The sequence below is a fragment of the Juglans microcarpa x Juglans regia genome, chromosome 8S (assembly GCF_004785595.1).
Source record: "Juglans microcarpa x Juglans regia isolate MS1-56 chromosome 8S, Jm3101_v1.0, whole genome shotgun sequence".
NCBI classification, from domain to species: domain Eukaryota; kingdom Viridiplantae; phylum Streptophyta; class Magnoliopsida; order Fagales; family Juglandaceae; genus Juglans; species Juglans microcarpa x Juglans regia.
In genome coordinates, this window is record NC_054609.1 from 13,106,612 (window position 1) to 13,178,700 (window position 72,089).

Below are 72,089 nucleotides of genomic sequence, written 5' to 3' on the forward strand. Positions count from 1 at the left end.
TGAACCCCACAAGCGACGCGTAGCATAAAATTCGCTCAATCCATGCCAACCTTTGTCTTATATTGCCGAGGATCAATGTTGTTGGAGATGATCAAGTTCATGATCTTGAAGAAATCAGATAGATCTGTCTATTTGATGCTCTTCGTCCCATCATAGGGAGGAACATCTGAACCAACAACCAACTGCTTCACCTCATGATCAGATAAGTCGTCGAGTGCATCTATATAAGATCCCTCATCCTCAACCGTCTCCCCATCACTTGAAGCTGGAGACTCTCTGGACACCACTTTCAGATATGCAGTGCGCAATCAAGGAATATCAATAAAATCAGCAAGCTCTTTATGGTGTATGACCCTCGGATTGTGTATGCCCCTCTGTCATCAGGTCTGGCACCACCAAATTCTTTATAGAACTCAGAGACGATGTCAAGTTAAGAAACGAGGTCTCATGCTTCGTCCTTCTGGTCGAGGATTGTGTCCAACCACGAACAATGAAGACTGATGTTAATGAATGACCCTCCCGATAAGAGTTAGAAAGAGAAAAATCTTCACCTGACGCTCTAATAAAATAATCCTCTCTCGAATTGTTTTGATGGAAGGTTGTCCTGGTCTGCCACGTTTACATCCCCTATAAGACATTATCAACCTAAAATTTAAAAAATAAAATATATATGCAACATTAGTTATAAAATATAATACATGAATATTCACAAAATTATATACTAATTAAAACAATGAGAAACTGTTTTCTATTATACTGTTCGTTCAAATCCCTAACCCGTTCGAACGTTATAATTTTTACAGTACCGTTCGAAACATATATGTTCGAACACTAAAATTAAATTCAGTTCGCACGTATGGTGAACCGACCAACCGTTCGACGTTTGAGTTCCTACCATTCGAATGCATACAAACTCGTTCGATCAGTATATGGATCGAACTTAGCCATGCCTGAGTCAACTCAGTGCCCTGAAAATGAAAGGAATCCACCGATTTCTTTCATTCTTCCAAAAATAACAAGTGCACAACACTCATTTAACAACCTACGGTGGATTCTCGGCCACCTATGGTGGCCATCAAAGGAAAAACTAAGTTTTCCTATTTTTAAAAAATAATCTAACAAAACCTATATAAATCAACCATTACTCAAATGTAAGGATTGTACCTCTTAAAATGACTGAGTCTTCGACGGTGGCGGTGACGACGGTGTTTGACTGAGTTGGGTTACGTTCAAAATTTTTACGGTTGTTATGGGAGCGATGACGGCTTTCAAAAGCCTCCCCCGGTACCTTATATGTACAAATCCGTTCAAATGCTATGTTATACGTTTGAATGGTTCTGAGACTATTTTACCACTCAAACAATAGTATATACTATTTGAACTGTATTTATTTCAAATTTAGTAAATTAATTGATTTTTTATATTTAACATATCATATAGTATATATCATTATATGATATTATATGTATGATATATCATATAGTGATTTCATATGTAAATACTATAATATATAGTATTAGTATATGCTAATTATAATATCATATAGTATATACTAATCATATATAATAATTTCATATAGTATATTAGTATATACTATACGATATAGTATTATAATATAATATCATATAATATATACCATATTATTATTATTATTATTATTATTATTATTATTTAATGAAGAGCGGTAAGTCACATGTCCAGTAGTGACCCCCTCCCAAATTTATTTATAAAGCCCTCACTTATGGCAGGAGAATACTGTGGAAACTATCAAGGCCTATGGGAGAAAAATCCTAACAAGACCACAACCAAGAAAACAAACTAAACAAGCCTATATCTCAAAATAAGGTAACCAAAACCACAAAAAAAAAAGGCTACTAACACCTTAAAGAAGGAAGGCCGGAGAAGTCCAACCGGAGCAAGCCTCTAAGAATCCGAGGCATGTTACAGTTATTAGAGTAAACCAATTCTACGCCTGAGGCACCCTCCTTGGCTAACCAATCCACCACCTTATTACCTTCATGGAACACATGCTGGAAACGGCAATTGAGAGTACGAGTCAAACCAACAAGCTCTTCCCAAAAATCCTCCAAGTACCAAACACCACATCGCCTTCAATTCCACCAAGAAATAACCACCATCGAATCAATCTCTACTATCACATTTGAAATATTTAATGATTTTCAAAGCCTCAAACCTTTAAGGAGCGCCAGGAGTTCCGCTCTATTGTTTGATCCAAAACCAATAGGATAGGCAAAGCCTTGGACAAGCTGACCTAAATCATTACGAATGACAGCGCCAATGCCACAAGAGCCCGAGTTATCGAGACTACTACAATCAGTGTTCAACTTGCACCACCCCGATGGCGGCTTAAGCCACTTTACCACTTTGCAACAGTTAGCTTTTGGCGCAACCGGTTTAATCCGCAGGGTCTCCAGGATCATGCCATCCCGGCGGGACAACCTATTGGGGTTCTTAGCCTAATGACAAAGGGAGCCTATCCACACACAAATAGAATGAACAACAGTTTCATGAGTTTCCAAATTACCTTCCATTCGTGCAAGACATCTTCTCCTCCAATGACGCCAAGTAACAATGATGAGCATGATACCGATTATAAAACCCACCTGGGAGGAAGAGCTAGCACGCCTGAACCAAGTCACAGAATTAAATATCCAAAATCTACCAAAAAGAATACCAAAAGGGTTGCCAAAAAAGGACCATACTTTTTGAGCAAATTCACCCTCAAAGAGAACATGGTTAATATCTTCATGATGGCCTACAATACAATAATCACATTTGGAAACAAGAGGAATGCCAATATGACGCAATCTATCATCCACACTCAAGGCCATATGCCAAGCCATCCAAAAATGGATAGACATTTTTAACGAAAGACTTTTAAGACAAATCCAAGCATGCCAATCAAGAAAGGAACCTCTGAAATGAATACAGTGCCATGCAAATTTGGTAGATAACATACCTGTCTCCGTAGGAGTTCCAACTAGTACATCTTTTTTCCGGAATTAGGCCCAGATAAAGCGACTAAAATATCAACCACATTATCTTGACCTACTAAGTTCTTAAGAAGATCCTTTTCCCAACTATTCGACAGCCTACACTCTTTAACTTTCAGCAGAGGTGAACCCACTAATGGCATCTCATTAATTAGAGGACTATTATCCCTCCATTTATCATACCAGAAAAAAAAAAAATCTCTTCTTCTCTAATCTTCCATTTAAAATTATTCAACAGCGACGGAACACAATTAGCAACCATTCTCCAAAATCTTGACCCTTTAGTAGCATCTATTTGAAACCAAGATTTCGATCCCATTTAGTTTTGACAAAAATTAGCCCATAGAGAAGTACCTTGTAGAAGGTTCCAAGCAAACCGAATATGTAAGGCTCTCTAAGTTTCTTAGAGATGTCATAAACCGAGTCCCCATTCTTCCATTGGGCTACAAATATGTTTCCAAGCCACCCATTTCTTTCTATCTCGCCCATTGGATTCTCCCCAAAAGAAAGAACTCATCAACCTGTGAATCTTGTTAATAGTAGCTTGAGGGACCGGTAAAACAACAAAAAGGTGAAGGGCCATGCTAGATATAACATGCCTTAACAGAACAAGTTTTCCGCCGGTAGATAGAAGCCTCATCTTCCAACCACTGATTTTTTGCCTCACTTTATTCACTATGCCTTCAAGATGAGACTGCTTAAGACGCCCTAGAATTATAGTTACCCCTAGATATTGAAAAGGGAAAGTCCCCCCATGAAACTAGTACGTCGTAATAGACTCTGCTTGCGAGTAAGAGGAATTTTGTCCGAGCAGTATAAAGTTGATTTATGTTTGTTAATAGTTTGTCCCGACCACCATTCTTATTGACTCAAAATTTGTTGAAGTACTATAACCGATCTCTAACTTCCATTAGAAAAAATAACTACATCATCAGCATACATCAAATGAAAAACAATAAGTGTACCTCGGCTTGATGAAAATGGCCAAATTTATTCTCTGCCATGCTACAATGAATCATCCGGGATATGACCTCTTGCTAAATGATAAACAAATAAGGTGACAGAGGATCACCTTAACGAAAACCTTGGCCTCCCAAGAAGAATCCCTTGACTGTACCGTTCATCATAACCGAATACCAGGGGTTTGAAATACAAGAATGAACCAGATCATAGAACTGAGTAGAAAAGCCAAACCTTCGCAAGACCGTTCTCAAATAATTCGAATCCACGCAATCATATGCTTTCGCCATATCCACCTTCAACATAATATTTCCACCATGAGTTTTTTTACTAATAGAGTGAACCATTTGCTGGGTGAGGCTAATGTTCTCAAAGGTACTTCTTCCAGGAATAAAGGCTCCTTGCTCCAAAGAAATCAGGCGAGGCAAGAGACCTGTTAAGCGATTCATAATAATCTTGGAGCATATTTTGTAAAAAGCAGAGCAAAGGGTAATGGGGCGGAACTTATCAAAACCTATAGGTTAATCCACCTTTGGTATTAAACCAAATATGACACCATAAAAAACATGGGAAGATGCTTGGACGTAAAGAATTCCAAGACTGCATTCCACACATCAATTTTAACCACCTCCTAACAGCTTTTATAAAAACCCAAACTGAACCCATCAGGACCCGGAGTGCTATGAGTCGGTATAGAAGACAAAGCATAAAAAACTTCCTCTATTATAGGTGCACGAAGAAGGAAGACATTCTCCTCCTTTGAAATGACGGGATCAATGAGATGCTCAAGAATAGGGTGCTCAACTGGAATATATACCATATTATAATATATCATATATCACTAAAATATAGTACTATATATATTATAGACTATATAGAACATGTTATATCACTATATCATTATATGATATAAGTATACGCTTGTATATAATATTCTATGAAACTAATACAGATGATTGACCGGTTTTGTGTTTACATTACACTTGAGACAAACCTTTTATGTAATGAATGTATCAGTGTTTCAAAATTATGTCACCGAAGAGGACGGAAGTCCGCATCCCATCTCCACCTGTTCCTAGCTTTTCGTGTGACTCATCACTAGATATTGACCCTATAGAACAAGGTAAAAATGTAACAGTCATTTTGTTTCAATTTAGGTCATTCATACATATTACATCGTTTCTAAATGAATATTATATTTTGTAGAGTTAACAGTATAATCGCATCAAGGTCGAGGCACTACTAATGGTGTAACGTTGGAAAAATATCGTATAGTGGGTAAGATTACGGTTAACATTCCTGATGAACATACCGGAGGCGAAGGACAACCAACAACTTGGTTTGCATTGCATATGAGTGCTCTTACACGAACTCATGTACATCTAGCTACAAGTTCATGGCAGAAAGTCCCCCAATATGTGAAAGTGCTTATCAAGAAGTATTGTTTGGTAATGTTTAAATAATTGATTTATGTTAATATTATTTAATATGTATGCAAAATTTAGAATATTCTGGGTGATAATATCTTTGAGTATATATTTTTTCAAAAATGACTTCGAACTAAATTTTGGTTGGAGAAAGGAGCATAAGACTGACGATGAGCTTATGTATAATGCATTTCACAAATATAAGACTAGGTGTCATGAGTATTATAATAAGTTCGAGAATAAGGAATATTCAAGCCAACATCCTTTCTAGGATGTCCGATCTTCCGATTTGAAAAAACTTTGTCACATGTTTGAGGATCCATCATATAAGATAAATTAAATAAATTTTTTTACATGTCCTATTTACAATTTTCGCTTCCTAATATTTACAACTTCTATGCAGGAATGAAGTTCTATAAACAAAATAAATAGATCGAAGTTAAAGATTCATCATCATGGAGCTCAAGATATTTTCATTGCCTCTCTGAGAAATTGGTAATGTTATTTTATATTTTTTTATTGTATATAGTTTGTTATTTGGAGGTATTCTAATGACTTTATATCTCAACAAATGTCTTTTGTAGTAAGAGTCAGATACCAATTATGATCTGATAAAATTATATGCTGCATCACATACTGGTCGTAATGGAAAGTGGACTCATCCCAATACCCGTAAAAATTATGTAAATATTATAATCTATTTTAATTAAATATATTTAAATATTTGTGACAATATTAATTCTTTCTCTTGTGTGTAGAATAAAATGGTTGCCCTACATACTGAATCTGTGTTAGATCAAATTTTTTCAATAAGTGATGTTGAAATTTTTATACAATTTCTAGATCAACGTTCAAGATATTTGAAGGATTGGGATCACTGTGCAAAGATCGTTGTGGGACTACCACGATAAGATTTCAAGAAATCTCAGTAAGTTGAAAACCATAATAATTGATACAATGTATGTAGAGACAATGAATTTTCCAATATAAACATAAGATTTAAGGTCAGTAAAATATATTAATCGAAATAATTAACTAAGCAAAAGAAATACCGTAGTTTTATAATGAACCCCGGGCAACTTATATATAGGAATTCAAGCAAACATCATCCAAAATAGCGGCCATGAAGCTTGAAAGTAAATATCAAGAACCCAACTAGCAATTAATTTTAAAACTTGAGTATTTGGAATACAAAGCATTTAACTTAATCATATTGATTTCTAGTCAACATAAGTGTTACCCGTGTGTTTAAAAGTACAACATCCCAAGCAAAAAATACATATATTGTTTTAATATGGCAACTGTTCCCAATGCCTTAAGCAACATGATTATATATGCACTTAAAAAAAAAAGCATGGAACGAGCCAACATGATATTACATAGGGATTATTCATTCAAAATAATGTATAAGATATGGTAAAATCGCCAATGAAAAACGCAAGGTAAAAACCAAAGATCCACGTAAATGGTCTCTGTATGAGGACTTAAACTGAACAGTAAACACGGTGGAAAATATTTTCCAAGGTCATTCACCACGCACTTGTAGGCGTCACCAGGGAAGACGACCCACAAGTGCTTGGCGAAGTAGTGAGGAGTGTAAAAAAGCAACGAGACACAAGGACAATCCACTAAAATCGAAAATAAAACATATAACAAAAGTTTCGTAGGGGAAAACTAAAGGCACATATTTGGTGTAAACGAACCGGTATTCTATTACTACCAACATAACATAGGCGATAAGCATAAATCAAAATGGGATGCAGCATATCTCATAATCATTTAACACTCATTGTAACCGTTTTCAAGGACGTCACTTATCTCATAGTCATTGATGTTCTGAGTTTCCATGCCGAGACGACTAGCATTGCTTGAAGTCCTCGTACATTTTGGGTCTAGGTGTTAGAATCCTTGGAAATGAAAGTGGTTTATGTGCTAAATACAGGATAGACGAGAGGGTGAAAGAGCTCAAGAAGAGAAGGTGAAAGCTTCAGACTCTGAGAGAATAAGAGAAAGGGGCAGCCAGTGAGGTGAAACGGTTCAGCTTAAGCTTTAGACGTTAGGATTTTCTTTCTTAGAGTGTTGGCTAGGGCAGACGAGAGAGAGAGAGAGAGTTGAGTAGCATCAGGAGAAGTAGAAAGTTGTGGAGACCTAGAGTGAAAGAGTTAGTGATGACCTACATAGAGATAAAAGGATGGGACTGGTGTCATTGGTCCTCCGTTACATGTTGCACGGATTGTTCTGGCATTTGGTGACCATCAAGTTGTCCACATCTATGCTAGATGACGCAAATGGAATGGCGGAAGGGGCGTGTTTTACGCGTCTCAAAAGCTCAACGAAGGAAGGAGAAGCTCAGTTCCGCCACTTGTGAATGCCTCGCACGTGGTGGAAAGCCTCTGCATATGGTCAGGCAGTATGTGTGTCCGTGACTATTCTCAAAACATTGTCATATTGGCGGGGTTGGATTTTTTTCGTGAGAGTGCTTGCACACTTCTGAGGACTCTCAAATCACTTTAGAGCATGTCCAAATTTCTCCTGAGCATTTGCTCTGGCTTCACCGAGGGTACAAGAAAAATAAGATTCCGAACATTTGCTCGGTTCTCAATACAGTGAGGGAATGAACTCTTTTTAGCTTGGATGCAAGTTAGGACGAGGAACGTTTTCTGTGTATTTGCTCGGACTCGTACTACTTTGCTCGTAGAACTTGTTTTGGACACCAGCTTGCCTACCTTTACCAACCTAATCCTTTACTCGCCCAATTTCTTGCCCTTGAACTTGCTTGTCTCATGCATTACTCTCCCGATGCTAATCTCATCTTTCCCATGCTCGCCTTTTACATTGCTTGCTCTTATCATTTCTCACCTAGATACTGTGCATTCTGACTTTACTCGCTCATCATTTTATTTGACTAAACTCGTATTCATCTCATGATTCACTTATCTAACCCCTTGCCTGCCTAATACTCTGCTCATCTAGGCCATTGCTTGCCCAACATTTTATCTAACTCATTATTCACCCGGTGTTCGTTTGTTCGATATTCTCTTCTCGGCTTAATTCATTTGCCCAGTACACTCACTTTGCTCACCTTGTTCCTTGCCCATAGAACACTTGCTTGCCTAATGCCAAAAGAAAATTTTAACTTAAAAGTGCCCCAACCATCTCTTCTCCAAATGTAGAAAGGTCTCATAGAAAAGTTAAGATTAAATTTCTACTAATTGGTATGGTCATCTAGGGTGCTTGTCGAGGTTAAGAATTATTGTATGGTATAAGATATTTACGTGTTAGGGTTGGGGGAAAGTTGGAAAAGGCTCCTAATGGTTAAACACATTACAACACTTGGAAATGCTTGCAATTATGAGCTTTCAATTTTTGAAATGATCCAAACGTGATACCCATATTGAATGGTGAGTGTAGGTGGTCATGTATAATTCCCAGATTGCTTGAAAGGGAGATGTTCTTGCTATTTTAATAATTTCAATGAAGCTAGCTCCAATTGTACCATTGGCTAATTCTTTTGGAGTGTGGCGAAGATGTGGCAAGTTTTCCTTAGAACATTATAAATGCTACCAAAACATATTTCAATCAGAAGTGTGGTAATGGAGTCTTGTAACGCCTTGAAAGAAAATAGATAGAAAAACTTCTTTAGACCTTAGAAAGGTCATGAAATCCCAAGAGGATTCCATGAATCAAGCAATCAATTAGGTTTTAGTCCGTTAGCTTATTCGAATCTTGATCCACTATAAAGACAGAATTGGCTTTCGATTTATTTGAGGCACGTAGGAGTTTAATTTTATGAAATGAATTGTACATTTAGACTCGTAGGAATATTTAAGACTTGATGGTGTAATAAAAAGTTACGATTTTTTCAGGTGAAAAGTAACAATTTGGGAGAGCACCACGTGGCATTTGGTTCAAATAACTATCAAATCACCATGTTGGATATTCAAATTAGCCTAGAATCACTATTCCATACACTCAAGCACTTTTTGGCCAACCAAAAAGAGGGTTTCAACCCTACTTAAACCCAAAACTTGATGGTGCAAACCAAAGCCCCGAATGGTTAGGGTAACTGAAATCGTAAACCTCAAAACCCAAAACACTTGTGGCCGGTTTCGACTAAGTAATTCCATTAGCAACCAACCACTCAAGTATACTCTTTTACACCCTCATCCACTCCCTTACATCTTGGTACTTTCATTTGACCAAGAAAATCGGCTATGGACTAAAACCCTAACCGAAAGCCTCTTTAAACCCCAACTGGAATGCATTCGGTTACACCCTTGTTAGTCTAGCAAAAACCCTTAGTTCCCCTAAGATTCTCTCACAAGCTTTCCCCCACTTACAAGACCATATCATGGCTGGCTTTCCACCTCATTTTCAGCCACAAATAGTTCCAATTATGGAAGGCCAAGCAAGCAACATCACTACTAAAATACACCTCATTCGGCAGCATGGATTCAGCCCACATTCCAGCAGATTTCCCTTCTCATTATTGCAAGAAACCCTCACCTCTTGTGTCACAGACTTCAACCAACCAAGGTCAGCCCCTGCACCCCCATGCCAGCCTCTCATTTCCTCCCACACTTGCATAATCTTCATTTCCTTCCAAGAGAGAAACCAAGGGAGCTAAAGGAGAGAAAATTATGCAACAAACTTTTCTTGAGTTCTGGCTTTTGTAAGTTATTGATTCTATCTCAAATCTCTTATATTTTGTTAAGTTTTAAGTCTTGAATACTTGGTAGAGTGTTGGTAAAATCTTATTGGAGGTTGATGGTTGAATGTTGGAGTTTGGGGATGGAACTACTCGGTTTGAATGTTGTTGTTGAACCTTGGAAGTTTTGTGATGTTTTCATAAAACATTTTGTGAATCTCGGTTTCATGACGTGTTTCCAAGATTTTTTTGTGTAAGTTGAAGTTTGATTTAGAGCATATTAGGTTTTAATAAAATGGTTTTGCATGATCTACTAAGTGTTAGAAACCGAATCCTCCAAATGAGTTTTTGTCGGTTTATTTTGTCATTTTAGCCTTATGATCTTGATTCTATGGTTTTGATTTTTGAAAATCTTGTTCTTAAAGCTTTGATCTATGGATTAGTTTGGATTTTTAGAGCTTTATGACTTAGATCATGTTAAGTTTTTTACAAACATGAAAAAAATATGTTTTTATGCTAGGTTTAGAGGCTCTCGAATGTAGTAATGTGTTGGAGTGATTATTTGCTATGACTTGTTGGATTTGATGCTTAGATCAAGTTAGACCTTGAATATGAGGTATATGGGTGTATGGTTTTAAGATTTCATGCATGTAAATCAAGGTTTAGTCTCATTGTTTAAGTGAAAAGCATGCTAAGTTTCGAATTCTATGTTTTTCATGCAAATCTATTTTTATTTGTTGAGTAATGTGATGTGATTTTTGTTGCTAGTCAAGCATGCTACCCACTAGGTTTGAGTGATGAACATGTTAGAAGTTAAATTTGTGGAGTTCTTGGAATTGGAATGAAGTGATAGACCAAAAACACCAAGATTAGGTTAGATTTGACTTAATCTTGATGTTTTGAGTGATTGTTTGAAGTTGTGAGTTTATGATTTTGTGTAATGCTTGATCAAGTGTCTTGGCATGATTTTAGACTAGGGGTTTGAAGTTATGCCCCAGATTCTGCTTGGGATTTGACAGACTCTGAAGTGTCGAGACATGCAATACAAGGTTACCTGACCCTATTCATGATAGATAAAGATGCAATGTATCCAGCATGCATTTAGTAATAAGCAATATTCACAGCATATAATTTTTTTCTTGAGCAATACTATATACCAAATGTAACATATCCCAAAATAACATAAGCATACTTCAAAATCATATGATAGTAGACATCCAAAAGTTATAGTGTTTGTCCAAAATGTTTGTAACGACATGAGTACTAGAGACAACGCTCATTAAATACAGTAATAAAAAGAACATAACTACTAAGTTAGCTTGATGAGTTGCTTTTGCAACTCAGTTAAGATCATCATTATCCTATCTAAAAATTAGAGTGCTGAAGTGAAAAGCTTCTTGTCGTCGCGTCGTCGTCTAATCAACCTCCTCTAGGTGATCTTTTGCTAGCTTTCCAAGTCCTCACGCATGACTTATCATTCTGGAGGGATGGTAGTTGGGACTACCACGTGAGAATCTCAACAAATTAACAACCAACTTAAACTAGCAGTATATAGTTGCATGCATGACTGTAAAAAGACAAAAATGCTTACATGACATAAATTGAAAAATAGCATGATATATGCTGACATAAGTTGAAAACTGACATGAACTGAACTGACATTAATTGAAAGCTAACGTGAACTGAAAATTGAATGTGAATTGAAAAGACAAGTATCGAACATGAAATTGACCTAAACTGAACATGATCTTGGAATCTTGTTCAACAATAAGCTGGTTCATTAAACATAACATATGCTTGACTGAAAATATGGACGTCACATGCCTTGATTGAATTGAATTTAACATGAACTGAAACAAACTTGAATGTGACATGAACTGAACGTGAACTGAAAATGCTTGACATGAATTGAACTGACATGAACGTGAGCTAAAAATACTTGAGATGAGTTGAACTGACATGAACATGAAATGCCCTTACAACCAAAATGATTTAACAAGCTATTTTGTCAGAAATTGGTGAACAATCAAAATGATTCCTTCTAACGTATTTCATTTGAGATACTCAGAAAATTAGAATGTTTACACCATGAGTATTTTAATGGAGACACCCTAACAATCATAATGATTACGCCAGAAATACTTAGTAATAGTTTGAATGAAAATACTTTGACAATTAGAATAATTACGCCATGAGCATTTTAGTAGACGTACTCTAACAATCAGGGTTATTACGCCAAAAGTATCTTGCGTAAATTATCAATAGAGATACTCAGACAACCATAGTGATTATGCCACTAGTACCCCATGCATGACTCACTGGAAAAATATTTCTTGATGGACTTAGATGACTCATGATTTGGCGTAACATGACGTGACATATTTGTGTGACTAATAGCATGGCATAATATGGCGTGTAATAGATAAACATGTACTAAAAATAAATCATGGCATGGCATAACATGATTTGTAACAGATAAGTACATACTTGAAATGAAAACATGGCATGAGATAACATAATATGTATATAAGCATAACAAACATGAATGATGGTTTCTTACCACTATACATACACAAGTATCCTGGAAGTAAGTTAGAGGCCACCTTATAGTGACTATAGGTGTAACGTACGTAAAAGATGTGAAAGAGCATGGACAGAAATGAGATAATTCTAAGGGTTAAAATATCCCTCTATATGTGGTAAAATTACCATTTTATCCCTCTCATGTGGAAAATGACAATTTTACTCTAAATTAAGGGTTTTGCATATTAACTCCAAATTCTACAAATTTTGTCCTAGAAAAATTATATGCATAAGCTACTATTCACTAGAAATATTGTAAGGTGTGAAAGTGAATAGTAGCATATGCATATAATTCCACTTTTGTCCTAATACCAAATATGAAATTAGAAAAATTTAAAACAATACCCAACCATATATGTTTTTACAAACCTAGTAATGGCTAAAACATACATAATGCAAATGTCTTGATTTTTGTTGCAATTCTTTCAAACTTCAAATCACATATTTAAGCCTTTATGCAACATCTAAAGATCATATCCTATGTTTTAAAAATATAGTAAGAACACAAAATATACATTTCACAAAAAGCATAAACTTCTCATGCTAAAAATGTTAACACATCCAATCTCAAACAACCCTTTGATGCACTTGGACTATTTCCTTTCTAATAAACTTCAAGGATTTCAAAAGTCTATAAACTCAATCTTACCATGTTTATAAATCTTACCTAATAGATAAATATGACTTGAACATCAACCAAGAACACAAAATCAATATTTAAACTACTTAGCATGCTCATATGGTCTAAAATGGATACCATGTGTTCTTGACCTAGAACACACACTCCAAATCCAAAATATTAAACAATTAAACCTCAAAGAACAAAAATACATGATGTTAATCAAGTTATAAACATGATCCTAACATAAAACCTAAAAATCATATGGCAGAATTTTCATAAGAACCTCAAGCAACCTGAAAGCTTCAACATCTAGCCATATCCAAACCTTTTCATGCAAAACATGCTTCCAACAATTAATCAAACCAAGTCCCTTAAAACACAAACTCTTAAAATCTAAATGAAAGTCTTAAGAAAATCATAAAAGAATTTCATAGCCCTTGGAATAGGTTTTAAGAACCAAAATCACCTGCATTTCAAAACAGAAACTGTTTTGTATGCTCCAGATTCAACTCCAAAGAAAATATTTATAACACCTTAATAAAATTGCTAACATGCTTTTAATCAACTCATAACATGTATAAAAATTCGTTAGAATTTCATCATATCAATATCAAGTCCTAAATTTAACAAAAGGTTCCTCAAAACATCAAGATCTCCCAACATCATCCAATCGTCGCCTAGTATGATCTCTGGGTGTTCAAACTCACACTTAACCAACCAAAACTCCACAAAAAATACATAAATGTAAACTAGACACAAAGAGGAACAATTTATATGAAGTAAGTTTTGTGAGAATATACCTATGAAGGCTTCAAAATATTCAAGCAAAATCAGCTAGAAACACTGCCAAAAACCTCCTCTCAAATTCTTTAAGACTAGAGGAGTTGGCACTGAAGAATTACATAAGACTAGAGGCTGAGAGCAGATGTGAAAATGACCATTTGATGGTGGTTTTTGAAGACAAAACCATGCATAAAACCTTGGGCAACAGCCCATGGTATTTAGCCTTGGAAGCTGCTGAGTGATGTGGGTGGTTGTTTGACCTCCCATCAGCTACTATTTGGGCTGACAAGGACAATGAAAATGAAAGTACACCTAGGGAAATGGGGGAAATTCCTCAAGAGGCCATTCTTAGTTGGTGCTTTTCGGTTGGCCATAATGGGCCCAAACCGATTAGGTCTCATTTAGGTTTTAAAAAGGGTTTGGTTTGGAGTTTCAGTTTCCAAGAAGTCCAAATCTAAATTTTCTTGGCCCAATGAATTTGCCAAGATATAAAAGAATAAAATATGGTGTAATTACATGAATTTGAGTGATTAATAACATGTGAAAATAATTTAATCAAGTGAGTAATCACTAAGCTAAAATCGACAATATGGTTTAGGAAACCGTTTAGGGTTTCGGTTTCCACCAACATCTTGGGGTTTCAATTGGATCTCAATGGTTTGGGGTTTCACTAGGGTTGAAACCCTCTTTGGTTGGAATAATGTTTGTCTTAGGTGGCATGATCACAATGCTTGATTTTCGTCCCTTTCCTTCACATTCTCATCTCATGATTCCTCTTAGTGTCAAGTATCCTATATACTATTTATCAAGTATGGCAAAGATCTTGCCAAGTATCCAAATAAAACTTCTCTACACTGATTTGGACAATCCACACTGTGATTTGAAAATCGACAATACTGGGTGCCACATAGCATTATCACAGATGTTACTATTCACTTCAAAAATGGCGAAAATAAACATTACACCATAAAATCTTAAATATTTATACAAACCTAGTGGTGCAATTCGTTTTCCAAAATTTGACACCTAAGTGCCTCAAAGAAACCAAAAGGCATTTTCAAACATTTATCATCCAGAAAAATGAAAATTGTATTATTGTGCAAAAAAATTTTAAATAATCATTTAAGACTAATGACGCAAACCACTTCTCAATATCATACTCTTAAGTACCTTAAATAGATAAAACATAATTTTTGACACCATAGTAGGTAACAAAAGTGACTAAGCTGACAAACTAAAACCTAGCGATAGTTGGATTCGTGAAACCTTTTTAGGGTTTTCACGATATTCCTAAAGTCTAAAAATATTGATCACTGAATCTCTGGCAGGCTGTTACATTTGATATTGAAGAATTGTTAATTTCGGATTAAGCATGTTAGTGTGATAAATGGCAAAGTATAGCAAGCAAAAACATGTTTTTGTTGGCCTAGAGGAGTTCTTATAGTATGGATTAGTTTTTTAAATTCTAAATCCATATTTGGATTGAGGATGAAATTTACATGAAGTATGTAAAGTTTGGCATGTTTTGGGGTCCATTTGCAATTTCCTTAAATTTAGGAGCTAATTTGCAATATCCCAAAAGTTAAGGGGTAATTTTCCAAATTAAGCCCAAGTTAGTAAGTTCTATTTTTATATGGATTAAGTGAGAAACTCTTACCCTAGAAAGTATTTCATTTAAGCCTACACTACACTTACGTTCCACACGACATTATGTAAGTTAGCTTCTAACTTTCAGTAATATTTTTTATGTATGTAAGGTGGTAAGTTGCATTAATTATATTCATGCTTTATTTATGCCTATTTAGTTATTTTATAATATGTCATGACATATCATATTATTCTGCTACATAATTATCGGTTACGTGATTATCTGTTACATGCCATAAATGCCATGTCATAAACCTACAAGCATACCACAAAAATATTTCTAAGTCATGCATGAGTCATTTTATTTTATCATGACCCCAAGTGCTAGGATGAGAAATTATCTTAATGGAACTCCTTTATCCACTCTGGAGTGTCTAAGATGGAGTGAAATCCCCTGAGTTGACAAAGTACAGTCAACAGGTTTCGAATGAAACTTAAGTAACTGCTTTTTAGAACAAATTCAAGCACCAAATACAGGTGGGTACCAAAACATGCTACAAGTACAAGTTATGGATTTACCAATGTGTAAAGCCTCCAGGATTGACATACTCACAACTGGTGCAAGGACTTGTAATGTGATGTGGTACCAGTAGGAGCACATGGTCTATGGGGAGCCATGGAGCATCCATTATCAGTTAATCAAACATGTGAATGTTTCATGTTTACACAAGCAAGCATGTCATGTTTATGTCAAGTTATTATGTTTCTAAGTTAGTTCATTCATAAGCAAGTTCATGTTCATCAAGGATACATGTACTGTTATTGTGATTTATAAATCTCAATATGGTAGTCCCAACTACTATTCTTCTAAGAATGGTAGACGATGTATCAAAAATCAGAGAACCCGTGCACCCCCAGCCAGCAAGACCACGTCGAATAGGCCATGGAGGAGCCTCGTGAAGCTCTTGGAGTTGATCCTCCAACTTTTGGATTTATTTTTTTAGAACTGATAGTTGAGCTATGTGAGCAACTTGGTGTTTAAATTAGTTTTATATTATGCCTGTAACTATAGAGATCTACTCTAGTACTATGTTGTTTTGATTACAGGCTTGTTGAATGGATGATATGTCTTTTGATATGTGAATATTAATGGAAAGTATTCATGTTTTGGGATTAGCATTCTGGTACAATGTACATTGCTAAAACAAAAGTCATCCGCTGCGATTACTGCATATTGTTAGAAGCATGATAGGTGCATTGTATTCTTAACTGTCATGAATAGGGGGTATATGATCTTGTGTTGCATGTCCCAACGCTTAAACCTCCATCAAATCCCAAGCGGAATTTAGGGGCGTCACAAATCTAGTATTTTCATATTTACCATGGCTGACTTCATCCTAGATTATTTGTCCAGCAAGAATCATTGTAAAATGGTTTCAGAAGCACTTAAAACTCTTTGAAGAGAATCCTAGCTACTAGCTGTGAAATTAAAAAATATATATAATAATAATAATAACTTGTTTGTGCCATACAAATCCAAAGAACTTATATAATCAGTTAATTAATACAAACCAAAACCAATTTATGAACTCTTAACAAAAATCAAGTTGAATAAATGTTATGATGGATACCAAGGAATAAATCTAATTCACAACAAGCGATTGTGTTTTTGAGACAAAAAATTTTGTCTCAAAAAAACCCAAATTTTGTCTCAAATTATATTTGGAGATGAAAAAATTTCATCTCTATTTTGTCTCAGAAAGACCGTCTCAAAAAGTTTCTGGAGATGAAAATCAAAAAATCATTTTTAGAGGTGAAATTGGGCAGATCCAATCGAAACTGTTCGAACGGATATATTTTTTTGAGACGAACCGATTTCGTCTTAATACATCACTCGAATGGAATATTTCTTCATCTGAACCGAGACGTCCATTTAGACAGTATGAAATATTCATTCGAACTAATGACCATATTTGATCATGTCCGAACAAATTTTATGCGTTCGAACTAATAAATTTTCCAAATAGCTTGTGTTCGAACAAGAATTATGCCTGTTCGAACAGAAATTTTATTTTCAGAAATTATATTCGTTTGAACGGAGTTTTGCATATTAATGTTATTCGAACAAAGAATTTATTGTTCAAATGTCCGTATTTCTCATTTCCAGTTTGAATGGGTTAGTTTTTGTTCGAATGGGTCAGTTTTTGTTCGATTGGAATCACAAATGATAATTTACCGTTCGAACTGTATTAATCATACAGATTAGAATTTAATTAAAAATATCATACTAATATTATACAAATTGTAATTCAAACATCAATTGTTCAAATATTTTGGAACATCATAATATAAATGCAATTAAAGAAAAGATAAATTTTAAGACTATGGTGGTGGCATAGAGTTTTGGGACATCATTGACTAGAATTTTTTAAACATTTTTTGGTTATTCAACTGCATCCTCTCTTCTAATCTCGCCTCCAAATCCGCTTGCTTGATCTAATCAGGTCAGCAACTCTTTTTCCTTGGACCCCAATCGTTCTATCTCAAATGTTGCTTCCCCAAATTCCTTAGTCTTGTCGTCATTCGATCTGGCTCGAGAATAGGATAATGATGATGAGGATGGTTTTACGCAACGTCCTAAACCCCTCAAAAATCCAGAACGTGATCCAAGAACTTGAGAAAAGATCTGAGCATCGTTGACAAATGATGCATCAGATGGATCCGCAGTAGTTTTTTAAAGAGATATCATCTTGTCAAACAAAAACAAAAACATTAAAGTTAGTATAAGTAACAAAAATATTATGTGACAATGTAATTAAAAAAACTTAAACTTACATAATTTACCACTACTTCAGGACTAACCCAAACAGCATCACGATTTTTATGTGTATTAGCATACAATTGGGTCAGATCATAGTCAGCAGGACTTTCTTCTATCTGCAAAAGGAAAATCTATATTAGAATTTAAATCAGAAAAGTGTATTATATGTTAATATTTAACGAGCACTAAAATAACTTACTATTTTGTTAGACAAACGATGAGAAGATCAAGAACCTGCATGATGGTTTATCTTTAAATTTGATCTATTTGTTTTGTTCACAGTACTCCATTGCTAAAAAAAAATATTACTCTATATGTTTAATACATCTGTGATATACTATTAAAAAAAATAGCAGCTATATTACCTGATAAGGGATCTTCAAACATATCACAAACCTTCTCTCATTCGTTTGGTGGAATTGCTTGGAATGGATTTTGGCGTGCCTCTATTGTAGTACTGAACTTCTTATAATGTGCATGGCATTGACCTTTGTACCTCCGAAATGCATTCGACATCAGTGCCTCAACCATTAATCGATCCTCTCTTTGGCCAAAATTAAGCTCAAACTCATCCTTTCGAAAATTATAAACAATTAGTATAAATACAAAATAACTTGAAAGTAACATGTTATATACTTAGTTGCTTGAGATGTAGCTTATTACCAAACAACGCTTTTTGATGTGGTCTTTCACATCTTGGGAAACTTTAGACCAAGAGGATGTAGCAATCAATGCATACGTGCGAGTAAATGTACCAACATAAGAAGCAAGCCACCGGTGTGATCATCAGGAATATCAACCTTGATTTTACCCACTTTCCTTACTTTCTCTATGCAAACACTCCTCGTAGTGCCTCTACCTCGGCACTTGCTTACAACAATTATATATAAAGTAATTAAAGCATAACTTTTTAATTAATTTATTTTATTTTATAGATATATTACTTAAATTGAGCATAAAATGTTATATTTAATTTGATAAAATACCATGTTCTGGGCCTGGTGATGTTAGCTCACTATTCATGACAGGTGAACCACACGGAGAGTCTGTAATGGATGGGATGACACAAATGTTGCTTTGCATTTGGGAGGCATATTTATTTAAAATTGTAACAAATTGTTATTCAAACAAACGTTACAGATATTTATAAGAATAATACTTACAAAAATTCATGTTTGAAATTCATTCACTATCTGTTTTGCTGGACCAATCACCCTCATCCTCACTAGACACTTCAGTTGATTCAACTTCTTCCGATATTTCACTCTCAATTATTTTGGGTTGAATATCTTCTCTACGCAATGGGACCATATCATAATGGCTTAGATCAACAAATAGATTGATGCCTACTTCATTTTCTTGATATGCTTCTTCATTTGCTGGACTATCAACTTCTTCATGTGGTTCTTCTGCCTCTAGAATGTAATCATATACATTTCTTAGTGCAAATTTCTCCACTACCCGCCATGGGTTTCCGTACTCCGGATCATTTAAATAAAAAACTTGATTCGTTTGGCAAGCGAGAAAGAAATGATCATCCTCATACCATGTGCGAGATGTATTGACACTCACAAAATAATCATTATTACACACTCACAACCTAGAATTTGAGACATCCCACCAATTACATTTAAACAACTAGACCATATATCCCCCCACATACTTTAACGCTGTGATATCTTTCACAATTTTGTAGAAGTCAATGTTATTATCCCCATGGCTTCCTTCGACTACAACCCCATAATTTTGAGTTTTCTTATATCGTTCTCTATCAGTTGTGTGAAATCTATATCCACGCACCAAACATCCTGAGCACTGGATGGCTCACCTAGACGGACCACATGCTAGAGCATACAATTTTGGTGAGATTTCTTCTGAATTTTCACCATATTTCAATGCAAGCTATATCAATAAATATTATTATATAGAAAAAAAGTGGATTTTAGTGGTATGAAATTCATATTATAAAATGGGGCTTAACAGTAATACTGTATGTTCAAACCACGAGGCAAATTCCTCTTTGTGTGTCTTTTCTATGTCAGTTACACCATTCGAGCGAAGTAGTTGTATTTGTTCGCTGTGCATGTGAATGTGAATGTTTAATTTGTATAAAGTTATACTATATTATTATACATAAACTTAAAGATAATATTGATTTAGAGGATCATCACTAACCTCAAGTAGTATCTTTGTGCAGTTATTCAAGACATACCATCATCGAGCTCTTTCAAACTCTCGCCCACATAGATCGTAGCCCCCTTGTGCGCCTATGGGACGTACGGTCTAGGAAAATACAGTAAATGTCGATGAGACTCTCATCTCTCGCCCACCTTCATAATTTCGGTCCGGTCTTGTAAATCTAGTATCAGCCCCACGAAAATAGAATGGACAAAAGGTATGCAACTCATTATCAATATATGGCTCTGCAATCAAACCTTCTGGACGAGCTTTATTCCCCATAGATCGTCTAAGTTTTTTCAAAAACCATTCAATAGGATACATCCATCAATACTAAACCGGGCTAGCGACTAAAGCCTCACGAGGTATTTGCCCAATCAAATGAACAATTACATCAAAGAATGAAGGCAGGTACAAACTCTCCAATTTGCACAATCTTACTGCAATGTTAGCTTTCATTTTTAACAATGCATTAACTTTCAATGTTCTACTACAAATGTCTCTAAAAAATCTCCATAATTCTGTGAGAGCTGTACGAACATCTAGAATAAGCTTTTCGCGCACACCAACGGGTAACAGACGCTGCAGAAATACATAGCAGTCGTGACTTTTAAGACCAGTTATATTTCAATCATGTGTTCGAACATATCTTGTCATGTTTGAAGCATAGTCATCGGGTAATTTGATTTTCATAAACCAATCACAAAATTTCTTTCTCTCATCATTTGAAAATGTATACCATCCGATAGGCATATAAGCTGACGACCCATTATTTTACAAATGCAACTCCGGTCTTATCCCCAGGTCCTTGAAGTCTTTACGAGAGTTAGCTGTATCTTTTGTCTTCCCTTCTATTGACATCAGAGTGCCCAATATATTCACACATATATTTTTCTTGATGTGCATAACATCTAGATTGTGGTGTAGTGTCAAGGTAAACCAGTATGGCAATTCAAAGAACATATTTTTTTTTTCCTGTTCATCTCCACTGCTTGTCGTTTTCTCTTTTGAACCTTTGTATCTTTCCCAAATCTGTTTTTTGAAATATCCCCCAACTGCACAATAATATCATTCCAAAACAACTCTAGCGGTGATGCCCTGCGCTCAACCCTTTCATCAAACATCACTCTATTTGAACACTATTTATGATTATGTGGTAAATAACGACGATGTCCCATAAAACATAATTTCCTACCTTGACTCAACCACTGAGACTGTGTATCTTTATTACAAACAGGACAAGCCATTTTACCTTTTGTGCTCCACCCAGACAAATTTTCATATGCTGGAAAATTATTTATTGTCCACATCACTGTAGCATGCATCTTGAACTCTCCCGACGAAGCCGCATCATATGTACTGATACCTTGATCTCACAACTCTTTTAACTCTATAATCAGTGGTTGTAGATATATATCTAATTCATTCCCTGGTGACCTTGGCCCTGGAGCCCCTTATCAATATCACATTCAGCAAGAGCAAGGGGCACTTGCGGAAGATTGTACCAGAACAGCATGGTGATCCTCCCATAGATCCAGCTTCTAGTATTATTGCTGCTATTGAGAGACAGCCTCCTGGGGCTACTTTGGATCAGGTATGAGCTCTGTTTGTGGAGTTCGTTGAGCCCATCATGGAGAAGTTTAGGCATCTGGAAGGATGTATTAAAATGTTGCAAGATGTTGATCTACTAAGGACCTAATGATCGTTTTAGTTATTATTTTACTTTTTTATGTTGTATTGAACATTATATATTTGAGACGTAATTAATGTATGGTTTTTATTTTTCGTGTTTACTACTGTGTTTATTTTTTTTCATTTTACTTGCCGTTCATGATAATATAAAAAATAATACTATCTTTAAAGTTATATTTATATAAATTTAAAATAAAAGAAATTACTATAAAGTTTTGAAGTTAATTTCATAAAATTAATTTATGAATTTATAAATATTTTAACTCACTGCAAATCATAATATATACACATTTTTATATTTTGAAAATGATAACAAATGAATGGAAAAAATATTTATTGCTTTAATGGAAAAAATATATGTACAAATCCATATTAATAAAAAAATTAATTGAAAAAATATTCATTCGAACAAAGAAATTTAAATTCGAACGGTTATTAACTTTTCCCAAGAAAAATAAATTAATTTCATGCCAATATTATTATTCGAACAAATTATATACTGTTCGAACATACATTAATTCCATGGTCGAATCTATTTTGTTCCGTTTGAACGGTTTTTATTCTTTGAGACGATTTTTTTATCACAAAATATCTTATTCAAATAGATATTTTTCCGTTCAAACGAATTTAGTAGCTCAGGTATTTTTTAAATTTTATCTCCAAAAAATGACATTTAGGGTCCTTAACAAATTTCGTCCCTAAAAATCAAATTTCTTGTAGTAATTACTTTTACTCACCCAAGTTTGCGTGTCAGCTAGCCTTGGATCATGCTTCTCTATTAAGTCTTGAGTTATGTTAAATGAGTTTTGCTATTTTAAATTTTTTACAGTATAATTATACATTGCTTACGTGATATAATTTAATTTAAAAAATAAATTTTAAAATTTAAATTTTATAAATTAAATTTGAATTTCAATAAAATCCATTATATTCATAAAGAAAAAATTAAGGCAACAATACTTTTTCACCTAAGCTGATAGGACATTAATACATCAGTGATGTATTTGATATGTTAACGAAGAAATTTAAATATATTTATTATTTGATGTTTCATAGACTTCTTTTATTTGCAACATCACAATATGCTATGTGATTTTACACAATCTCAATGGATTTAAAATTTTTTAATGGAACAAGAATTAGGCCATTTTTCACTTGGGAAAATATCTAATGATTTTTCTTTCGTTTTTAGTGAAAGAGACAAAATATCTTGAAAGGAAAAAATAAAAAGAAAGTGATAGCTCACTCTCATGAACAGTGAGACTTTTTGATGATTCCATTGACCAATCATGCACGCCATGGCTGCTTCTCATTATCAAGCTTGGCGTTATCCTTGAACTAAACATATCAAAGAAAAATTTAATTATAAGCTATTATGTGCATTAATACTCGTATTTATTTAGTATGATTGATCAAAATGTAATTTTATTAAAAATAATATAAATTTAAATTTAGAATATAAAGACAATAAAATTAATATACAGATTAATACGCAAGTTTACATATACATAGCAAAACTTCAAGATTAAGACCGTAGTTTCAATCCTTTTCCTCATACTCATGCATACATGCATCAAGTAATTTTAAAGTACTTACTAGAAGTAAAAAAGATTCACAGATCAAAGTTTTACACCATTTTGGTAAATTTTTTAACACCATTAAATACTTAATATCTATTCTAGAGTCTATTCTATGTTTGTATATTTTTTGTACTTTAAATTTCAGATTACATGTCCACAAGCATGATGCAAAGATGATTGTGGAGTGATAACTGAACTTGACTTCTAAGGAATTATAATATAATAGATTATATACATAGAAAAAAAAAAAAAAAAAAAAGAGACCCAAAAACAACTCATAAAAAAAAGGGAATAACACAACAAATCTCTCATTCAAAGACATCAAAACATTTTAGCCTAGCTAGCTATAACTAGAATTCCCCAACCCCATTACAGCTTGCTTTCTCTAATTTGTGTTCTTCTTCCTCCATTGTATCACACAGTGTCCCGCCCCTTGTCTCTGGCAAAAATGCTGCAAACATCCCACAACATCCTATTACCAACCCAAACACCCCAAAAGATGCTAAACTATCTTTCCTGCCGGCGGAGACAAGCATCGGACAGAACACGCCACCAAGCACGACTGCTTCTCTTGTCATCGACAAAGCAGAGTTCCGAACACATGTCGGAAACAGCTCTATTGTGTATAAGAACAGTATATTAACCACTGTACAGGCGCTGAAGAAGGACACTAACTCAAGTCCAATTTGCAATCTTGTCCACATGATCTTTCCCTTCAAAACACACATGATGCTGCAAACACCACTAAGGGTCGTGAAAACTATAATTGAATTTTTCCTTTTCAATTTTCCTATGAAAAAGAAAGTGAACAACGCAGAGGGCAGCTCGGACAAGGCATTGAAAGTGACACCCAGATAGAGATTGAAGGCCAAGTTTCCCAGACCCAGTGGCATGCCATAGTAAACAAGTCCGCCGCCAAAAGCTATCACCATAACCGCCGACAACCTTCGTAAAGCCCATTTTTTCTCCACCAAGATCTTAACAGTGGAGTAAAGATTGGAATTGCAAGTTTCTTGCTCAAAACACATTCCGGAAAAGTTCCAGTTTGAGCTGTCATGGTGAGTTGAAGCAATACTTTTCAATGTGGCCATGGCTTCTTCTTCACGTCCACTCACAAAAAGCCATCGGGGAGACTCACGAACAAAGAAGTGAACTAAGATAGAGTAAAATATCCCAGGGATGGAACTCCAGAGATAGAGAGATCTCCATGAAGAACCTCTGTTCATGTAAGCCATGGCTGGAAGGGATAAAAACCCTAATGCGAAACAAAAGAATCCCACGACCCCCACCTGGCCACGCCACCTTTTCCCCACAAGCTCAGTTGAAAGCACAAGCGCACAAGTACCGATTGCAGAACGGAAAAACCCGCAAAGGAATCTTAAAGCGGAGTAAATCCATATATTTGTGGAGAAGATCACTGTTAACAGCGAAGATAGAGACATCATTAGACATGAGAGGAGGAGCATGTTTTTGCGACCGAGTGACGAGTCAGCGAGTGTGGCAAGAACGAGTCCACCCACTAGGCAACCCGTGAAGAAGGAAGATGCGGGCAGGCCAGGTACAAAGGAAGCGGCACACTCCAAGTTCCATTCTGAGAGGATTGAAGTCTCGGCGGGCAAATCCCAGGCCCATGAATTCGTGGGCAGATTGCAGATATTGGAAACGGAGTTGCATGACTCGTCCCCGAGCTGAGTACAGTGCCATGTTGGGTGTGCATCGGTGAAGACGCTGATGAATGTTTGCTGTGCATCGAAGACCCATGCAATGGATACAAGCACCGTTTGAAAGAATTGGGGCCACCCGAAATTCCCGATGACACTCTCGATGGTCGAATCAAGGGATGGTAGGTGTTTCACTAATGGTGGGGTGTCTTCTGACTCACCCGAGTCGGCTAGGGAGAGAAGCGGATGAGTTGAATCAGCCATTGGGACCTTGAAATTTGATCTTGATCAGTCAGGAAAGCTGTAGGGAGAGCGAGCTGCGAACTTTGAAGGTTTTTATATAAACTACAATATTCTTAGAATTAGTCATGGTTTGATCTATGTATCCTTTCAAGCATTTTGAGATAAGATAGGCGTGGCTGGCCCGTTTTGGATTGTTGTTGTCAAGCTATTTGATGGTTTTAGTTTTATAATTATCATTTGCGCCTTCTCTATCCACGATAAACCAATGATAGGTACAGAAAACGAATCATATCATGTACAAGTAATTTGATGGGTTTAGACAGGCGGAATTTTAGGCCAGTTTGTTTTGAAAATAAAATGAGATGAATTGAGATTAAAGTTAAAAAGTTGAATAAAATATTGTTAGAAATATTTTTTAATATTATTTTTATTTTGAGATTTGAAAAAGTTAAATTGTTTATTTTATTTTATATTGAAAGTTAACAACGTTGTAATGATTAGATGAGATGAAATGAGATATTTTCTGAAAACAAACGAGACCTAATTGCTGGTGTATTTTTGGCTCTTTGATCGAGCACCAACCATGTATTGTTGGTTTATAGTGCTCTTGTATATATAGCTAGCTAGCTAGCCTCTACTATTAATTTACTCTTTTGTTGAGTGGTATCTATTCATCATGTTTTTACTATTAATTTACTATATAGGTGATCTATATTACATGGAAATTACAAGAAAATAGACTTTACAAGAAAATAGACTTTTTTCAACGACACCGTTCACCATAAATAATTAATAGGCAAAATTGTAAGAATTAAGCCTTCGTTTGGATAGTGAAATGAGATAAAATAAGATAAGATAGACGTTTTAGACGGATTGAATAAAATATAGTTAGAATATTATTTTTTTAATATTATTATTATTTTTAAATTTAAAAAAATTGAATTGTTTATTATATTTTATATAAAATTTAAAAAATTTATAATAATAAAAACCATCTCTGATTTTTCCTGCTCACGAAGTCGCGGCAATTGTCTCATCTTAATGGACCATTTACGGCGGGAAAGAAAAAATAGTTTCATCATGAACAACTTATCTTTTTCGAAAAAATACATCCCAATCTTTTGTCTTGGACAACAGTGCAACACTTGAAATTCTACCAACTCAGCTTATGCACTATTCAAGTATAAATGATATTCAAAGCTTATTTCCACCATGATATACTTATAGAAACATTAATTAGCAAAGAAAAAAACCTGATCTTTATCATTAATTCCCACAAAAAAAGGGACAATTCAAAGAATAATTAATGGAGAAACTGTCTGTATAAGGCCCAACCAGTGATATGAGGCTCGGATCCGTGCGCAAAGGCCTAACCTTTTCTCGGAGAGTTTGGAAACGACGCCGTTTTGGGATAAGTCTCCTTCTTCCTCAGCTTTCCTGATTCTTTCTCCCTCTTTTTCTCTTTCAATTTTCAGGTTTCCCCACTTTCAGACGTCACTCTCTCACACGTTACCCACCTTTCCTGCTTTCCGATTTCATCTCTTCCTTTCGTTTGGTCGGTTTCGTGAGTTCGAATTTCATGCCCTAATATTTCTCCATTTTTTCTTTTCTCTACATCCTGTTTTTCTCACTAATCCACGCCCTCTCTCTTACTCTGTTTTTCTCTATGTTTTGCTTGGAGTTGCAGGTAGTGCAAATGCATTTTAGTGTTTTTATTTTTCTTTCTTTCAATGTGTTCCTCTTAGTCACTCACTCACGCTCGGTTCTCTCTTGCTCTCTCCCACCTGTGAAGTGGATAATCTGAATGAGTGATGCCGAGCCCTATTGAGTGAAGGTAAGATCCTCTTTGTTTCACAAATGCCACACACATATTCTGAGTTTGTAACACCCGGACCCAATCAAGCTCAATTTTTTTATTTATTTACTTATTTTGTTTTAGTTTATTCTATTTTTTTTTTCACACGTTAACTTCCGCAAGTTTTATTATTTCCGTCTATTTTCTTTTCCCCCCTGGGTCTTCCTCTCGTCCATGACATGCATACACATGCACGACTCAGTTTTCGCGTGCACATCTCTCATGCACCCCGTCCTTTATGGTTTATCTCTAGGGTTTTCTTTTCATGATCAATCACCTATATTTATATATATGAAGAAAGCTCACGCCACTGCCCTCCCACGCGAAACCGTAGCCCAGCAATTTCACCTCTTTGCAAACAGAGCACCACCCTCTAGCTCGATCTCGACCCACCCAGTCGCGGCTCACCCAGCTGCTGCACTAAACCAACCTCCACAAACCAAGACCCACGCCGTCCCAGCATCACTGCAGCTTGTCCTCACCCATTCAGAAAACATCGTGCCAACCTAACAGGAAGCCTCTGCCTTCCTACTCCACGTAACGTGCACCCCGTTGCATGCCGCCTGAAGCCATCGCAGCCGCCTTCCCGACGAACCTGGTCTACACCTCCATAAGCCGCCGTGAACCCACACGGAACCACCGCTAGCCATCACCAAAAAATAAGAGAGCCCCTGTTTCTCCTCTCGAAAACAGAGCATCACCACAAATCCAGTTGGTCACCACTGTACAACGGGAAAATTATTGGGCCAGCCACAGAATTTGTTGGTTGTCACCTTTCCGTCAGCCTTGAGCTACCTTAGTTCCGCCTTGTCACTCGCTATGAGCTTTTGCCAAACGCTTGCACTGCTTGTAATACCCCGTATTTTTTTTAGCGTATTTATTTATTTATTTTATGTGGAAGATTTTTTTTATATAATTAATTTAAATATTATTGTTCTTGTTTTAAAAATTTATCAAATTTTTCTCGTTGGATTTATTTTATAATTTTTAAGTTGTGAAATTTATTTAGATGTGCTTTGGTGTTATTATTTAATGTTTCTTTTTAAATTTGCGTTTTGCTTTAATGAATAATTTTATTGTTGGACTTTAATTGTTATTGTTTTATTTTTATTTTTTTCTTTTTCTTTTTCTTTTCTATTTTTTTTTCTCCCACGCACGGCACTACACGGTGCACGTCTATCTCTTTTCTTTCTCTAGGGTTTTCTTAGCACCCTTATATTTTCACACTTACACCCTAGACCTTCGAAACTACCCTGTGCCGTCGCTGCCACCAGCCTCCAGAGTTCACCATCGTGCAGCCCCTCCTAGTTCGACGTCAACTTCCATCTCCACGCACGTAAAATCGACGCCACCGTTAGCGTCCTTCACCTAGGCTCAACGCCTCTCTGTGCGCCATCGTGTCCGTCTCGGCCTCAGCCGCAGCAGCATGCCGTTACCGTGAGAGCATCCCGCTCATACAAGGAGGTCAGCAACCGCGGGAAACCATTGCACCACGTGAGACGCTGAGCAAGCGGATCGCACGGCAAGAGACTCGCCCGCGCACGGCCAAAAGCCATCCTGCATCTTCACGGTTTTATCCAACTGTCTCCTGGAAAACCGCAGCCTCCCAAGGAAGTCAAGTCGCCGCTTGCTCCTCCTCAACGTTGCCATGCGCCGCCACCGTGACCCAGCCGTGAACCCATAGCCTTTGATAGCCATCCCGTAGCCTCTGTTTTTCACTCCCGAAACAGAGGATGGTTCCCCTCCTACCGTGAGCCATTGCAACCTTTAACCACTGTGAGCTTCTTCACGTTGCAGCTCCAGAAACCGCCGGCGAAGTTTTCCGTCACCCCAGGTCCGCCTCTTGCCGCCCCGCCTCACCGTATCTCCCTCCCTGTTTTCTGTCTCTGACATTGGTTTACTCTCCCGTAAGCTCTCTCTCACCGTGCATCTCTCTCTCTCTCTCTCTCGTCCAGTGCATAGCCACCGAGTGCACCACCTCCCGTCGCACGCCGCGCCGTCGTACTTCACCATCTCGGTGAGTCCCTGCCGCCGCTGCATGTTTTTCATTTATTCTGTTGTTTGTTTATCGTCTGTTTTACGTATAGGGTGCTTATTTATATATTTATATATATATATATATATATATGTGTGTGTGTGTGTGTATATTTATAAGTAAAGTTTTAACTTGGGCACTTACTAGTTTTAACCTAATATATATTAGGAAAGTTCACGGTTTGAGTTTCGGCTGAGAATAAATTTTTGTGTGTTAAGTTTATATTTAATTAGGATTTTGTTTTAAGTTTTAATAAATATTATATTGTATTTTGATAATATTGTCAGTTAAAGTAAGTAAATCTATTTTTCATAAGAGGTGAGTTTTTCATGAATTATTTTAGGAAAAGTTTAGTAATCAATGTATTCTTTTTATTTATAAAATATTGTTAGTATTTTAGATATTTTGAATATTAATTTTTATTGAGTTCTATAAGTATCATAATACTTTTTTGATAAATTTTCTTCTCCAATACGATTTCGATTAAGTGAGTATTGTTGGTCTTAGAAAATGTTGGTATTTTAGGTATTATGAGAATTTTAGGTTTTGAGGTTCTTAAAATATGTTCTTTTAGCATTTTTAAGTTTTAATATCGAAATACGTGGTTGATTGGAAATTTATAGAAGTTACGTGATTATTTTATAGGTGACGATTAATATTTGTTCGGTATTTTTTAGGAAAGTTCTGAAAAGCTAAGAAGTCCAGGTAAGCGGGATTCCTATGCTAGACTTTGCATTAAAATAAAATGAACTAAGGTCCTTCTTGGAAAATGTGCATGTTTGGTTATGAAAAGAAATCTGAAAACAACCTCAGATATTTGTTCTGCATTACTCATAAGATTCTGTTTAAGAAGAAAGTATTTTCTGTCATGACTGGTGTAGACATGAGCTTATTTCTGATATTCTGTTTCTGAACTTTGAAAAAGAGAGCGAATATGAAATTTTGTGCATAAAGTATGTTTTGTGATCTGATTCTGTTCTGTTTTGTACTCTGTTATGATGTGGCATCTGAAAAACCTTTGGCATGACTTTCTTACTCCGATTCTGACTCTGATATGGTGATTCTGATTCTGTTTTGCTCTAATATGTGGCCCTATCACGGGATATAATAGTGACCTCTGGCCCTGTCACGGGAGATAATAGTGACCTCTGGCCCGCCACGAGATATAATAGTGGTTTTCTGTTCTGAGTGCAATCGCTTTGGTAACACGGTGATTTATGTTCTGCTTGGCTTTCCGCAGGATGCACAATCCTACCACGGGGGTTAAACATGGTCTCTGTTCTGATATGATATGATAAGACGAAGTTGTTCAGTCATGTTGTGCCAAAGGAGTCTTTGAACATGAAAAGTTGGTTTCTGAATATAAAATATTTGAGAAGTCGCTCTGATTTTCTGATAAAAAGTATTTGTTTGAATTTTGCATATTGATACTGAAATGTTTTGTTTCTGCATTCTGAACTCTATGAAAATGCTCATGTTTACACACTAGTATATGTCCTCTGCTTACTGAGTCGTTGATAACTCACCCCTTATCTCCATTCATTTTTCAGATGATTTTTGAATAGACCAGCTAAGGATCAGGATTGGAGTATCGGTGAGATGATTTTTAAGCATAGTGGATTACTCATAGAAGATTTTTGAGAAGTGGCGGATTTTATTAAGAGACTTTGTAGTATTCTGATGACGTTATATTTTGGAGTCTATAAATTTGTTGATTATCAGGTTATATGAGTTAACTCTCCGGACCCTCGGGGACGGGGCGTTATACTGCTTCTCCGGTTTTTTTTTTGTTTCTCTCTCGCTGTGTGCGCTTATCTTTTTACATATCTCTCTCTCTCTCTCTCTCTCTCTCTCTCTCTCTCTCTCTCTCTCTCTCTCTCTCTCTCTCGTCCAATGCATAGTCGTCGAGTTCACCACCTCCCATCGCACCCCTGCACCGTCGCACGCAGCTCCTCCCATCTCGGTGAGTACCTCGCGCCCCTGTCCTCGCCGACTGTTGCACTGAATCGCATGAAACGTTTTAAGTCTACATAAACATAGTTTTGCATATTATTTAGATATGGAATTACAGTTTTGCCCTTATTATTAGATGGTTTCAATTTGAAATTTTTGTTTATATTAAATCTTTTTTTACATTGTTTATGCGAGTAGTATAAGAAATTTTTACAGAAAATACATAGGATTTTCAAATTGTAATATTGATAGCAAATTATTTTAGTAACTGTGTAATTTTATTTTAAACATTTAAATTATGATTAGAGCTATTTGTTTATTATTATTTTAACAAAAATTTTACTAGTACTTACCTTAAATGTTGAGTATTATCAAAGAAATTTAGAGAATGAGGATATTTTAAGGTTATGAGGATTTTTTTAGTTATTGAAGGAGTAAATAGGTTATTTTAGAAGCCTAGGATTAAATACCGAAATATGAGATTAATTTGAAATTTACGAGAATTACGTGATTATTTTATAGGTGACGATTAATTATTGTTCGACATTTTGAGGAAAATTTTAAAAAGGCTAAGAAGTCCAGGTAAGCGGGGTTCATATACTAGTTTTGCATAAAAGAAATGAAATGAGGTCGGCTTTGAAAATAAGCATGTTTTTTTTTTAAAAAAAATCGAAAAACGACCTCAGATGTTTATTCTGTATATGCATAAATTCTATATAAGAGAAAGTATTTTCTGTCATGACTGGCGTAGACATGAGCTAATTTTATGCATTCTGTTTCTGAACTATGCAAAAAGAGCGAATATGAAAATCTAAAAGTTTTTCTATGAATAAATGAAGATGTTTTGGTTTCTATTTATTTCAAACATGTGAAATGATGTGAAACTATTCAGTATCTTGTTTTGATATAATGTGTCATCCGAAAACCTTGGCATTAAGTTCTGATTCTGTATCTGAATGTGATCTGATTCCGATGATGTTCCGCTGTGTTTCTATTAAGGCCCAGCCACGGGTATAATGGTGGTTTATAACCCTACCACGGGGGTAAAACATGGTATACGGCCCAGCTACGGGTATAATGGTGGTTTATAACCCTACCACGGGGGTGAAACATGGTATACGGCCCAGCCACGGGTATAATAGTGGTTTATAATCCTACCACGGGGGTGAAATATGGTATACGGCCTAGCCACGGGTATAATGGTAGTTTATAACCCTACCACGTGAGTTAAACATAGTATTTGTCCCGATGTGATGCTATGAGATGATATGAATATAATGTTTCAGTTTGGATATGCCAAAGGATTTTCATTTTGGAAACAAGTTTATTTTTCTGAAAATTTCTCTCTGATATTTTGTACCAAGTTTTGTTTATGCGTTTTGAAAATAAATATGTTGTTTCTGCATTCCGAAAGTAAATATTTTGTTCTGCATACCGAACTTTATAACTTTTCATGTTTACATGCTAATATATGCTCTCTGCTTGCTGAGTTGTTGATAACTCACCCCTTATCTCCACAATATTTTTCAGATGATTTTGGATATTTCAGCTGGGGATCAAGATTTTGAAGTTTTGGGTGAGATGATTTAAGAGTAGTGGATTAAGTATAAAAAGTTTTCGTTGAGTATTGGTGATTTTTATTAAGAAAGTTTATTGTGTTATGATGACTTGGCATTTTGGAAAATTGGTTATATTGAGGAAATTAGTTTGAATCGAAAATTTATTTATGATATTGAAAATTTGGAGTCTATAATTATATTATTGAAATGTGAGAGTAAGTGATAGGAAGTAACTCTCCGACCCGTGCGGAAACGGGGCATTACAGAGTTTGTTCTCTTTTTTCCCGTTCTCACACTCACTCACCTGCGTGATGTTCTAGCTAATTTCTGGTGCTACGTTGTTGCGTGGAAAACAAAAAATTTGACTGGTTGTCGAGAGCTTCTTCAGTGGGTAAATCTCTTCTTTTCTATTTTCCTCTTTAAGATTTCACATCTCTCTTCCTCTTACTCAAAATGGTAATTGAATAGAAAATTTTTTAAAAATGCAGTCCGTGGTTTTCGTAGATTTTCTTTCCAGTGTGCCTTGTGTTTGTTGTAGTGTAGTGAGTACGTCGTCCTACTCGATTTCTCATAAACGTTGAGCCTTCAACCGTAAGTTTTTCACTTCATTGGATATTTTTCTCTCTTGAAGAATAAAATTTGATTTGTTGGATTGGTGTTTTAGAAATATATAGAAGTGAGTCTTGTTGGGTGTCGATTAACTTTCAGAAGTGTAGGATTCTTCTTTTGTGGAGTTGTGAACGGAGAGAAGCGCTTAATGTGTAATGTTGTTTTGGTTAAATTGTTGGTGGTTGCTTGGAGTTATGGGCTGCTGAAATGGGTGTGATTTATTGATTATTTGAGTTGACCTTGGGTTTGGTGGATGTATTGGTCATTATTGAAATTGAAATATGGTATTTTAGACTTAAGTGTGAGCTGTTCAGTTTAGTATTTGGTTGTTTGAGTTCGGTTATTTTGCTAAAATGAAGGTTGGAATCATGAGTTTTAATTATTTTAGATTCAGGTTGCATCAATGGCCTTTTAACACTTACTGTATATTTTGTTCCTATCAATAGGTGACAAGATCATTAGAGGTCGAATTCAAGGTAAAGATAATACGCTGCAGGAGTCAGGTAAGCGTGGTTCCTATACTAGATTTTATACAAGTTCATAAGATTGAGGTTGACTTTATGAAAATTTGCATATTTTGTGATGAAATGAGAACTTGGGAAAACAAAACCAACCTCGATCGCTTATTTGCATTACTTATGAAATCTGTGTGGGAAAGGAAAAATATTTTCTGAGATGGATTGTGTAGACATGAGGTAAATTCTGTCATGTGGTCTTTGAAATCTGAAAAAGAGCGATATTGAGAATCTAAAAAATTGTACATGTATTTAGAAAGATGCTCTGACTTTTATTTTCAATATTTGAAAATGATCTGATTATGTTTTGGTACTCTGTTTTATTTTGATATAACATCTGAAAACCTTTGGCATGGTGTACTGATTTTTGTATCTGACTCTCTCTTTGCTTTGCTCTGTTTTGTTTGGGTTGGTACCAACTTCTCTGTTTCTGAGTGCACCCACTTTGGAAACAAAGTGGTTTTTATTGTGGTCTTTCCTGTGTGCACACTCGAGGCTCCGAGAAGAATAAGGGAAAGATTTCACCTCTGTCTCTGTCTGATTTGGCCACCGGGGTTAGCACAACCCTACCACGGGGGTGAAACATGGTCTCTACTCTGTGTGATGCTCTGTTTTGATGAGATGATGATACTCAGTTTATGTTATGCCAAAGTACTATGGGTTTTACTTGTCTTAAAACTATCGCTCTGTTACTTTTGAAAATATATTTTGTTCTGTATGATAACTCTGTAAAATATTTTGTTATGCATACTGTACTTTGTAAATGCTCATGTTTGTACTCTAGCATATGTCATCTGCTTACTGAGTTATTGATAACTCACCCCCTATATTCATAATATTTCAGATGATGTGGAGAGTCCAACTGAGGACCTAGATTAGATTGGTGAGCATGATTAAACTAAGGAGAGGATGTTAAAAGAAGGAATTCTAATATCCTTTAGATTTAATATCTCTTAGATTTAATTATATCTTGGGTTTAGTAAGACTTATGAAAGTATCAGTTTGGTTTGTTATGACTACTGGGAGATTGTGGACTCCTTAGTTTATTTTTGTTCTGTTGTGGTAATGAGTTTGTGAAGTTTTCAAGGTGTTTATTTAGAAGACATGAGATTGAGTTTTGTTAATAAAGTTTTTTTTAGAGATTTATTTTAGTTGTGTTGGGAAATATGTTTATAAGTGACAGGTAGTAATTCTCCAAACCACCCGTATTTGGGGCGTTATAGTCTGCCATTGGATTGATCCAAACTAGCAACACCTTGCATTGCATTGGTCTCTGTCATGTTCTGATGAGTATATATGTATAATAATCAATACTTATATTTAATAAAAAGAATTTGGCCAAGGCCGACAGATGGCTGGCTGACTACAAACTTTTGTGTTGTACTACATGCAATGGATCAGAATGACGCATCCACATGATGCACTATCGACAATATTGTCTAAAGTAATAAATCATACCTGCCCAACACATTTCACCACATATGTTTTAAAATAGGTGTGATTAGTGTAGAATAAAAGACTTGTCTGATGGTTGATAAAATCAGCAAGATGGGCCAGGTGTACGAAGGTCCCAGGACTTTAAGGCCTTTAGTTGATGGGCCGACCATTATCAGGTTTAAACAGGCACGAGGCAATTGGAAAAGAAGGGCTCGAGCAACAGGTACGGGTCTTGACTCTTTGAATAGTAATGTTGCTTAAAAAAGGGTTCTGGTGGATGAGGAAATTACAAACTCACAATTTTCTGCTTCTAAGAATCTCAAACTGGGAACAAATGCGAAAATTGAGAAAAAATACAATTGAATTGGCGGAGACAGTTAGATAGTCTTGCCAAGCTCAATGAAAATCTTGAGTTGGAACTATCGGAGTCTTGGAAACATTTGGACAATTCAAGACCTTTGCATGATTGTAGAAGGAAAAAAAAAAAAAAAAACCCAACTTGGTGTTCCTGATGGATATTAAGCTAAAGGTTAGTGTGTGACCGGGACTTTAATGAAATCTTAACCCAAAAAGAAAAGCAATGGGGGAGTTGAAGAAGTGAAGTGTTGATGGAGAACTTTCCGGAGGCTTTTGAAAGAAGCAATCTATTTGATTTAGGAATGGTGATGTTTTTGCGGCTATTTAATGAGTTGGTAGTGATCAACGTACTTTTAGCGACAAACTAATGTCGCCGTAAAAGGAGGAGAAACACGTTGGAATTGACTTTTTCCGGAAAAAAAATATTTGTGGTGACATTTCCGTTGCCGAAAATAATAGTTTTTAGTGACAAATTCATACTTGCTGGAAGTGAAACAGGGAAAATGAAAAAATATGTTGGGATTATTTTTAGCCACGACTTCAACTCGTTGCAACAAGTGATTTTTTTTTCACCGAATTTCACTTGCAGGGCGTGATCTCACTACAACAGAGTGATTCATTTGCTACGGACATCCTTTGTGTGATCAGTTAGGTATTTTCCACCATGCTATGCTTGGAAAAAAAATTAGTAGGAAATGACCAAAATTTATTGTAGTGGCAGCAACGTCTAGTTAGAGGTTACCCTAATAATTATTATTATTTTATTCGGAAAGGGGTCGAATCCAAGACTTCCGTTCTGGATGTTTGGGTGTTATGAATATGCCCTAATAATTATTTAGTTAGGCAGAGTTTTCCTCCGATGTGAGACTTCTTTCAACCCATCCGTAAAAATGAAGTATTCATTATGGATGTGACTGGCCATCCAATAATGTTGTTTATAACTCCAAGTGAAAAAAACATGTGTTTTTCAACACAACGTCACATATATAGCTTTTCAGCATACACGAAGGAAATTACTTTAAAAGATTCCATGAACCAAAAAAAGAGACAAACTCTTATTATTACACCCACTGAGATCAATAATTGTGGAAACTGAACCCACCCCATTCCACTTACCTTTCATATCAGCACCTCTCAACTCTTCATGATCAACTCTTCAACAACTCTCAAGTCTTGGTCTTCCCTTTCACATAGCAAGGTTTTTTTTCTTTCCATTTTATCTGTTGGTATTAATGGCTGCTTATTTAACTTGCATATGATTAATTTCTCTATATTTTTTCTCTTCTATGAAATAGAGGGCTGCCTTGTATGCTGGAAACACGAGTTTGAGAGGTAAAATTTAGTAGATTTGGGGTTGCAGTTTATTTTTATTTCTGACAAGTATTTGGATCCGTTTGAATTTGAAAATGATTGCCCTGTTTTCGTGCAGTGAAAGGCCGAAAAGGTAATTGGACCTTTTTGTTTGGATGTAGAGGAAGTTTGACGGCTGCATTCTGTGAGATTGAAGTGAAGAAACCATAAAATCTATCCCTTACATCCATCTGGATCTGACATTATTTTTCAGGTAAAATTCATGTGAAACCAACCAACACGTACCTCAATATGTGATGTTTATAGCATAGACAGCCTAGGAGAGATGGAGCTTCAACATTTCGAGCACAGGCATCCATTCTTCCTCCTTGAAGAGGCGAAACAACCTATTTCATGTCTACTGTGCAAGGAAAGAGTCTCCGGTCCTAATTACAGTTGCTAAGAGTGTGATATGTTCGTCCTTCATAAATCTTGTTTTGAATTACTTCCCGAGTTGAAGCACCCATCACACCCAAAACATCCTCTTACTCTCATCTCTTCAAAATCAATTTCGCACAACTCAGGGCTGATTATATGTGGTCATTGCAAACGAAGATTTGGGGGGTTCACTTACAATTGCTCTCACTGTGAGTTCAATCTTTGTATTCAGTGCTATTCTCTGCCCCTCACCAAAGAAGCTGAAGTTCACGAACACTCGTTGACCCTTATGCTGAAATCATTCAAATTCAGTTGTGACCGTTGTAACAAGGAAGGTGCCGGTAAGTTTTACTTTTGTGCTCCGTGTTCATTCGTTGTCCACCCACAGTGTACTTCGTTACCACCAATTGAACGAGCACTCACCCTCGAAACTGAAATTCATGACCACCCTTTGACACTAATGCAGAAATCGTTTCCATTCACTTGTAATGCTTGTGGGAAGCCAGGCAGTAGCATGTTTTACTTTTGTAACATGTGCTTATTTGTGGCTCACCTGGATTGTGCTTCCTTACCATTGGTAGTCAAAGTTATACGGCACGAACACCCTCTCAACCTCACCTACTCCATTCCAGCCACTCAATCGAGCAGCATAGTTTGCAAACTCTGTGTTGTCATAGTGAAAGCAAACTATGCGGTCTATTATTGCTCAAGTTGTGACTTTGTCGCCCACCTTCATTGTGCTACAAGTAAGGAAGAGAGAGATGAAACCTTTCTACAGAATTTTGAAGATAAAGAATATAGTGAGTCATCAAAAACTATATTGGAAGATGAAGACATAGGAACTGATGAATCCATTGGCTCATCCACGTTTATTGTCGACGGAATTGAAATAGCTGCAAAAATCAAGCATTTCAGTCATGAGCACGACTTAGAGCTCATTGACAAGCATGAGATCAACCAGAAATGTGATGGGTGTGTACGGTCTATCTTTCCTCCTTTTTACACTTGCGTTCAATGTGGATTCTTTCTTCATAAATCCTGTGTTGAATTACCAAGAAAAATCCGACACCCACTTCACCAACATCCTCTCATGCTCTGCCCAAGACCACCTTTTATTGATAACATCTTTAGGTGTAGTACTTGTCACCGTCGTTGTAATGGCTTCACTTATCATTGTGACAAATGCAATTTTCACCTTGATGTCAAGTGTACTCTAGTACCGTATATGTTTAAACATGATTGTCATGAACATCAACTTATTCTTTCGAAGCTAAGGTATTATAAAAAAATGTAGTTGTTGTGATTCGGACCACGGATACAAATTCCACTGTGCTGATTGTGAATTTATTGTGGACTTCAAATGTTTAACACTGCCATATACGATGAGATACAGAGAACATGAACATCCTTTCACACTTTGCTATACTCCAGAAGATGACTCTGGTGAATATTATTGTGACATCTGTGAAGAAGAGCGAGATCCGAAACGTTGGTTCTACTTTTGTGTAGATTGCCTTTACCCAGCTCATCCCAAATGCATCCTTGGGAATTTCCTAAACTTCAAGTTTGAGAAAGCTTGCACATTTGATATACACCAACATCCCCTTACTTTGGTTCAGAAGACTGAACATGAGCCTCTGTGTAGGAAATGTGGCAAAGCTTGTACGAATTCCTTGTCTTACGAATGTGTCAAATGTAATTTCAATTTTCACACAAACTGCTTGCAAGCATCTACCACCTTAGAGGAACTAGAATTCCCTTAAGATTTGTATATCCACTTTCACTTCCTTGTTGAACAAAAATTTGATATTATTAAGTTGGAATGTTTGTGTAATTTTTTAGATCAGAATAATTTTTCCTCTTTTTCTAAAAAATGTGGTTGGATTTAATTTAACTTGATATTTATATCTGTAACAACGATGAAACGGATCGATGACATGCATGCTATCTTTCTTGAAATTGAAAGGTGAAAGTATGGTGATCAAAGCCTAAATCAATATTTCCCATGTAGCCACTCTACTTTCATTGACTATGTACGAGGTTTGGCCGGCTGGTTCCTTCGATTTTTCCCATTGACTACCCAAAGCAAAGCCTTTTCTATCACTTGTCATATATAGTCAGAATACACTAGGTTTGATTTTTCTTAAACATGTTATGTATTTGGTTTTATGTTGTTATTTAGTTTTTTAAGCAAGTTTATATATTAATAACAAATAGAGGAATACAAGAGCAAAGGGTGGGAGATCCCAATAAACACCTCTTACTAACTAGTACAGTGCAAAAGAAGAAGAAAAAAAAAAGGGCACCAAGAACATACAATTGTTCACTATCCTTTCCCGCCAAGGGTAGCCACACAAAGTGACGGTTTTACTACAATCCGATATGTGAATTGTGAACCCGGTCAGGGCCAGAGTCATTGGTGGTTGGTGTGGTTGTATATCTAAGAACGAATTGTATTTGAAAAAGTCTACTTTGCCTCCTCAACTTGACACCTCCATTTGACCGCTAGTCAAATTTTTTTTTTTTTTTTTTTTTTTTTTTTTACTTAGTGGTTAAGGAAGTTATTTTTAGTGTATTGATATATTTTTTTTATTTTTTAAATATATTTAAATATGTTAAAAAAATGTAAAAAAAAAAAAAAATTTTACGCTGGACGGTATGCCCAACGGTCAAAATGGGGCGGCTGTATTTTTCTAAATAAAATCAAGCAGAAGACTCGAGGGGAGAATCGCAAAGCACAGAGAGAGAGAGAGAGAAGGATTTATAGTGCGGTAAAAAACACGGGAATGTTAGAAAAACAGAATATAAAGCAGAACTTGGGCCGAGAAGTACTACAACTAGCAAGAACACAGATTGAGGATCCAGCCCCGTGTAGCTTGTTTGGATACTTAAAATATACCAAAATATCTGTAAATAATAGTGAAATAGTTTGAGTTAATATATTTTATTAAATTTGAAAAAATAAGAGAAAAAGTTAAATAAAAATATTATAAAATAAAAAAATTATTTAAATATTATTCTTGTTTTAAAATTTAAAAAAATTGTATTGTTTTTTTGTGTTTTGTATGAAAATTTAATAAATGATTAGATGAAAAGAAAATATATGAAAATACTTATGTTTTCAAACAAATCCTTAGAATTATCAATTTTTTTCATAACCTATATTAATCTCAACACTTCCCAACATAAAATTAATGAGTTAGGGTTGAGGAATTTGACCCATGTAATCTATGTTGTGCAAATATTTTGTGGTGTTGTGTGTATATGTATATGGAGAGAGAGAGAGAGAGAGAGAGAGAGAGAGAGAGAGATTAAACTATTACATCAAGAGTGTAGATAAAAAATTATGACAAGCAACATAGATAGATAATTGGTAATAATGATCACTTTAGAGCCTTTTTACAAGCTAGATGGAAGATACATTCTACACACCATTGACATGTCATAATTTAATTTATAAATGGATTTAATTTTAAACTTCTTTTGCCAATTAAATCATTATATATGTCATAAGTGGAGGGTGTTTCTTTCACACTGGCTTGTAAATATAATTCTTCCACGTATAATAGGTACAACTTGAACTTTCAGCTCCTTAATAACTGAGATGAGAAGACACTCTCACATTGACATAATCTATTAGCTCGCATTGAAAGCTGAGAACTTAATTCATATTTGAAAAATATGTGGAACGTTCTATCCTTACATCATTAAGATAATTAACAGCAACCCAGCAACAGAAGGGGAGAAAAAACAAGGAGAAGGGGGAAAAACAAAACCAAAAACAAGAATATTTATCTTTTTTCAACCGGGAGCATAAAGTAATGGCGTGAGGCTTGGTAGTACACAAGGGGATAGTGTGGAAGGACTCAAAAGAGCTTAAGAGGTCCCTGGCTTAACTTTTGGCCTTTAGAACAAATGATTGAAGATCTAACCTTGCACTGACAGCAGCCGTTAAAGATTCTTCATCTTGCTTTTCTTTTGCAGCAGCAATAGCAGCAATATAAGCTTTTCTTGCTTCTTCCATTCTGCGCATCTCCATCTCATCCAAATCATCCTTTCAAACAAGCATAAATGTCTCATTTGCAAAATATACAACAGCCGAAGAGTAGAAGTTATATGTATCTGCAGACTCAACCCAGTCCCTCTCAAACAACATATTGGTTAATTGTTTGTAATGTTTATCCTCTCAAATTCCTCCTAAAAATATATCTCGCATGAACTCACAGTTCATTGTTCTTCATTTTCTGTTGTTTCAATTTGTGAATCATCATTTAGAGAGCTATGTACTTTCCAAGGGCAGCCAAAAATAAAATAAAATACAATGCAGCTGTAAAGATGCTGTAAGAGTCTTAGTAATATACAGTGACAATTCCATTTTTTCGTTTTCTTTATTGTTTAAATTTGTGAATCATCATTGCAAATTGAAATAAACACCAATTTTTCACAGAGAATGGAATCAAACATTAAACTTCAAATTAGGGTCCAAGATACACTGAGTAGAAGTTTATATGTACAAGTGAGAGTGGAATGGTAGTTTATTGGAGGACATTGTAATTTACCTACCCTAATGAAACTAATCCTTCCACTTGTATCAAGTAAGTCCTAACCCAAATATAAATACTAAAACAAAAGTAACAGATAATAAGGCACAAACTACTACCAAGGATACTTAGGCCTACACTCAAAAGACTTTGTAATGTGCATGGACCTCTTAATTAAAAAAAGCCCACAGCCTACGTCTTGAGGTTCCAAACAAAGTGGAGAAAAAGATAATTTGGCTATTTGCTAATAATAATTTGTAACAATAACCAGCCAAAAAGGACTAGAAAGCAGAGTATACGTTGGGAGAAAAAAGACACAGACGACTTTGAGCTTACAATATGAGGGAGATGATCCAAGTAATTCGATGTTATGTCATAATCATCAGTATGTGTAGCAGAATCATTCTTTGTCAAGCCTTCAAACAAAAGCATAAAAGATGAAATTCCTCCTTGCATAGAGTCCAGCTCCTGCTGGAGCTTCTCCACTTTCCTGTTGGATGTCATTGCTTCCCACTGTATCTTTTCAAGCATAGCTTGCTTGTCTGCAAGCTTAATCTATGGGAAAGAAGAGCTGTTAGTAACAACATGAGATCATTCACCCAAAAGAAAATATGTGTGAGCACAGGGCTTTTCCAGCACTCTATCGTATTGCAGCGAACAGTGAGGCTTCAGTGGCAGATATGTGGGTATTCTCTCATGGTTCTTACCAGTGGAATGTCCTCTTTAATAGGGATATTCATGATTGGGAATTGCACACCATGTCTGATTTTTTCAGGTTGCTTTATTCCTTGGGAAATACCATGACACAAGAGGATAAGGTGCAGCGGAGGGCCAATGATAGTAAAAAATGGACAGTCAGGACATATTACAAGATTTTATCAGCCCAAGGCAATGCTCCATTGCCATGGAAGGGGATATGGAGGTCTTGGGTGCCTACTAAAGTAACTTTCTTTGTGTGGACCGTGGCCCTAGGGAAGATCTTGACTATGGACAATTTGAGAAAGAGGGAACTTATTGTGATGGATTGGTGCTATTTGTGTAAAAAACATGGAGATTCTATAGATCACTTACTTTTGCATTGTGAGGTTACAAGGGGGTTATGGGATGAGATCTTTAGAAGAATGGATATTGCTTGGGTAATGCCCTCGAGGGTGGTGGATTTATTGGCTTGTTGGAAGGAGCTTCAAGGCTGCCCTCAAGTGGCGGCAGTGTGGAAGATGAACCCGTTGTGTATCATGTGGTATACATGGTCGGAAAGAAATGAGAGGTGCTTTGAAGATAGGGAGCGCACAATGGCAGAGCTTCAAAATTTTTTTATGCGCACTTTAATGCTTTGGTTCTCTGCTATAGTACTTGATCGAAACAATGTTCATGACTTTCTTTCCTTAATTTAGAATGTATCTAGGTGTTTTCTTTTGTATACTTCCTGTGTACACGGGCTATGCCTAATTCATTCGCATGAATAAAATTTACTTCTTACTTATAAAAAAAATATATATATATGTGTGTGTGTGTGTGTGTGTGTGTTAGTATGTTCTTTTTTCCAAATTGAGCATGCATGCACATGTTGACTACATTTAGGGACTGAAAACCGACTATGCCTATTCTATTAAAACAATCGTTTACTTATAAAAAAATTGGTTGAAAACCAGGTTTCTTCTTAAAGGAAAAAATATATATATATTTAGTCAGATTTCAATGCATTAATTAAAATAATCATCATTCATTCCATATCTAACATAGTCTATGGAAATAATATTCCAAATTCCTAGATAAACATTGACAATAACTTGTGATATTATGTAATGTTGGACTAGGACCCAAATCGATGCTGAAACTAATACTCTAAACTTGATTAACACAACCTTCAACCTTCAAGTGTTCAATCTGTATACAAACTAGCAGCCCCTGCCATATTTTCAAAGATCCATATCAACAATGTTTTATTAATGAATAAGAAATAAGATCCATATCAACAACTTCATCATGAATCTCGGTGCAATGACAATATTTAAGAAATCTGTGTTTTCTCTTCTGTCACTAGTACAAGATACCATACCACAAGTTGGCACCCACAATGCCAAAACCTAACTTGCATAATATACAAAAACACAGTAAGCGATAGTTTGGTACCTTTGCATCAGAAAGTTGTAGCTGAGTAGACTTTATTAAAGAGTCTTTCTCTGCAGCCTGGTGTTTCAGTTCATCGAGTTTTGCATGGACAGCATGCAACTGATTCTTTGAGACCTCTACAGATTTTAAAAGTTCATCTTTCTCTGACAATTTCATTTTCAGATCCTCCACTTGCTCCTTTAAAATGGCCAACTCTTCTCTATCCTTTTCTGCAGCCAAAGCCCTTGATGAAAAAACTGAAAAGCTATCAGCATCTGGGTTATTGCTACTGTTAATACCCTGGTCCTTGTCTCCAGGGTCCCTTCTCTTTTTTGCAGGTATGGATTGAGCTGCATTCCGCCCTTTTGATTCAATTACCTTCAACATACAAAAAGATCAATGTCAACACCTATTTGATAATCCATGCACAGCAAATTACTGCCTGCTACAAAGCCATAGTTCTGGAAAGAACAAAATGTCATAGAAGTACAAACAAATAATCAGAGAGTCAAATATACAAAGAAAATAAAATTTCTCATAATTCTACCAACTATAATACATAGCTGATTATCTGCAATTAGATATGAAATTCAGGGCATAACCATATTATCCGCACAGAACTTCCAAAACTAAAAATAATACTAGAAAACATCTACTGTAATGTGTAGAGAAATTATTACATATAATGTCCGCCCCTTGGAAACACAATGGGCCCATAAAATAGTACTGCAACTTTAAAACCAAATGGTCGCAATCAATTTTAGAAAATATCTTGCTCAGATCGACTTTATGGGACCTACTCAACATTTTTTTTTGGGGGGACAGGGGGGCACTGACTCCTTCCCAAAACATTGATATATACTTTTAGATCACAGTCAAAACATAGCCAATCAAATCACTGATAATCATGCAAGTATCTAAACTTTTCTATAGTAGATTCCACTTTTTAATAAAACATTACTTCTTAATATCCATTTCAGTAATAATTATGCACAACATGCAATTATAGAAGAAACTAAATGACTTAGCTCAAACTTCTTTGAGATCTCATGATCTATGTTGTGGGCAACTGACACCAGAGTATATTACATAAGCATTATTTTGGCTTGATTTCTTATCATACTCTATATGGACAAATAAACTTGGCTAGAGTTTTTCTTTTCGCTTTGTAGTATCTAATTCTCCATGCTATCATCCTACCTGAACCACAGAAGCTGATAATGAATCTCAAGCATAGAACAAGTTAATATAGATCAACTCTTCTCATTCATTTAGGGAATTACCTTTACCCATACAAGGACAAAAATAAGTGAAGGTATAATGAAAAGAAAACCCCACCAGTGGTAAGAGCGAACATGTGTGCATGAGGCCCACGTCACAGGTTTGATTCCCCCTGGGATCAAACTGCGATTTAAGTGGGAGGCCATGGCAATAGGTTCCTGCACTGGTCTCCCCGGGGGTTTAGGTTCTATGGGTGAGTCCTAAGGGCTCTACCGTGGGGTGGTTCCCCCGTCATAAAAAAAAAAATAATGAAAAGAAAAAATTTGCATTTGCTAGACACTTTGACTACAGTAACTAGTAAACTTTCAGCATTGGTCGAAGAAAAACATGAACTACTTTCCACCTCCATGAATAAGATCTAAACTGCATGGCACGTAATAATACCTATATCTTATTTTCACTTGATTGTTCAACAAGAAGCCAAATAATAATAATAATAATAATAATAGACTCAAATAATATTCCACAATTGCAACACAGAAACATCACAAACACCACTCTGAAAATGCGTCTCCTTATCCTAAGTCCAATGAATAAACAACATCCATTTTTATGAAATTCAACATATATAACCCAAAATTCTCAGAATTCTAAATCAAGTAGAAGCAAGCAAACTACAGAACAATATTAGTAACGTTGCAAAGATCAGACCCTGACTATGAAACCTTACTTTTCTAGCTAAGGATTCTCTTGAGGGCGTCTTGGTGTAGATCATTGAACCCCGCCGCGTAAACGAACTGTTTGCTTTCCGATCCTAACAAAATTCATAACCCAATGAGGAAATGGGGGGAAAACTAAACTAAAAGGCAAAGAAATGCTCCATCTCTAAAAGATGATAAAAGACAGAGAAAAATGCATTCTCGATTCTGGAAGTTCCCATCATTTAAAACCAAGAAATGAAAATCGAGAAAAAAAATTAAATAAATAAAAATATAAAATAAGTAATCGACGCCCTTAGTCAAATACCACAAATAAAATTTCCTTAAAATAAGCGTCTTCAAAAGCTGAAAGAAAATTATATACTTGTCTTTATTTTTTTTTCCTTTTTTCTGAACCATTAGAACCTAACAGCAACCAAATGCTCCATTCCATTACTGAACAAAATCTTAAAACTTCACCTCATTAAAAATTAAACTAAGAAAAATCCATAAATCATAAGAAAAAAAAAAACCAAGGTTTGTGCTTCCCTATACCCATTTTCACGGAAACCAGATACCAGTGAAGAAAAACCGAGAGAGAGAGAGAGAGAGAGATTACGATGAGAGATTGAACGAGAGGGACAATCTCGACCAGGTCATTAAAGAGGTCCCGATCCAAATTGCCGCTCGGACCCGTTGAGGTGGCGGTAGAGTTAGCGAGTGAGGACTGAATTTGCCGGCGAGTCGGGGACGAGTCATTGTCCTCCCCAGAAAGCCACGATTTAGGGTCCCCGAAATTGGGATTTTCTTGCAAATCCCCGAACCTCTGTGCCTCAAACATTGTTTCTTCAGATTAACAAAGGTGCGTGAGTGACTCAGTGAGAACGAGCGAACTGCGGGCAGAGAGAGAGAGAGAGAGAGAGAGGGTTTTGATTTTAAAAATAGTGCTGTTTTTCCTTTTCCGGACGCGGATCTTGAAGGGGAAATGCGAGCTTACGAAAATAACCCTAGCTTTTCAAGAAACCACCGCCAGTTCAGCCCTCCGTGAGTAACGACTACTTCGGTCGGCCATTTTAAAAGGACAAATAAACATTTTTCGTTTAAATTGAATTAGAGCGTCTATAGCCGTACAATGAGTTTTCCGTCCTTTTTACGCCGTGCTGATGTGGCAAGTAATATCATCTTGACATGTCATTTTGTATTTTTTTTGTTTTTTAAATTTTGAAACAGAACTGTTACTACAACCGGCATGTCACCTGCTGGCTGCCTCATCAGCATCTGATGGGCACGGGGTCCATATCAGCATCTGTTGGAAAAATTTTAAAAAAAAAATTTGAGAGAGATATTTGAGAAAAGTAAAACATAAGAAAGAAGATAATTCATCTTATTATAAACATTTTAGAGCACTAGTAGTAGAATCAATAAAATTTGGCCAAAATTTGATTAGAGAATTCATTTTTATAAATTTAGCTAATCACTTTTTAACAACACTAAATAACAGATTCAACAAATCTGTCATTATTCTATTAAAATATCGATTTTGACATTTTTATTTATTTTAATTTAAATATTTATTCGTTATTAAAAAAATACACATTAATTTTCTAACGTTCAAATTATTCGTAACGGATATAATTTTCTAACGATCTTTTTCCAAATGACAATTTAAAATCTATTATTATTATATTAAAATATTGATTTTGATATTATTATTTATTTTTATTTTAATTATAATTTGAATATTTACTCGTTATTAAAAAAATACAAATTAATTTTCTAACGTTCAAATTATTCCTAACAGATATAATTTTCTAACAATCTTTTTTCTTACAAGGGTCATATTCTTTTAATTGATATATTTTTTTAACTTTTTTCCAAATCACAATTTACATTAACATATTAAACCCAATTTCATTTTGATTCCTGTTTGGCCACCAACAAACTAGATTATCTACATCTGACTTGGAAATTAGCATTACAGCTGGGCACTGGAGTTTCAAAGAGAGGAAAGCAGGACAGCTTCTTCATTTTTTTTCACATTTTTCACCTTTTCTCTTGTGCGGGAGACCAAAGTAGCAATAAGATAAAATTATTTTATTATGAGAATAATATTTAGCCAACCTCTTGAATCTGGCCAGCCAAATAACCTTAGGCTATAATCATTGTTCATTTGTTGAGTTTATTGCAGTGGTTTATTGTGCACCTTAGCTAAACCTTGGCCACATTTTAGTTTTGTTGAGTCTACTACTAGTGCTCTTAGAAGAAGTAGAACCTCGATAATGAGAAAAGTTTCATATTTGAGTGAAATCATTTCGCATAGATCGCATAGAGAATTTACTACAGAAAATTCTATGCCAACCCATATGCATTTCACTTTCCTGAAACCCATTTTCCAGACATTCAAAACAAAACCAAAAGAATCCCAAAACACAGAAAATATTTCTAACATCATCATAAACAACCAAATATTTTATTTTGAAATCACAAATCTCGTTCTTTCAATCTAACGAAAGTACAAAATATAATCCCTTCCTTACTTCTCTACCAAGACGCTTTCTTAATGCCATTGAGAGCACCTTGGGAGGCCAATTCACGGAAAACGATACAGGACATCAAGAAGAACTAGTACACGCCGCGAGGGCAACCCGTGAAGATGCGCCAGCTCTCGAACCTCTACGGGAAGATCAGGATCTCTTAGAAACGCCTTGAAAAGCTTGTGCTTTAGCTCAAATTTCACCGCCATCTAATGGCGGGGTTGGTGGTCGTGGTGCTAAAGCCATGCCAAAACCCATTTCGAAGGAAAGGACGTCGGTAGGTTTGTGGGTGGACCCGATTTCATCCGGCTTTAAGCAAAGTTCATTTGGTCTCCTTTAGCCCTGGTGGGTATTTCTGTGGAGAGAGAGAGAGAGAGATGGGTGACTCTTTCTTGTCATTCAATCTCGTCTTTTTTTCTCTCATTCATTTCCTTTTTGTGACTTGCTCTTATTTTCTTCTCCCTGCCTATTGCAATGTAAAATGAAACATAACATTTTATTTAATGATGTGGAGACTCCTTACTAGTTGCACAGGCCGGTTACAAGAAGCATTTTTCATTTTAAAAACTAAACGAGACAGCTTGATATCTTAGTTCAAACATTGTACCATTCCAAATAAATTCATTTCAAACTCTCTAAAATCTAGCAACCTGCGAGTTCATCATCCACTGTCACTCCGTTGTTATTGCGTGACGCTCTCAATTCTCACTTTAGATTTGGCAATGATTGAAGTTTCAACACATTTAACACAAGATTGCATATTTGTATATGACAGTTAATATGCAATGCTCCTAAGAGCATCTCATTGACATGACCAAAGTTCAAAGATGGCTAAAATTTGGATAAGATGTACCAAAAAGACACCATATTGGATTGGGCATTGCTAAAATAATTTAGATTTCAGTTACATTCATTCATCAAATATGGAAGACTATAATAACTTCAACAAACATTAAAATAATAATTTCTCATGTGCAAATTTATATATGTGTTGGAAGTGCAGACATGTTAATTTCTTGTAAGTGTTTATGTTGGTGCAGATTTCTTATTGACATGAACATGAGTATGTTGCTAAATATTTGATTGGTAATTAAGAAATTTATATAGAATTTTAGATGAATTTAATCAAATATTTTTTGTTATTAGCATTAAATGACTTTTGAAAATATGATTTTTTAATATTAATTTAATTAGAATATAATTATTATTAAATTCAATTGGTAGAACTACAAAATGTGATAAAAATAAATTAAATAAAAAAAATATTAAACTAATAATATTTTATTATTATATAGAAAGTAAATAGATGATCTAATGTGGGAATTGAATTTAAATGGAATAGGAAAATGCAAATTCATGTGATATTATCTAAATTTTAAAAATGCATTTGGCCAAGCCAATGAGAATGCTCTAACATGTTTCTAATAGTATAACATAATCGCAACGAAAAAATAAAATGTCAATAATTTGAATAATATATCATGGTACCAAAATATGTTCTATTTATTCCAAAATAAGTAGTTTTAATATCCATACAAAAGTAGGGTCCCAAAACGATGACCATTCATGATCATCAAAATAAAGTCTTATGCATCATAGTTAAAAACATTATCCTTTCATCTCTAATATATTTTGAATCCTACTCACTATCTTCTAATCCTATCACAGCTTCTTTCATTCTGAGTGGAATGATAGTGGAAACTATCACAGTGAGATTTCGAAAAATCTCATAAAGTTATGCCGAGAACATACACAAAGATAACATAAACATGCATAAGTTAAACATGAATATGGATGCATGAGCATGAACGTACATTTTCGTAAAAGCAAATTTTTCTCCCATCTAGATTCCTCTTTAAGGAAAACCAGTTTTGATCTTATAACAATATAGGCTCTTGTACAATATTACCATTATAGATTCAATTGCATGTAAACAAATTTAGCACAAACAATGATGGATACCTCACAATCACCTCTATAAACCATAGGCACCTAATAGTTACTACACCACATTGCCCTTCGACTAGCTGTGAATACGTCATAAGAGAGATTCCCAGGCATATCGACCCGCCTTCGCCATGAGTTCTCTTAAACTCTTGATATATCGACATGCCTTCACCAAAAGCTTACGATTGATACTATAGCTTGTAACTCCTTCACTGTACGAATCACAATTAGTTTGCCACCGAGCTTCACCTTCATGGGCAAAAACCCTAAGAGATCAAATACATCAAGTTGTAACTAGCCTTCTACGACATGACTCCATATTCGCTCACTCAAATGAAAATATTTAAAGAAAACCCTATTGATGGTTGACTAGCACACGCTCACTCAAGAAGATTTTTCTTCAATCATTTTACCTTTTAGCATTCGGTTTTTGAAAATCCTAGAGACAAGATCATACTCAAACCAATTCAAACATGGTCTAAGTCCTCATGACTGAGATTTACTATCATCATGGAAACTTTTTCTCTTCTTCATGCTTCTTAAATCCATATTTCAAAGTCATAAAATTTAAACGGGTTATTGCAGGTTAAGCAAGTTGACCTGTTTATTAATCATATCTTAACAGGTCATCTTATCTTTTATCTAAACCCATTTATATCAAACTAAAACTCATTAATTTCGTGTTGTGTTTGTATTAGTTTCACAGGTCGTGTCTCATATTACCACCCTTACAAGAATAGCACCTCCGTTGCACACCATCGCGATACACATTCGTTTGCCCACCGCAAGGCACTACCCAGCATCTCTCTCTCTCTCTCTCTCTCTCTCTCTCTCTTTCTTTGTGTATGATTCGATATATGGTGTGCTCATTTTCTTCACTTCTCTTATACCTTGCAAGTGTTCATAGAAAACAAACTCCCTGCATGATAGTTTGCATTGAAAAGTAAGTGATGTAATGTAGTTGTTATTTACTGTATTAACTTTATCATAGAGTGCAACATAAGCAACACTATAGTGTTGAGAAGAATAGAAACAAATTATGAAAACACATCAAGTTCTAGATCTTTTTTCGCCTTTCAAATAATGTAATGCTAAAACAAACCAATAATACTACATACTTGGAAAACATGCAAAAGTGCATACATCAACAGCCGCCACGTGCTTACTCTTAAAAAGAAACCATACTTCTAAATAAATATTTAGTGATAATAACCTACAAATTTCAAGTCATTTAAATTGCTAGTAATCCAACATATAGATGTTTAATGCAAATTGAGTGTAAATATATTTACCTTCATCTAGAGAGTAATCAAGGATGAGCATGGTCATGGGTTATTGCTTTTTTATATGATTGTTCTCTATCTTAATCAAACAGTCATAGAAATGGAGGTTATCATTTGCCATGAGTAGTTACAATAAGTGTTTAAATGTTGATTATTGGTTGCTTAAATTGAAGTGTTGAATTGCCAATTATTATTGATTAGGTTGAAGTTTTTAGATGTTGATTATCCTGTATTTAAATTGAAGTGTACAAATGTTGTTATCTAGCTCTTTAGTTCATACAATGAAGTATTGAACTCAAAATATTTTTAATTTCAATTTTTTTTTATGTTATTTGTTTATATAACACAATGGCATATGTTATATTCTCCTCGAGCATTTATACATTTATATTAACGACATTGATGTGCTCATACAAGGGGATAAAACTAGCTGGTATTCATTCTTTCAGCTAGATTGACTTGCTTTCCAGAAGAGAATGGAAGCAAATATTGAATATAACGAGGCCAATAGTTTGGAAAAGAATGAGATGGAAGGTAGAAATACTCATGTCGAATAACCAAAGGTTGGGATGCATTTTTCATTGGAAGAAGAACTGAAAGAATAATTTTATATGGTATGCAAAAGAAATTCGTTTTGGTATGACAAGAAGAAGTTCTAAAATTGTTCTTTAAGAAAAGCTGAGATATTTCACTCTCACGTGTGTCCACCAAGGCCCTATAGAAGCACAACTTCAAATATTCTAAAGCCAAGACTAATGGCGAGATTTGGCTACAAAGCTAAGATAAATGCAACAGTATGTCCTGATATAGATTTTGTTTGTTTTGTGTTGTGCTTGAACACACATATATCTTGAGTCCCAGAAATACAAAATTTATGAGATGTCATAGGAAGTTGGAGTATAATGATATGGTTGGTAAAGGTTTGAGCAAAAACTACAAATCTTTTGCAGTTGAGGCAGGAGGCTATGAGAGTTTGACATTCGATGAGGGAAATGCCCACAACTATATCCGTAAAGCAAGACTACTTCGGCTAGGGTTGGGAGGAATAACATGATATGAACCCGCAGGAATGAAATCCCTTGAACCCACAGTCAATTTGAAAAGTCACACAAGAAAGCCAAAATCAAGTCAATGGATGGAGAATCTAGACCCGATGAAAACTCGTTTCAAGAACCTAAATTATATTAAAATCTAGACTCGTTGAAGAACCGGTCTCAAGAATCCAGATTATAAGGAGGAACTCCACAAAGGTTGTGATTTACCTTTGATAACTTCAAAAGTTCAATCAAGAACAAGAGGAGATAAACTCAACTCACAATGAATAAATTCATCAAATTTCATAAACTTCTGAAAATGAGGCAACAAAGAGTATTTAAAGCAAAACCTAATTAAACCCTAGCCAAAATAAAGCCACTTCTCCCAAAAATGCCCCTGATGAATAGTGACACAGCTACAGTAAAACCCTAACCCTAGTTAAATAAAATATTAACTTTCCCAACATGCCCTTGCATAGACCCTCCTTAAGTCCTTCCCATAATAAACTCAATTATTCTAAACTAATAAAATAAGTCCTTTAAATGAATCAAATATGTTGAAAGCCTTCAAGTACTCAAAGTCTTTAAGTCATGTTGTTGCCCTCTTCTATAGCTTATCAAATGAATTAAAACTTGATACTCATCCTTCAAGCCCATATTGAATGTTGGGCTCTTGCTAAACTTGTCCCTAGTGCATTGCATCAATCTTTCCATTGCCTCCTTGATCTTCTTGGCTCTTGATCTTGTAATTGGTCCCTCTGAAAGTTGCAAAGGATCTTTAAGACTAGGGTCACCTTGGTTCCCATCATTCCCCCTCTCCTCGAAAGGATTCGACCTCGAATCCCCACCTGGATCAAAGGGAAAATGGTTAGTAACATTCAAAATAGCAGAAACATGATACTTACTTGGAAGATCCATTAGATATGCATTATCACTAATTTGTTCAAAAATTTGAAAAAGTCCATCCAAGATACTTCTGTCATCAATTGGTAAAGGCATTAAATCTAAAAGAGTAAATAGATTAAGTCTATAAACAATTTCAAAATGTGAAAATTGAGTAGTAGCATGAACACTCCAATTATATGTAAACTCAATGAATGGCAAACAATACTCCCACAAATGTCATGAAACATATCTAAAGCTTTTCTCACACCAAAATGATCACTCCAATTATATAAAAACTCAATGAAACACAAATAATACTCTCGCAAATGTTCATGCAACAAGTCAATATATGGCAAATGATACTTATACAAACGTTCATGAAACACACCTAAAACTTTCCTTACACCAAAATGTCCACTCTAATTTTATGCAAACTCAATAAATGACAAGCAATACACCCACAAACGTTTATGCAACACGTTAATCAATGACAAATTATACTTCCTCAAACGTTCATGCAACACTTCAATGAATGGCAAATGATACTCCCACAAACGTTCATGCAACACATCAATGAATAAAAAATGATACTTTCACAAACGTTCATGCAACACGTCATTGAATGGCAAATGATATTCTCACAAATGTTCATGCAAAACATCAATGAATGACAAATGATACTTCCACAAACGTTCATGCAACACAACAAAAGTCTTCCTTACACCAAGGTTACCCAACAAACCACCATGTCTATCACACACAAGCAAGTTAAGCATAAAACTAGTAGGCATACAAAATCTATTCTCTCTAAACAAATACCAATCTAGTTTATAGAACTTACCAAACAATGATTTCTCACATGTTCCATACACACTAGCAAAGTCATCATCATTAGCATGCAATTCCTTATCATATTCAAGTCTCAACAATTTTACATCTAAAATGAAGATAAGGACATACCTTCTTGCTAAAGCATCAACCACAAAATTTTTCATACATTGTGTGTATTTGAATACATGAGGAAAAGTATCAATACAGTCCTCCCACTTAGCATGTATTCTAGTCAGCAACTTACCTTGTCTCTTCATGTGTGTCAATGACTCATGTTCTTGAAAGAAGAGTCGGTTAGGAATTGTCATACCTGGCACAAAATCAATATAGTGCTCTATCTCCCTAATAGGTAGCAATCCACTAAACACACCGTTAGGAAACACGACCTCATATCCCTGCAACAAAGAGACAACAATATTAGGCAAAGATACGTCAAGTTTGTTAGTACTAAGACTCGCCTTAGTATAAAAACTCACTTTTCTCTTTGTTTTTCTCTCACTTTTTTCACTCTCTCTTTTCTTTCTACTCACTTCTTCTGTTTCACTCACTTTTTTTCTATTACTCTCTTTTTCTTCATCTTTTTTTGTACTCTCGATCTCACAATTGTTTTCCAACTCATTCTCTCTTTTTCTTGAGGTCTCAACCTCACTGTCATCTTTTTTCTCTCTCATTTTTCTCTCTCTATCCTTTTCGGCCTCACTATTTCTTTTTTTTCTCAATCTCACTTTCACTCTTACTTTTTAGCTCAATCTCTTTTTCACTTTTTATTTTTTGATCACTCTCACTCTCACTTTTTCTTTTTTTATCACTCTTATTTTCACTCTTTCTTTTTTGAGCAATCTCACTTTTCAATTTCAATTGGTCTCCATAGGCTTGTGTTGGAGTTAAAGAGCAAGTTTGATTGTTTTTCCATCCTTTTCAAAACTGTACATGTTCCTTAACCCATCATGGATCACCTTCCTATCAAATTGCCATGGTTTCCCCAACAAAATATGGCCAGCATGCATAGGCACTACATCACAAAGGACCATATCCTGGTATTTCCCAATTGAAAAAGATACTAGCACTTGTTTATTTACCCTAACCTCCCCACAATTACTCAAGCACTGTAACTTGCATGGTCTAGGGTGTTTCAAGGTAGGTAAATTCAATTTCTCAACTAAAGTAGTGCTAGCCAAATTGATACAACTCCTCAGATCAATGATCATACTCCATACCTTATTGTTGATGTGGCATCTAGTATGAAAAATGTTATCGCTCTACTGTTCTGTATTATTCATCTTAATTTGTGTAATGAGTGCACACCTAGTAACAAGAGAATCACCGTACTCTTCTTTCTCATACCCATTTTCAACACTAGACTCACTTCGCCTCCTATCTCTCCTGCCCTCTAGATTTCTAATTACCGCATTTTGATGATCTATCATATCCCTCACTTCACCCAGCACCAAGTTCAACTGCTCAAACTATTGTTGGATGGATTGCAACACAAAGGATGAGTTATCTACCATCCCCTTTGGTGAAGAGCCACTCCGGTGAGACATTGTAAAGTGCTGCACAAAAGAATGTTAGTGGAAAACCTTACACACTCTCTTACGTGTTTACACTAAAATAATGGCACTCCACTCGTGTTTCACTCTTAATTGGTTTTTTTCCGAAAATAGTCTCACACTCTCTTACCTTTTACCTCAATAGTTTTCCCACTCAAGTTCTTTAAGAACTAGTTGAACTAAATCAAGACAATATAGCCTTGTATTATTCCAACCAGTAATATAGATCCAAGAAACTAGAAACAAGGAACGAATAAAATGACACGAGACTCAAAGAATTTATACGAGGGAAAGAGTAATTATAAAACAAGATACCAACTACAAAGATGTATTCAGCCCCTTTAATTATAAAACTCAATCAACAAATGTTTTTCTTTTTCTTTATTGTAACTATGTAGCAACGTTTGAATATGTTACCTTTTCTTTTCTTCTTCTTCTTTTTTTTTTTAATTTTTTTTTCTTTTTTTTTTCTTTTCTTTTCTCTTCCTTTCCCTTGCTTTCTTTTCTTTTCACCAACTGATTTGATCACAATCAATAATAAGCAATTGAGAAAACCCAAACAGTAACTCAAAAACCCTAAGACAAGTGATATACGACAGCCCCTAGAACAAGAGCTTTCAGCGAACACAAACCATAGAACAATGAAATTCAGCAACCCTAACAATAGTGAAGAAATCCGACAGCCACCTCAATTTTTTTTTTTTTTTGGTAATCAATCCTAAAACAATGAAGCCCTAAAATTAAATATGCAAGAAATAAAACATAGAATCAAACCTGATTGGAAACCTTGCTCTGAATACCAAATGATATGAACCCGTGGGAATGAAATCCCATGAACCTACAGTCAATTTGAAAAGTCACTCAAGAAAGCCAAAATCAAGTCAATGGATGGAGAATCTAGACCCAATGAGAACTCGTTTCAAGAACCTAGATTATATTAAAATCTAGACCCGTTGAAGAACTCATCTCAAGAACCCAGATTACAAGAAGGAACGCCACAAACGTTGTGATTTACCTTTGATAAGTTCAAAAGTTCAATCAAGACCAACAGAAGATAAACTCAACTCATAATGAACAAATTCATCAAATTTCATAAACTTCTGAAAATGAAGCAACAAAGAGTATTTAAAGCAAAACCTAATTAAACCCTAACCAAAATAAAACCACTTTTCCCAAAAATGGCCCTGATGAACAGTGACGCGGCTACAGTACTTGCTACAGTAAAACCCTAACCCTAGTTCAATAAAATATTAACTTTCCCAACATGCCCTTGCATAGGCCCCCTTTAAGTCATTCCCATAATAAACTCAATTATTATAAACTAATAAAATAAGTCCTTTAAATGAATCAAACATGTTGAAAGCTTTCAAGTACCCAAAGCCTTTAAGTCATGTTGTTGCCTTCTTCTATAGCTTATCAAATAAATCAAAATTTGATCTTCATCCTTCAAGCCCATCTTGAATGTTGGGCTCTTGCTAAACTTGTTCCTAGTTGATTGCATCAATATTTCCATTGTCTCCTTGATCTTCTTGGCTCTTGACCTTGTAATTAATCCCTCTGAAAGTTGCAAAGGATATTTAAGACTAGGTTCACCTTGATTCTCATCATACCATCACCTACGTTCAGCTCAAAACACATAGGTGATGGTATCAAGATTACTTCACCATCAAAGGTGAAGTAGTCTTGCCATCACCTTTGGTACTACAGACTTGACAAACATATATCAAATGTCATTTGCTCCTTTTGTGGGATTCAACCAACATGGACAATCATTTCTACTTGGTTGTGGCATGATATCAAGCGAGTATTTATACACATTTATTTGGTTGTTTGAATCTTGGCTTAAGTACATGAACGATCGAGCTCTAGACATAATCATAACATACCAAGATAAAGAATTGTAAAATGTGATTACGAAGGTATTTCCATCATCCCACAACATATTTTGTTTGTAGCATATCATGAAGAAACTTCTCGAGAAGTTTGGAGCATATTCCCACTATAAGGTCATTAAAAAGGACCTCTAAAAGTGTGTTTATGACACTTTGAACAACAATGAATTTAAAGAATATTGGCAGCAATTGCTCTTGAGAAATATAATCTATACGAGAATACATGTTTGGAGTGGTTATATTTTGAGCAGTAGTTATGTGCATCGACTTTCGTGAAAAATAGATTTTGGACAGGCATGTCTAGTACACAATATAGTAAGAGCATGAATGCATTATTCGATGGCTAAATCAATTCGAAGATGACATTGAAGTGGTTCGTTGATCAATATGACAAGCGCTGAGTCGAAAAGTTAAGAATGAGACCATAATTAACTTTAGCTCATTTCACACTCAAATCCCATGCATACGCCAATTACTCCACCAAGAGAATTTCAAGCAGCCAACACAACTGTAAAATTTAGACAAGTCTAAGAAGAGTTTAGGGGTCTATTATATTGCTGCTTAATTCTCGTGAGATGTAATAGTGCACTTTCTACATAACATGTAGCTATTGAGGTCAAAATGAATGGCAGGTTCATTAAAAGGGCAACATTTTTGGTGTAGTTCAATAATGATGAATTTGAAGTCAAATGCACTTGTAACTTGGTTGAGTTTAAGGGAATTATGTGTAAATATTCCCTATGTGTATTGACTTGGCTGAATAAGGACATGTTGCCTCTGAAATATATTCATAACAAGTAGAAAAAAAAATCTAAAACGTAAGCATACATTTGCTCGAAGTAGTTGCGATGACCTGAATAGTACCCCCAAAGAACAAAGATGTGATAGATTGACAAAGTCTTTTACTGAAATTGATTCGACTATATCAAATTGTGACGAGTTGCTTGAAGTTAGTTTCAAGTAATCTCAAACAGCCAGCACAACTACAAACTTTAGACAAGTCCAAGAGGAGTTTAGGGGTCTATTCTATTGCTACCTAGTTCTCGTGAGATGTGATAGTGCGCTTTCTGTGTACCATTTATCTGACGAGGTCAAAATGAATCATGGGTTCATTAAAACGGAAAATTTTTTAGTGTACTTCGATGATGATCAATTTGAAGTCAAATGCACTTGTAACTTATTTGAGTTTAATGGAATTTTAAGTAGATATTTCCTACGTGTATTGATTTGGTTGAATAAGGATGTGTTGCCTCCAAAATATAGTCTTGGCAAGTAGATAAAATATCTAAAGCATAACTACTCACTTGGTCGAAGTAGCTGTGATGACTTGACTGGCACTCCCAAAGGACAAAGATATGATAGTCTGACAAAGTCCTTTATTGAAATTGCCTTGGCTGCATCAAATTGTGACGAATATTGCTTTAACTTAATGGGGCAGTTGGATAAGTTAAGGCTAGAATGGGTTCAACATGGGTCAAAGCGTGATAAAAGTAAACCGTCATGTCATCATTCTCCTGAGCCAATACATGTATTAAAAGGTAGTAGTAAATTGCTTAGTCCTCTTGCAGTACGGGGGGAAAGGGGAGGTCACCATCCAAAAGAAAAAAATATATAGTAGAGAAAGTGGTCAGAAGGAAGAAATCAAAGAAAACAACCGATGGGCCAAAACAAATGAAAATATATATTTCTCATGTATTTATATTGTACATAGAATGTACCATAATACTTCATAACATATGCCTTAATACAGAACCAATCAAAGGACAGTGTCGACAATTATGGACCCTGAGTTTTTTTCAAACTCAAGTGTCACACTTAATTTTGATACACCTTCAACAGTGCAATCAATTACCTTATCAGTTGCATCAAGTTAATTGCAATTTAGAGGTTGATAACAATGCTTATTAATGCCTGTGAGCCACCACATAACACTTATAATCTTTGGGACCAAAACGACTCTCCTACAAGTAGAGATGTAAATGTTGACATAAATATCACATTTTGAAGAATTAACTATAGTTGAGCAAAAATAATAATTAATTCATTATACCACTTCTCATGCAGGTTTGGGATTATAGCAATAGGTTTGGGATTATAGCAATGCTTGAATGAGAATTCCTTTTGATATAATCAAGCTTCTTTTAGCAAATAGTAGAGCAAAAAATCTAGACTAGTGTTTTGATGTAATATACATAGTAGATTACTATAAACCTGTGGGAATGGAATCCCTTAAACCCACAATCAATTTGAAAACTCGCCCAATAAAGTCAAAATCAAATCAATGAATGGAGAATCTAAATCTATTGAGAACTCGTTTCAAGACCTAGATTATATTATAATCTAGACCCGTTGAATAATATGTCTAAAGAACTCAAATTATAAGGAGGAACGCCACAAAGATTTTGATTTACCTTTGATAAGTTCAAAAGTTCATTCAAGAACAAAAGGAGATAAACTCAACTCACAATGAATAAATTCATCAAATTTCATAAACTCATCAAATGAGGCTACAAAGAGTATGTAAACCAAAACCTAATTAAAACGCTAGCCAAAATAAATCTTCATCTTCCAAAAATAACCCCAAGTGAATAGTGCCACGTCTACAGTACTCGACTACAGTATTTAGCTACAGTAACTTCTTGAACCCTAGCCAAAATAAATCTTCATCTTTCAAAAATACCCTTAAGTGAATAGTATTATGTCTACAGTACTTGACTAAAGTAACTTTTTGAAACCCTAATTCAACAAAATGATAACTTTCTCAACATATCATTAAATAGGCGCCCCCTTAACTCCTTCTCATAATAAACTCAATTATTCTAAACTAATAAAATAAGTCCTTTAAATGAATTAAACAAGTTGAAAGCCTTCAAGTGCCCAAAGTCTTTAAGTCATGTTGTTGCCTTCTTCCATAACTTGTATCAAATGAATCAAAACTGGATCTTCATCCTTCAAGCCCATCTTGAATGTTGGGCTCTTGCTAGACTCGTCCTAAGTGGATTGCACCAATTTTTGTATTGTCTTCTTGATCTTCTTGGCTCTTGACATTGTAATTAACCCATCTGGAACTTGCAAATGATCTTTAAGACTAGGTCTATCTTGGTGCCCATCGTAGATGTTATAGCAGATTAGTGGATGCTCCATTTTGAGATTGTACATACATTATATGTGTAGTACAATGATGGTGTAAATTGTATGCTAAATGTGTTGGCTGGAGTGATGGAACATTTAATTTTGGGTATAGACATAGAGTTAACTGTTGAGAATGAGAATGTAAGTATTTTGTATGATGTTGTAACTTGTGTTTAGTTGGAATAGTGGGGTCGACTAGTGTGGCCTCTTGTTCCTCATGCAAGTTTAGGCAAGGACCCATGGTGTCAAGGATGCTAGCCAACGGTCAACGTCCAAGAGGAAATTGAAATAGATGTATAATTTTCTAAAGGAAAATACACTGTAAGATGTTTAACTATAAAATCGCAGTGAAAATTTTAAGCATAATACATTGCGACAACAACGGTAATAGTTAAATACCAAAATACTAAACTTTACCATAAAGTGGCTTATTGCCCTTGATTATAACCCAAAATATTACATCATCTAAAAGTACATAAGGTTAGTCACCATAAGGTGGCAGACTGATTACAAATAGTCGCCAAACTTAATACTGTATATCCTAACAGAAGGCATAAGATAACTACGGAGGGTACTGGTACTAAGGCAGGTACTAGACTCCATAATCAGAATTCGGGTGGGATTGAGTCTTCTTCCTTGGGAGTCACATCGGGGTTTGAACCTGCATCAAAGTCTATGGTCCCAAAAACAAAATCATAGATAGGTTAGGCAGCTATGATAAGATTACTAATGAGAGATAATGCTACCAAAGATATCATGAACACATTTCATGAAAATACCAGACAGACACGTATATGTGTGGCAAGGAATTACCTTCACACTTACAACTACGTGCACTCTCAAACATGGCGAGGAATCATCCCATCAGAACGTTGCCCATTCTTTATGCAAAATACATAAAACACATTACTAATAATTTGCTGAGGAATAATCCATCTCCAATATCAGTATAAAATTTATCAAAACCATTATTCAACCTGTTTCACCCCAATAATACTTTTCCACCACACAAGTTCTGACCACATAGATATTTGTCATACAGGTAAGTGTTCGTCACAGTGGCAAGTATTCACCACACTAGCTTCTCGCACAAATATACTTATTACACCATGGATGCTTCTACCCAGCCAACCAAGTCGAGGACACCACCACATGCTACGCCGGGGGATCCTACATCCCGACTATCAGATGTGGCCAAATATGACACTGTTCCACCCCAATCCCCACAAGACATTCTCCTTCTCGTGCAAAGCATGTGGCAACGTTTCACGGAATGGTTCGGAGAATTCTCCATCCTGTCCCATGAGTATAGATTCACAATATTGACTCTTCACATAAAGATAAACATTTTCACACACAAAGAGACATTCTCACACAAAGATAATGGATTCTCACACATGGATTCTCACACGTGTATTGAAAATAGTTGAAACATTCAAACATTCAAAATATTGGAATTCAAACATTCAAAATATTGGAAATCGATGCATAAATATAGGTATATGAGGTATAAGTTATTTGTTCATGCTTATAGAATGGGGTATAAGTTATAGAGATAATGTAATGCCTCTTACACACAATATTCATCCCACATTACCCAACACTGTCTTAGAAGCTAACTTACCTTACTAGGTCGAAAGTGCTTTCGTTGCCTCTTTGCTCATTGCTTACTGAAAAGTTGACTTCACGAGCTCTTTGGTAAATAAAGTCTCAAGTGAGATCTTGTCCCATGTCCAAGTCCTTTAAATAGGGTGGGATTGTCATATGTCCTTTCTGGTGGATCTCTGACTCCAGATTTGTGATAAGGATTTTCCTTAATTATTCTCTGTCACACTACAAGATGACAATGATAGACTACCAAGCATGGTCTGCATGCTTTATAACTTTCCCTACGCGTGGCTTAAGTCGTACTATTATGTCAAACAACATGACTCGTCAATCCTTCACCTTTCATTGCAGAGCTACTCCAGATGTGATCCTTCAGATGGAGTGTGGGCTTCTGCGAACGGCACTATCACCTTTCTGAGCCCTTCCATGTTATCCTGGAAAGTTTTCTTGCCTGGGTTGGTCAGTCCTTGATACTTGCTCATCCTAGGTGAGCAATCCTATCTCACCTTGGGCTAGTAACTCTTGTATTGTCCAAGTTCACTAGCCTTTTCAGCACCTCGTTCTCATCTTCACACTAGGAGAATTTTCTAGTTCACCTTCTACAAGGTTATTACTCGTCTAGATGTTGGATTAGTTGCACTGGAGTATTTCTCATGTTTTGTCATCCACTCACCTCTAAGAATGCTCTATCCCCTTTCGCATTAGATGCTTCCTCACAACTAGAGTCATCGTTGTCACAAAATAATTGTATTTTGAATTTGTAATTTTATGTGATAAGTTGGATGTACTTGTAGAATGGTGGTGTGATGCCCTCAGATTCCGCTTGGGATCGGACGGACATCCGAAGTGTCAGGACATGCAACACAAGGTTACCTGCTCCCGTTCATGACATATAAGATGCAATGTTCCTAACATGCATCTAGTATTGTGCAATATTCGCAGCGGATAATTTTTTTTTTTTTTTTAGCAATACTATGCACCAAACTTATAATATCCCAAATACTTAAAACATAAACCATGCATACTTAAAACATCTACAATTACCACACAGGTCTCAAAAGATTGTAATCTCAAAACAACGATGACCTGGCTCCATAATTACATTGCCAAAATATACTATTGGGCTAGTTCGTTGAGTAACTCACGTAACTCGACTAACGATGTCGGAATACTATCCAAAGACCTAACTATGGAGGCTGCAAGCTCTGTGTTGCGTCTACAGTGTCTAGTCAACCTCCTCTAGTCTGCTAGTGTTTGCTCCCTACTCTGATCCTAACACATCGCCTACCATTCGGGGGGATGGTAGCTGGGACTATCACAGTGAGATTTGATTACAAATCTCAGCAAGTTAACAGAAACTTCCACATAGGTTAATAATGCATGCATGGCAATAAAAACATGAATGCATAATCAAAGTCATAAGTAAGCATAGCATAACTTAATATACAACATGTCATAAATGACATAACTTGAACTGAAACTGAAACTTAGCTTGACGTAACATGTCATGTATGTGAACTTAAAACATAACATGGACTAGCAACATAGCATGAATGTGAACTTCAACATAGCATGAATGTGAATATACATAATTTGAACATGAGCTTGAACATAATATGAACCTGAGCATGACATAACATAAATGTGAACTTGGAACATAACGTGAACGTGCACATGACAAAACATGAATGTGAACTTGAACATAAAATCAACCTGAGCATAACATAGCATTAATGTGAACTTGGAACATAATGTGAACGTGAACATGACATAACGTGAACGTGAACTTGAACATAACATGACATAAACATGAACTTGAAATATATTCTTGTCTCCTGGGGTTACCATGATTGGCATGAACTTGAAACTTGACATGAACGTAAACTTGAACATAACATGATATGAAACATGACTTCAATGTGAAATACATAAATTTGGAATCTTATTCACTGAACTTAATTAATAAAGTGACCATACGGGTGCTACACGGGTCCCCTTGAGCCATGTGTCCCTGCCAATTACACAGGTGTCTATACCAGTTGTGAGTGCGTTAATACGTACTCCACAGTTATTGTGGCCCCACGTATTCTACGTGTCACAATTGCTGTGTCTTACGTAATATATGCTCCACAGTTGTTGTGGCTCCATACCTCATGCTCCACAGTTGTTGTGGCCTCATGAATTGTTTGTGCCACACTTGCTGTGGACACACGTAACATAATGTGTGGCTCCATCAGCGTTAGTGTCTGGCGCACTCCGGTGACCAGCTAGTTAGGCCCCATTCGCAACCTGTTGACTGTACTTCGTCAACCCAGGGAATTTTACACCTATTTAGATACTCCAGCGTGAACAAAGGAGTTTCACTAGGATATTACCCCATCCTAGCGCTTAGGGTCGTGATTGACATGAATAACTTAATTGCATATATGACATTTCGTAACGTGACGTGACATGAACGTGACATAAAGGACATAAGTCCTGACATAACGTAACGTGACATGAACGTAAGATGATTGACATGACATAAAATGTAACAGACAATGTTTCATAACATGGCATACATGTAGCAGACAATATTTTGTAACTTGGCATAACATGTAACAGACAACATTTCATAACATTGCATAACATGTGACAGTGAATATTACGTGACATGACATACATGTAACATATAGCATACGTAATGTGGCATACTTGCAATAGATAGTAACATGAGACATGATATATTGTGTAACAGGTAAATATTTCATGACAGAATAATTCGTGTAATAGATAAACATATGATGACCTGGCATATATAACAACATACGAACATAAATTGTAGTTTTCTTACCCATCACACATACACAGTAAACTGATAGTAAGTTAAGAGCTAACTTACCTCGATCGTCGTGTTCTACGAGATTAAAGCGCGAAACATGAGGAACTGTAAGAGGGTATTCTAAAAGTTAGAATTTTAATTACTAACAATTAGAAATGTGGAAAGAGAAAACTTAGAGTAAAATTATCATTTTACCCTCTACATGTGGAAAGATGACCATTTTACCCCTAACTTAAGGATTTCACATCCTAACTCCAAAAATTACCAAAATTTACATTCCTCATGTAAATCTTGTCCTAGACTCACATAACAACTTAGAAAAAATTAAAACCAATCACAACTACGGAAAACTCACAATGGCCGAAACATTTATAGGCCATTTCTCTTGATTTTAGTTGCAATTTCTTCCATATTCAAAACCCAAGATTAAACCAAAATTTTGGAACAAGGATCTTCCTATCCTAAGTTTAAAAAGTACACTTAAAATATCCATTAAGAAAAGCTAAACATCAATACCAAACTTTTTGTAAAAAGACCCAAACTTTTTAACAAAAAGTAAACCCTTAAATCTCAAGTTTTGACCTTAATAAAAACATCTCCAAGAATTCCAAAAAAAAACAAATCTTACTTCTAACACATTCATAACATCATCTTAAGATCAACCATGCTTTAAATCATCAAACAAAGTCAACAAAAATCATAAAACAACACATGGAGTTTTTGGTTTTAAACATAGTCCAAAACAGAAACTTTTCTCTCAACTACCTTTGATCAATCTCTTGATCTTTGGCTTTAAGACATGTGATCTTCAAACTAAAACATCATATGGTGTAACAATTTGTCCTAAAGATGATCCAATCACCAAACTTAAAATCACATGGCTAAAACTCAACAAAACATGGATCTAACCCAAAAACATCAAATCTTAGGCCAAACCGAAATCCTCTTGCATAGAAAATGATATTTTTAAAACTAATACTAAATATCTTCGAAATAACATCATAACATGTATATAAGAGGTTTAGGATCATCATATAAAAATATCAAAACCTTTGGAATAAGATCAAACCACCAAATATTCCAACTTTCACAAAACAAAAACTGCTTTTCCACTTCCAGTTTTCAAGTTTCTAAATCTAAGGAAATATATCATCAAAAGTTTTATCCATGCAACAAAACCTCAATGAACATTCATAAACACATGCTAAAAACATTCCATAAACTTTTCGGACCAAGATATGTCCATTAGCTTGGTCAAAAATTCCAAAACATATCATACTCTCCAGTTTCACGCCCAGAATGACCTTTCCACGGTTAAAAATACTTTTGACTAACCAAATGAGCATGGATTGAGACTAATAAGATATTTACGGAAACTAGACTCAAATATGAACAGCTTTAATGAAGGAGTCATTGTGAGGAAATACTTACAAGTGGTCAAGAATGGCCACGCAAAAATACACATAAATCTGCCCGAGAGAGCGCTTTTGGGTTTCTCTCTAAGAATGGGGGAAAGAAGTGATAAAATGGAGAGAAGTGCGTCTTGCACGACTTTAGACTCCTAGAGGGGGAAGTTATGGGCTTGAATGACCCTTGATTGGAGGTGGCTAGGTGACATAAAGTGGAGAATAGTGAGAGGCATGGACTGCCTGCAGCAGCTGTGAGAGATGGAGGTTGATGGAGTGAACTTCTCTTCACATCAAGGCACTAATGGGTTGTAGCCAATGGCAGTGGATGGTCTGCCATGTGGGGGAGAAAACTTCTTCAAGAAGCCTTGCCAAGGTGGCCAATTTCGTGGGCCTTGGTGGGCCCCAACCAAGTGGACTTCAATTTGGGGTTTAAAGGGGGTTTGGTTAGGGTTTGAGATGCTATCAAGCCCAAAACCAATTTTTCTTGGCCCAATCAAATTTCCAAGGTTTAAAAAGTTGGATAATGATGTCATGACAAGGATTTGATTAATTAATAGTATGTGGAAGTGATTTAATCAAGTGATTAAACACAATGCTAGAAATCGGATTAAAAAGGGTTTGGAGGCCAACTTAGGGTTTGGGGAAAACGTTTAGGGTTTTGGTTTCAATCAAGCTTTTGGGGTTTCAATTAGATTCCAACCATTTAGGGTTTTGATAGGGTTGAAACCCTCTTTGGTCTGTCACAATTTGGTTGAACAGATAAAACAAAGTTTTGCTTAGATGGCATAATCTCACACCTTGATTTCCTTCACAAATCCATCTAATGGCTCCTCATGGTGCCAAGTGTCTAATACTATTCACTATGTGTGGCTAAGATCTTGCCAAGTGTCCAAATAAAACTTCACTAACCTAATTTGGACATTTCACACTGTGATTTTGAAAACACTGCACTGGGTGCGCTTATCGAGGTTACTATTCACTTCAAAAAAAATGCATAATAAACTTAGTACTGAAAAATCCTAAATATTCATATTAACCTGTAGTGAAAATCATTTACCGAAATTCATCCCCAAGGTGCCCCTAAAAGTAATTTCACAATTTTGAAGTCGTTTCGTCCGAAATTATGAAAATGGGTTATTGCGCTATAAAATCCTAAATAATCCACTGAGTCTAATGGTATAGACCATAACGCATTCTGACACTTATAACTACCTCAAATAATTAAACTCATATATCTAGCATCATAGTGACCACACTGACTATGTTGACAGACTAAAACCTGCGCGATTGGTCGATTCGTAAAAACTTATGAGGTTTTCACGAGGTTCCTAAAGTCAATAGAAATTCCACCGGTGAATTTCTAGTGGGCTATTACAGGTGGACTACCATCATTGATTTTAGATGTATAAAAAAGTGCAATATGAAATGTATGTACTAATCATCAAACCTTGAGCGTATAGTTCTAGGTATGAAGAGTAGGTGTACTTAACACCCAGATTCTTTGGGTTGAAGTTTGATGATTAATTGAAATTGCGCAATTTATAACTCTTAAGTATTATTTTTTGATTTGTAACTAGCATTATGCAATATGAACAATACAAATAAGAAGAAAATGTCACATTACAAATTCATTTCAATGTCACCAAATTTATTTGTTCCAAAATGGAATACATTATCACAACATTATTGTTCACCAAGTTTCTAATGGCACATCATATGACAACATTTCATGATAGCCTTAATTGAAATCTATTTGGATTCAAACCAAAGTGATGTGCCATGTTACAAATAAGAAGAAAAGTGGGGACAATAAGCATAGAGCCCTATATCTAGTAATTTATTAGCCTTGTCAGCTGAAATTTAGGACCTTATCAAGGCAAATAAATCCTTCAAAGAGTACAAATTTAAGATCTTACTTTATTAGAAATTGAGGTTAATATTATCTGATATTATGCAAAATGGCATAAGAAAAAAAATCATTTTGTCTTAGAAAAGTAGATACCTTCCAAGATCTAGCTTTTAAATTTCCTAACCCAAAAAAAAAAAAAAAAAAAAAGATTCGAGAGAATTCATGACAGTGTGCATGGTCACAAACTCCAAGCATGGTACTTGTTTCACAATGTAGTAGCTCTTCCCTTTTAAAGATATATGGCCAAAATGCTAACCAGTAACTCTTTTAGTAACTTAATATTTTAGGCACAATTGATCCCTCCCTCAGTTATCTCTAACTTTGCAAGCATAAACTCCCATTTTCATATGAGAGCACAACTATTGCTCAAGAATGCTATAACAAGACTATTTACGCACGAGATGGTAGATTCCTTTATATTCTTGTGCAAAACACGAGCTTTAGTAATCCAGAAGATGTTAACTCAATCAAATAAGGCCTTTTGGGAAAGACAAACATTTGTAGAGGAATCTTTATTGCAGATGGCCATAGTTCGCGTTTCCTTTTACTACTAAATATATTTTTTATATAACTTAAGCTTCCTGACTTAGCAATAGATAAAAATTTTGATTGCCCAATTCCATACCCACTACAACATATATCGCTTATTCCCACGGAGGCACTTCGTGGGAAAATATACAAATTTGGTGGGAAATAAGTATTTTCCACAAAAACGTTCCATGGGTGACTTGCCGAAAATAACTTGCCGAAAAAAGTATTTTTTTCCCACCATAAAAACGACTTGTAGGAATAAATACTTTATCTCGCCCAGTTTGGTTCGTGAGAAAAAAAAAATTATGTCCGTGGGAAATAGTCACGGGAGGGCTTCGACTTGTGGGAAAAAAATTATTTCCGATGAAGGGTCATTGTGGGTTGATAAATTACCACCAAAAGTTGTCGTGGGAAAAAACATTTTGTGCCCGTGGGAAATAGTCATGACATGGAAAATGAAGATGTATTTTTCATGAGGATATACGGTGGGTTGATAAATTTCCACCAAATTTTATGGTGGGAAAAAACCTTTTGTGCCCATGGGAAAATAGTCATGACGTGAAAAATGAAGATGTATTTTTCATGAAGATATACGGTGGGTTGATAAATCTCCACCAAATTTTATGGTGGGAAAAAATCTTTTATTTTCGTGGGAAATAGTCACAAGAGGTCTTCTACACTGTGAAAAATGAAGATGTATTTTTCATAAGGATATACGATGGGTTGATAAGTTTCCACCAAAAATTAAGGTGGGAAGTAACCTTTCACGATGAGAATAAGTGATAACAAATAGTGAAGAGGCCGAAACAAATAGTGAAGAAGATAATGTCAGCAAAAGCATTATTTTTTAGAAGATTTTGGTGGTAGACAACCATGAATTTGACTCTTTACGTGCAGTACCCAAACCAACAGTACATCCATTTATATACTTCTGAATCATTTTATAGCATAATATCACTTAACATCCACTTTCACGAAATGACTCAATTTTAGTATTACATTTGCATAATCCTCTCAGAACAATAACTAATATAGCAGGATTAACAAACCATCCTCACTATTGAGAAACTCATTTAATAAAGGGAGAAGAAAAAGATTGTCTAATTCCCACATGAAGCCAACTGCCATTTCCAAAAGAAATTTTGGACCGGATCAGATGAATAAATTACAGGGGAAACTAATTAATTAGGGTATGACCATTTGTTTCTAATTTTATTTGTGTGTCATGTGTAGTGGGGTGATGTGTTATAAGAAGGGGTTGGGTTTTCAATTTTAGGTGGTCCAGCCAGATTCGCTTGGGAGATTAAAAAAAATATAAAGATTTGAAAAAATATTCAATCCAATTCAAATCACATGTACTACTCCATTCTCATTTGAATTAATAAAGCCTTAATTAATTAGATATCAAATCATCTAAATCAAGGGCCAAGACCTATAACTAACACTAGTTTGTTAGCTAGATCATATATTAATTAATGTACATCATTGTAATGCGAATTTCCACATGCAGTTCCACTGATAAAATGGCAAAGCATGTAAAGTATATAATACATTTCTGAATCATTTTATAGCATAATATCACTTAACATCCACTTTCATGAGATGACTCAATTTTAGTATTACATTTGCATAATCCTCTCATTTATGCTACTATTTTGATAAATCATCAGCCTATAGTTTAGCTAAGTAGTATGCATGAGAATTATTGAGAACACATAACAACCAGTTAGGAGTAGATTAGTACTGCATTAATATGTGTGGATCCAAATGCTAGCTCCAAAGTTTCAATCCTAATAACTTTTGTCCAGCTTGTAGACAGTGACCTTTAAACTTTAAAGAAAAAAACAATACTCATGTACAGATTTTTTTCATAGACTACATAGATGAAACCTCTAATTGATAAACATAGCACATGATCCACTTTCTAATGCTAATAATTTTGCCATAACACTAAAATATCAAGCACATCATAATAAGAAATAAACTCATTCCAAACTAACGAATACACTTTAACACACTTATTAAGTATTACATACAATTTGAAAATAAAGTTTTCTGGATGTTGGGGAGTACATCCATTTCACATACACCAAAATATTGCAATTGCAGATCCAACATCTTCAACATATATATATGTTGTTCACTATATATATACATATATCTTACTAGTAGACAGAGATATGTTGCTGCATAATTGTGGCTGACTTTGTCATATAATTGTCCCCATCAACAAGTTCTCATGCCTCCTGATCAAACCATCCCTAGGGTGATAACTAACTGCAAAAAGTACATACCTTATAAGCC

General features: G+C 35.4%; 2 protein-coding genes, 1 long non-coding RNA gene and 1 pseudogene across 3 annotated transcripts; 2 read left to right on the forward strand and 2 right to left on the reverse strand.

Moving 5' to 3' along the window:
- Nucleotides 1–24,112: 24,112 nt before the first annotated feature.
- LOC121245036 (organic cation/carnitine transporter 3-like) lies at nt 24,113–25,896 on the reverse strand. The gene has a single exon (XM_041143310.1). It carries the CDS (start codon nt 25,818–25,820, stop codon nt 24,246–24,248), a length of 1,575 nt encoding a protein of 524 aa, XP_040999244.1. The 5' UTR covers nt 25,821–25,896; the 3' UTR covers nt 24,113–24,245.
- An 11,266-nt stretch (nt 25,897–37,162) lies between these two features.
- Nucleotides 37,163–37,850, forward strand: LOC121245038. Its single transcript, XR_005936528.1, has 3 exons — nt 37,163–37,317; nt 37,415–37,451; nt 37,549–37,850. It is a non-coding gene; the product is annotated as an uncharacterized LOC121245038 (long non-coding RNA).
- Nucleotides 37,851–38,136: 286 nt separating this feature from the next.
- LOC121244237 lies at nt 38,137–40,125 on the forward strand (annotated as a pseudogene).
- Nucleotides 40,126–41,493: 1,368 nt separating this feature from the next.
- Nucleotides 41,494–47,545, reverse strand: LOC121245037 (protein MICROTUBULE BINDING PROTEIN 2C). The gene is made up of 5 exons (XM_041143312.1): nt 47,039–47,545; nt 46,452–46,535; nt 44,522–44,878; nt 42,725–42,943; nt 41,494–41,901 (listed from the first exon to the last, which is right to left on the reverse strand). The coding sequence occupies exons 1-5, from the start codon at nt 47,258–47,260 to the stop codon at nt 41,740–41,742; spliced, it is 1,044 nt and encodes a 347-aa protein (XP_040999246.1). The 5' UTR covers nt 47,261–47,545; the 3' UTR covers nt 41,494–41,739.
- Between the last annotated feature and the right edge of the window lie 24,544 nt (nt 47,546–72,089).

Excerpts from the sequence above, each read along its gene's own strand:
- LOC121245037 (XM_041143312.1), bottom strand. The coding sequence starts at position 47,260 with ATGTTTGAGGCACAGAGGTTCGGGGATTTGCAAGAAAATCCCAATTTC. Across the intron at positions 44,879-46,451 it reads GAGAATCCTTAGCTAGAAAA|GTAATTGAATCAAAAGGGCG; the intron begins GTAAGGTTTCAT and ends TGTATGTTGAAG. Across the intron at positions 42,944-44,521 it reads TACAACTTTCTGATGCAAAG|ATTAAGCTTGCAGACAAGCA; the intron begins GTACCAAACTAT and ends TCTTTCCCATAG.
- LOC121245036 (XM_041143310.1), bottom strand. The coding sequence starts at position 25,820 with ATGGCTGATTCAACTCATCCGCTTCTCTCCCTAGCCGACTCGGGTGAG.